General features: G+C 42.6%; 4 protein-coding genes across 6 annotated transcripts; all 4 read left to right on the forward strand.

The window, feature by feature from the left end:
* Positions 1-8,254: 8,254 nt before the first annotated feature.
* On the forward strand, positions 8,255-12,224 carry LOC115776629 (GTPase IMAP family member 9-like). The gene is made up of 2 exons (XM_030724354.1): positions 8,255-8,390; positions 10,965-12,224. Exons 1-2 carry the CDS (start codon positions 8,354-8,356, stop codon positions 11,879-11,881), a joined length of 954 nt encoding a protein of 317 aa, XP_030580214.1. The 5' UTR covers positions 8,255-8,353; the 3' UTR covers positions 11,882-12,224.
* Positions 12,225-22,343: 10,119 nt separating this feature from the next.
* LOC115776630 (uncharacterized) lies at positions 22,344-30,226 on the forward strand. 2 transcript variants are annotated; one of them, XM_030724356.1, is made up of 8 exons: positions 22,344-22,405; positions 23,521-23,570; positions 26,248-26,434; positions 26,558-26,672; positions 27,242-27,528; positions 27,816-28,033; positions 28,799-28,957; positions 29,455-30,225. In XM_030724356.1, exons 3-7 carry the CDS (start codon positions 26,248-26,250, stop codon positions 28,892-28,894), a joined length of 903 nt encoding a protein of 300 aa, XP_030580216.1. In that variant the 5' UTR covers positions 22,344-22,405; positions 23,521-23,570; the 3' UTR covers positions 28,895-28,957; positions 29,455-30,225. The 2 variants fall into 2 exon arrangements, with proteins under 2 accessions (XP_030580216.1, XP_030580215.1); XM_030724355.1 differs by lacking the exons at positions 22,344-22,405; positions 23,521-23,570 and adding an exon at positions 24,994-25,032 and having other exon boundaries at positions 29,455-30,226.
* Positions 30,227-42,622: 12,396 nt separating this feature from the next.
* LOC115776623 (nectin-4-like) lies at positions 42,623-47,383 on the forward strand. Its single transcript, XM_030724349.1, has 3 exons — positions 42,623-42,695; positions 45,924-46,280; positions 46,966-47,383. Exons 1-3 carry the CDS (start codon positions 42,638-42,640, stop codon positions 47,202-47,204), a joined length of 654 nt encoding a protein of 217 aa, XP_030580209.1. The 5' UTR covers positions 42,623-42,637; the 3' UTR covers positions 47,205-47,383.
* A 6,873-nt stretch (positions 47,384-54,256) lies between these two features.
* LOC115776631 (sodium channel subunit beta-3-like) lies at positions 54,257-60,415 on the forward strand. 2 transcript variants are annotated; one of them, XM_030724358.1, is made up of 4 exons: positions 54,257-54,274; positions 55,731-55,782; positions 59,210-59,563; positions 59,996-60,415. In XM_030724358.1, the coding sequence occupies exons 2-4, from the start codon at positions 55,731-55,733 to the stop codon at positions 60,238-60,240; spliced, it is 651 nt and encodes a 216-aa protein (XP_030580218.1). In that variant the 5' UTR covers positions 54,257-54,274; the 3' UTR covers positions 60,241-60,415. The 2 variants fall into 2 exon arrangements, with proteins under 2 accessions (XP_030580218.1, XP_030580219.1); XM_030724359.1 differs by lacking the exon at positions 54,257-54,274 and adding an exon at positions 54,759-54,862.
* The last annotated feature ends 10,371 nt before the right edge of the window (positions 60,416-70,786 follow it).

A 70,786-nucleotide genomic window follows, 5' to 3' on the forward strand; every position in this document is an offset into this window, starting at 1 on the left:
TTATTTGAATGTGTAATTTAGCCTCATAATGATGCACATCCATTGAGTAGGATGAGGAAATATTTTTAGGTTTATCTGCTGTACTTTTCTATTCATGAATTTCCAGGGACCAGATCCCAGTGAGCAAAAAGCAGGATGAAGAAATCATTCGTGTGGGACCAAACTTCCAGTTTTTTTCAATAGACTCAAGTTTGATATGATGTGATGCTTGGACTCATATTCCTGCTTCTATCACAATAAGTGCAGTCCCCTTCATACACAATCTGACGAGACACACAAAATACAGGAAGAAAAAAAAATGTTGCTGACGTCAGAGCTGCTGCTTTAAGAGAATAAACTGTGGAGGACCCCAGAGCTGCATACTGAAAGAAGCGATAGATTCAGACTTTAGATACAACTGTTATTACCAGTTTGTGCATTTTTAAGTTAAAGACAATTACTCTCAATCATGCACTTGCTATATTTTAATGAAGCAACAAATGTGAACATGTAGCATGACAGTTCCTCCCAGAAACAATAACATTTAAGTAATTCAAATGAAGTTCATCCAGGGGCTGACACAGTAACTGAGGTCAGGGAACCACCACACTAACACTTCCACGCTACCTGCGGCTGTGTCCTGACACCTACGGTGGTTTGCAGGCTGACAGGAGACAGCCGTCTCTGCTTTACTTTGCACCTTGCAGCAGCTCCTAAATCTGGTCAAATTCAATCGTGTCAATACGCGAGACGCAGAAAATGGATAGAAAGTAACTATGAAGTACCGTGGCCATCATAACCACGGCGCAGGTGGGGAAAGGATTAATGAATAAAAAGAAAGTCTTACTTTTAAGAGCGGCTTCTCCTCCCGCTGCGACGAAGAGCAGAAAGCACCGAAGAAAAATAAGAGTTGGTATAAAATTCATTGTGAGCATGAAATAAACTCTGAGGACATAAAATGTCTTTTGCTGCCGGGACCGAAGCGCGCCTGTGCAACTGTGAATCGGCTTTTAAGTGTGAGTGAAGGACGGACACTGCATCCACATGTCCCTACTTCCCATGGGAGGGAAATGACTCTGTGAGTGACTCTGTGAGTTTGTGCATTGTTTGTGCATTGTTGTCTCCCTTCCTCTAACACACGTCAGTGGCGGCGCCGGTGTTGTGCCAAAAAGTGATCGTCTTCCAAAAAGTGATTGCCAGAAAATGATTGCCCATATTTAAACTGTTGTAAATGAGTTGCTGACCTATAATCTGTGAAAAATTTGTCAAACATTTCTCTCGTGAATGATATCAAGTCATTTTGAGTAAGAAACAACATTTCTGTCACAAGGTAGAAGCTGCAATCAGTTTTTGGCAGCGACTTTTATATATTCTTTATTTATGGGGGTAAAAACTGTGATTGGCCAGATTTTAAAGAGATATCTGACCAAGAGGGCAGCAGAAATCAGAACAAATATAACATTACACTCTATAAAGATATTTTAAGTGACTAAAGAGGACTGGATTTATTATAATGTACATGCAATAATGCAGAGTCATAAACATACTTGAATAACAGGTCATTTCTTCATTTTATATTTAGGCCCTTCATAAATCCTTTTGTGGCCCTGCAACAGGCTGGCGACCTGTTCAGGGTGTACCCTGCCTCTCGCCCTATGACAGCTGGGATAGGCTCCAGCCCCCCCGCGACCCTTAACAGGATGTGCGGAAGCGAATGGATGGATGGATGGATGCATAAATCCTTTTGACCACACTCTATTCATCAATATAAGCAAAGACATTACACATAAAAGCACACAGAAACATCAAAAATCACTTTCTGGCACAACACCGGGGGGTGCTATAGCTCCCCCTGGAAAAGTCATAGCACCCTCAAGAAAATAGCTTGTGTGTGTGTGTGCTGACCGTCTCCAACAGTATGGGATTAAATTTGTCTCAATATTATTCAAACAAAAAAACACTCACCTCAACCAAAAAAAGGGAGCGTCAAAACCAAAAGTTAGAGAATCGTAACCAAAGATTTCTGACAGGCGCAAATAAAAATTTAGGTTTTGCAAACAAATTTTTTTTTCATGAGAAAAAAAATGAGTCATTTAAATAAAAAAAATAGTTTTACAAAAAAAATATTTCATTACAATTCTGAAAGTTTTGACCACAATTTTGTTTTTGATTGAGATTAGTTTTTTTTTTGTTTGAATAATATTGAGACAAATTTAATCCCATAGGGCTGTTTCGTTTTGTGCCGAAGCCCCGAGGCTGTTGAGCAAAAGGGGCGTGTCCAAATGAAGCTTGTTTCGAGGTCCGTCTCGTTTTCCACAATATCACGTGACAAAACACAACCGAGGCCCTGTTTACTGAAATCACGTGACTGCGATTCAAGTTGTTTAAGCCGCGGCAAACACAGGAAGTGCTCTGAGTCTTCTGAGGTGAGTCTGAGGATCGTTAATGTGCAGGAGATCGAGGAGCTGCTTTGCTGAGTGTGGAGCCACCAACAAGGAGGAGGACATCATCAGTTTGGGAGCATTTTGACAAGATTTCGCCCAATAAGGTAAAAAATATTACTGTACATCTGCTGAAATCAATCACATGGAGTATAGATCGATCAGTGGAGGCTCCAGAAATATTTTTCTGCAGGTGCGAGGGGAGGGGGGTGAATGCATTTTAATGAGGGTGCAATGAAGGATCATTTGTTCTCTCAGTTCTCAACACACAGACAAGTTATTTTCTTGGGGTGCTATGAATTACCCAGGGGGAGCTATAGCACCCCCTAGCGCTGCCACTGAGATAGACAGATAAAATATATAAACAGGTATGTGTGTGTGTACAACACGTGTACATTAAAAATGTCCCCAAGATGCATGTATGTTCACACATATACTATAAATGCCCTATATTTGATGTGCAAACCTACAAAACATTCTCCTAACATTGTTATATTTTTAAGGTGAGGTGCCGGCTGTGCCTCAGAGAGCTGTCATACAGCAACAACACAACATGTATGTTGAGGCACTACCGTGCACTCCATGAGAATGAACAACAGCCACAAACCAGGCCATGTAATGTAATATACCCCTCACTTCTCTTAACACAAGACTTCTTTATGTGGCTGAAACACAACGGTCTGTCCTATGCTAACATAATTTTGCATCTGTGTAGGTACTTGTAGGTACCTGCCTCCCACCTCCTCGATATCCTCTCACCATCTTCTCTGGGGTCTCCCTCTCACCCTTCCCTTCTCTTGGGGTCCACTCAGTTGTTTTCTTGGCCCGTCTGATGTTGCTCGTTCTGCTAAGATGTCCTGCACACCGTCCTCTCATTTTCCTGATGCTTTCTGTGATACCCTTCACTTCAGTCTTGGATCTTCTGACATCATTTCTAATCTTGTCTCTCCTGCTGATGTTTCCGTGCTCTTCTGGGTCACTGCCAGCTTCCTCTCCTGTTGTTGTGTGAGGGTCCGTTGTTGTGTGAGGGTCTGCTCTGTATGTCATTGCTGGTAAAATGACTCTGTCCATGACCTTCAGGCACATTGGTATTTCTTCTTTCAAAAAGTTGCTATAATCAGGTTCAGGCTTTCTTCTAGTTTGTGCTGATATTTTGCTGCTGTGTGTGTTTGTGTTCACAGTTTCTACCAGAGCCAAATGTCTTCTACTCCTCACTGAAGTCGTCCACCAGTCCAACCACTGGAATCCAGCTGCTGCTCTCTGACTGCTCCACACAGCACCTCACAGCTGATTCACTGTAGAGCAGACTGATAATTAACCGTCACACAGATTAATACAACATGAATTCATATTCAAGTCAAACTTTTATTTTAATGGGTACAAATGAGCTTTTATGATGTGAAGGAAATCCTTTGCCCCACTAATAAACTGCCTTTTTGTAGCATGTGTGTGATTTTGTGGTCAGCGTGCAGAAAACTGAGAGGAAGTGTCTCACAGACATGTTGATGCTAAAGTGCATCAGCAGCTGTGTGTGAGTTTGTGCTGATCGAGTCTCCTCTTTAATCAGAAGCTGATTCAGCAGGAAAACTGAGCCTCAGACGAGCAGCAGCTCCGTGCAGTGAAGCTCACCTGCGGCTCTGTCTCAAGGTTAAACTGTGCTCTGCTGCTGCCATCTAGTGGCAGGAAAGTGCTCCAACAGGCGGTCTCACCTCCAAGTACTAACTGGACCCAACCTGCTCAGTTTCTGATCCAGGATCAGCCTCGGTTCTTCATTACATTTAATAAATATATAAAACCATGTCCTACACATGTTTTCAGGCACTGAATGCTCCAAAACTGTGGTCACATTTCTGATTTAATTACAGTGATATACCATCACTGGCCACTTTATTAGGTACACCTTCCTGGTACTCATTTGGACCCCTTTCACCTTCATATCTGCTTTAGTTCTTCGTGCCTCAGATGCAACAAGATGCTGAAACATTCCTCAGACTTTGGTCCATGTTCACATCATAGACTCTCCTGGTCCTCCACATCCCAGAGGTGCTCTACAGGGTGGAGTTCTGGTTCCTGTGGAGGCCATGTGAGTGCAGAGGACTCATCGTCATGATGAAGAAAGCAGTCTGAGATGATGGGAGCTTTGTGACATGGTGCGTTATCCTGCTGGAAGCAGCCATCAGGAGATGGTCCACTGTGGTCATACAGGGATGGAGATGGTCAGTAACAGCACTCAGGAAGGCTGTGGGCTTTAAATGATGCTCAGTGTGACTGCTGCTGTGGTCTTCTGCTGCTGTGGACCATCAGCTTCACAGTGCTGAGCACTCAGAGATGCTCTTCTGCACATTGATTGTAATGAGGAGTTATTTGACTTTGTGCTGCCCGTCTGAAGCAGTCTGTCCATCCTCCTCTGACCTCTGACCTCAACAAGACAGTTTCACCCAGAGAGCTGCTCACTGGATATTTTCTCTGTGAATCTCAGAGATGCTTTGTGGGGAAATCCCAGCAGATCAGAAGTTTCTGAAACACTCATCTGTGAATGAATTAATATCAAGACACTTTATAAAATTTTGTTTGCATCTTTAACTTCTCTAATTTCTTCCTCACATTGATGCTGTGTTTTCATTATTTTAATTACCGCTTCGGTGGCTACTGCCTCATGTGCAGCTTCAAAATATTACCTTACTTATCTCAGCTTACACAAATATACAATTTACAAAACCTAGAATAAACATACCACTTTGGCCTGCAAGTGGACTTGGAAACACTTATTTTCTATCTTAGCTGTTAATTGGCTCCATATCAGGTTTGCTCGAATCAACTGTCTACTGAGCCCTTTTGAACCGGAAGTGATGTCACCGTTACCTTAAACTAAATTTATCAAGACTGCTGTTTTACTACCACCTAAGTATCAAATATTATTGTTCCTTTGCTCTCACAAATGCCATGAAAATGATGAAAATAGAAAATCTGACCAAAGCAAATATGGGGTCACATTTGTGAATTAAGTTTGATTATATGTATATAATATTGTATGTTTCACACTGTTTGTGTACAAGTAACATGAGATTTAATAAGTCTCCCAAGCGCTGTGCAGCAAGTGACTGTGTATAACTATGGACAGTAGAGGGTAGCAGAGTTCCTGCCATGGGAATGCGCTGCCTTAGCTGTCTTAAGCTTGTCATTCTGGCAAGACTGACCAGGCAGCACGTTTCCTCTGCTCATTATTTATGCTGTTTAACACGAGTGTATTCTGTCTTCATGCCCTCTGTAATGGGACCTGTTACAAAAAAAAAAAGCACTCAAAAAAACTTGATATATATAAACTTTCTCCATGGCATTAACAGCACCACAGCTGCATCTAGTGGTGAAACATGAACGAAAAATATCCATGCCTGCTGTTTCAAAAACCACCACACCACCGTGCTGCCCAGAAAGTTTATTTCCCCTTTAATTATGCCACATTTGTGAGGAAAATGCTGTTGAGTTGAGTTTAGTAGAGTAGAGCTGAGCTGAGCAGAGTAGAGTAGAGTAGAGCTGAGCTGAGCTGAGCTGAGCTGAGTTGAGTAAAGTAGCGCTGAGCTGAGTTGAGTTGAATTGAGTTGAGTAAAGTAGAGTTGAGCTGAGCTGAGCTAAGCTGAACTGAGTTGAATTGAGTTGAGTAAAGTACAGCTGAGTTGAATTGAGTTGAGTAAAGTAGAGCTGAGCTAAACTGTGCTAAGTTGAGTTGAGTAAAGTAGAGCTGAGCTGAGCTGAGTTGAGTTGGGTAAAGTAGAGCTGAGCTGAGCTGTGCTAAGTTGAGTTGAGTATAGTAGAGCTGAGCTGAGTTGAGCTGAGTAAAGTAGAGCTGAGCTGAGCTGAGTTGAGTTGAGTTGAGTAAAGTAGAGCTGAGCTGAGTTGAGTTGAGTTGAGTAAAGTAGAGCTGAGCTGAGCTGTGCTAAGTTGAGTTGAGTAAAGTAGAGCTGAGCTGAGTTGAGTTGAGTAAAGTAGAGCTGAGCTGAGCTGAGTTGAGTTGAGTTGAGTAAAGTAGAGCTGAGCTGAGTTGAGTTGAGTAAAGTTGAGCTGAGCTGAGCTGAGTTGAGTTGAGTAAAGTAGAGCTGAGCTGAGCTGAGCTAAGTTGAGTTGAGTAAAGTAGAGCTGAGCTGAGTTGAGTTGAGTAAAGTAGAGCTGAGCTGAGCTGAGTTGAGTAAAGTAGAGCTGAGCTGAGCTGAGTTGAGTTGAGTAAAGTAGAGCTGAGCTGAGTTGAGTAAAGTAGAGCTGAGCTGAGCTGAGTTGAGTAAAGTAGAGCTAAGCTGAGCTGAGTTGAGTTGAGTAAAGTAGAGCTGAACTGAGCTGAGTTGAGTTGAGTTGAGTAAAGAAGAGCTGAGCTGTGCTGAGTTGAGTTGAGCAAAGTAGAGCTGAGCTGAGTTGAGTTGAGTAAAGTAGAGTTGAGCTGAGTTGAGTTGAGTAAAGTAGAGCTGAGCTGAGCTGTGCTGAGTTGAGTAAAGTAGAGCTGAGCTGAGTTGAGTAAAGTAGAGTTGAGCTGAGCTGAGCTGAGTTGAGTAAAATAGAGCTGAGTTGACTTGAGTAGAGCTGAGCTGAGTTGAGTAAAGTAGAGGAGAGCTGAGCTAAGCTGAGCTGAGTTGAGTTGAACTGAGCTGAGTAAAGTAGAGTAGAGCTGAGTTGAGTTGAGCTGAGTAGAGCTGAGCTGAGCTGAGCTGAGTTGAGTTGAGTAAAGTAGAGTTGAGCTGAGCTGAGCTAAGCTGAGCTGAGTTGAGTTGAGTAGAGTTGAGCTGAGTAAAGTAGAGTAGAGCTGAGTAGAGCTGAGCTGAGCTGAGTAAAGTATAGTAGAGCTGAGCTGAGTAGAGTTGAGTTGAGTTGAGTTGAGTAAAGTACAGTAGAGCTGAGCTGAGTAGAGTTGAGTTGAGTTGAGTTGAGTAAAGTAGAGTTGAGCTGAGCTGAGCTAAGCTGAGCTGAGTTGAGTAAAGTAGAGCTGAGTTGAGTTGAATTGAGTAGAGCTGAGCTGAGCTGAGTAGAGCTGAGCTGAGCTAAGCTGAGCTGAGTAGAGTTGAGTTGAGTTGAGTTGAGTTGAGTTGAGTAAAGTAGAGTTGGCTGAGCTGAGCTGAGATAAGCTGAGCTGAGTTGAGTTGAGTAAAGTAGAACTTAGTTGAGTTGAGTAGAGCTGAGCTGAGCTGAGCTGAGCTGAGTTGAGTTGAGTAAAGTAGAGTAGAGCTGAGTAGAGCTGAGTTGAGTTGAGCTTAGTAGAGCTGAGCTGAGCTGAGTTGAGTTGAGTTGAGTTGAGCTGAGCTGAGTAAAGTAGAGCAGAGCTGTGTTGAGTTGAGTAGAGCTGAGCTGAGTTGAGTTGAGTTGATTAGAGTAGAGCTGAGCTAAGCTGAGCTGAGTAGAGCTGAGTTGAGTTGAGTAGAGTTGAGCTGAGCTAAGCTGAGTTGAGTTGAGTTGAGCTGAGCTGAGCTGAATTGAGATGAGTTGATTAAAGTAAAGTAGAGTAGAGCAGAGCTAAGCTGAGTTGATTTGAGCCGAGTAAAGTAGAGTAGAGCTGAGTAGAGCTGAGTTGAGTTGAGTTGAGTAAAGTATAGTAGAGCTGAGCTAAGCTGAGCTGAGCTGAGCTGAGTTGAGTTGAGTTGAGTATGTGGCTCATGGCCATGAAAGACTTGCCAAATCTTCTCTGTAGTTTTGCAGAGGAATATTTAAACAATTTGCTTTTTGTAAAAAAAATGCAGACAGTTTGAACTGAGCTGCTTCTGATGTAACAGAAACAAGAAACAAGTCCTTTTGCAGCTGAATAAAAACATGCCCCTGTCCAATTATAGGAGTGGGGTATTTTTAAGGGGAGGCATCTAGAAGCAGACCACACGAAGCTAAGAGGCAAAACAAAACTACTCAGCAGCAGAACATCGAGAGTTACGCATCACACACTGACTGCCTGAGCAAACACCATGGAAGACAACAAGAATGAACTGCTCGCTCTGGTTGGTAAGTACATTTGGAAATATCATACTGTAAGCTCCAAATACATTTCAGGTTCACTTTAAAGTCTGCTTTAAGAGAACTGCAGCTGTAGAGACACCTTTCTTGATTGGATAGTTTGACTTCAAAAGTAAAAGCTGAGCATAAATTTTCTTTGTGATATTTAACATTTAGAAAAGAAAAGAAAAGAAAATAATTTTATTGATCCCTTGCAGGAAATTGCTTTGTTACAACAGCAACAATTAACACTAATATAAGGACACAATATAAATACTATATAAATACTATCCAGTTTATACACAATATTTATACTATTTGACTAAGAATATTAAATACACAACATAAATATAAATACTATGTACAACTGTGCATTCAGGTTAGTGGTTTGTTGCTGGCACGTAGGACTTCCTGCTACATTGTTTTCTGCACTGAGGTGTGTCAGTCTGTGGCTGAATGTGCTTTCTCAAAATACCTCCAAGTCGTGCAGTGGGTGTGAGCTATTGTTCAGTTTCCTTAACAGCTTCACCCCAACTGTTGTTGAACAGAGTCCAGTTCAGCCCCGATTGTGGCGCTCGCCCTCTTAATGAGCTTATCCTCTCTGTTCCTGTCTCTAGAGCGAGCCACTCCCCCCAGCACACCACGCCAAAGCACAGTGCACTCACCACCACAGTCTGGTAGCCTGCAAACTGTGATGCACTGTGCATTATGACACCTTTCTATCAGAACCAGCATTAACTTTTTCGTCGCTTTGAGCTACAGTAGCTCATCTGTTGGGCTGGACCACATAGGCCAGCCTTTGCTCCCCACATACATCAGTGAACCTTGTTCATCCATGATCCTATTGCTGGTTCCTTCCTTAGTCAACTTTTGATAGATATTGACCACTGCAGACCAGGAACACTGTCTGTCAGTCCATCTTTGTCCAGCCATTGGAAGGATTTCTTCAGTCTGCCGGTGGTAAATGCCGTGCACAGGACTGTCCTTTCATGGTGGTTCCTGTTCTTCCTCCTTTTCTTTCTCTGGTTTCTGTTCCCTGAGGTACTCACTAAGCATGTGATCTTTTGTGGCCATCTTCCTGATGTATTCATGGATATTCGTTGTTTCATCTAGGACAGTGGTTCTGACACTCACTAGTCCTTGGCCACCTCGGTACTTGTAGCTGTCCTCAATGTCTGCAATGTTGCCTTCTGGTAGTGTAATCCCCTCAGTTCTGACTACTTTTCCTCTCTTAGTTACATCCAACTACATTTCCACAGTCCAAATGACCTTCCAATATCATTGCTATAGATCCTGGTGGTGTGGATCAGTGAATCAATATCTCATTCACTCTTAGCATACAGCTTGATGTCATCCACGTGCAGGAGGTGGCTGATGTTTGCTCCATTTCGTAGTCGGTATCTGTAGCCAGACTTGTTGATGAGCTGGCTGAGGGGATTCAGGCCTATGCAGAACAGCAGTGGGGACAGAGCATCTCCTTGGTAAATCCCACACTTGATGTTGATTTTTGCGATGGGCTTGAAGTTGGCCTCTAGTGTTGTTCTCCACATCCCCATTGAGTTCTTGATGAAGGCTCTCAGGGTCCTGTTGATCTCATACAGTTCTAGGCATTCCAGGATCCATGTGTGCGGCATCGAATCATAGGCTTTCTTGTAGTCAATCCAGGCGGTGCACAGGTCAGTCAGGTCTTACAGTCTCGAGTGACTGCTTTATCTACTAGTAGCTGGAGTTTTGCTCCCCTGGCATCTCTGCCTATCCATTACTGGGCCTCGCTCATCTATTGTGCCACATGCCTACCCATCTTAGCTGCTACAGTGCCTGACAGGAGTTTCCATGTTGTACTGAGGCTGGTAGTTGGATGGGACTGGCCCCTTCTGGGGGGGGTCCTTGAGGATCAGGACTGTACGGCCTTCAGTCAGCCACTCTTGGTGTGTCTTAGCCTCTGGGCAAAAATATGAGTGGGAACATTTACAGTCATGGCTACTGATGTGTATTTCCAGAGCTATGATGAAGTAAGTAAATGAGCCAAAAGACTAAACTGTGTGATCATTTACAACATGGATGAAGCTGCAGAGAACCAAACACCTACATATGCTTTTGAGGTAGGAGATGTAAGAAAATGAATATTAGAGTACAATATATTACAATATGTAATATATAGAGAAAATTTTGTACACAATTGTGAATGAAAGTTTATATATTAAAATAAATAAGACACATAGTACCATAAAAACACAGAGAGAATTATGAAAAATGGCATTTTTGTTTTCATGGTTTGATGTACAGTGATATTATATTTAGAGGGCTGTACAATGTTTAAAATGATCATTTAGCTTTTATCTTTGACTCTGATTTTAAAAAATGGGACACTGTGTGGAACAGAATGCAAAGATTTGCAGATCTTATATTTTATTAGCAATAGAACACAGAAAGAATATCTGATGTTGAAACTGAGTAAAAACCACCTTAAGCTCATTTTGAATTTTTTATTTCAATTTTACAAGCACACCAACTTCTGAACTTCTGAAGGGTTAAATTGGGGTTTAACAGTATAAATAACATTTTTGTTAAATTCTCCAACAGCATTAAATGAACAAGAACCAGAGGAACAGGACCTGGAGAAAGATGAAGTAAATCTTCGGATTGTCCTCGTTGGGAAAACTGGAGTTGGAAAGAGTGCAACAGGAAATACCATCTTAAGAAGAAAAGCTTTTGAATCAAAGATGGCTTTTAAGTCTCTGACATCAGAGTGTCAGAAAGCAACAGGAGAATTTGAAGGTCAAACGCTGGCTGTAGTTGATACTCCAGGTCTGTATGACACCAGGATGTCTAAAGATGCAGTGAGGAGAGAGATAGTAAAATGCATCTCCTTTGCTGCTCCTGGTCCTCATGTGTTCCTGGTTGTAATCCAGCCAAACAGATTCACTGAAGAAGAACAAAAAACAGTGAAAATTCTTCAGGAGATGTTTGGAAAGGAGGCAGCCTGTTACACTATGACCTTGTTCACCCATGGAGATGATCTGGAAGAAGGAGTTTCCATGGATGAATTAATTGGTCAGAGTACAGATGTCCGTGACTTCATCCGTCTGTGTCATGGAGGATATCATGTTTTTAACAACAGATCTGATGATCCCTCTCAGGTCAGAGAGCTGCTGGAGAAGATCAATGAAATGGTTCAGAGGAATGGAGGAAGCTGCTTCACTAACGAAATGTTCAAAGAGGCTAAAAGAGCCATACTAGAAGAGCTGAGACGACTTCTTCATGAGAATGTGAAGATGAAGTTTGAAGAAGCACGAAGTCAGGCAGAGAGAAACAACAGGTTCTTACGCGCTCTGTTAGAGAGTGCTACAACTACTGCTGGAGCTGCTGTTGGATTTGCTGTAGGAGCTACCTTAGGAAGTCTGGGAGGTCCAATTGGAGCTGGAGTGGGAGGAGCAGTGGGAGCTGCAGCCGGGGCTATAGCCGCTGCAGTGAAAATGAAGGCGTGCCAAATACAGTGACATCCAGTGCTTGTGATCACTGATGCGCAATATAATCAAATTAAAGTGCATGAAAATAATCTCAGTAAGCATTTATTAATTCTGATACTGATAAATCATACTTAGCATTTCATGGGCTTTTCACTGAATGTATTATCTTTACTAATAGCTGTTTGTTTATGTTAGACTATTAGCTTCTTGCATTCACTGTTTGTGATTAATTTGATGTAATATTTTCAAATATTCTCTGACTGCTTGTGGCAGGAAACACATTTAATGAAGTTTCTTTTCCTGTTCTGTCAAAAGAGGAGCGACAGGTTATTGTGGTGATTAGATATTCAATGTAAAAGGCAAAACAATGAGATTAGCACAAGAAATGCTTTTTATTTTGTGCACAAATAAAATATTTTTAAAAAGTTTACAATTTGTTTTTGTTGCTAACTGAGGACCAACTGAGGACAGTGGACCGGGTGGAGCTACCAGCTCAGGTATTACTTTAAATAGTATTCTTTTTCTTAATATATGTATATAAATACTGGATACATGCGTCACCTGAGCTGGTAGCTCCACCCGGTCCACTGTCCTCAGCCATCTTTAAATCTGGAGCATGCTGTGTTTGGTATCGATTACTCCGCCCTGTGACGTCATTTCAACACTTTTCTACTCGTACTCACGAACTTGAATTCGTGTCCATTCGTGTGGATATCATTCTTTGATTATTCTTTTCTCACCTTTGTTTTGTTTTTGTTTTTCTTTCTCACTCCTTTTTGTACCCTTTCCTTTCTGCCTGTCACGCCTGGTATAAATAAATAAAATAAAATCAAAATACAAACTAAATACATGCTAACAAGAGTAGCCTATTGTAAAACTTAAAGAGCTATTCTTGGAAAATCAAATATGTTTGGTACACCAGCGTAATCGGATCATATTCTGAGTGCAAAAACTGCCAGACATGACAGGCTAAAAAAAAAAAAAAAAAAAAAAATGAATTCGTGTCCACACAGAGGGGAGGTGTTCGTAGTCACAGAAATTAGAGTTGTATTCACAAGACTTTGAACTCACAGCTTTTAGATTCGTACTCACATAAAAACAGTCCTAATCTGCACAGTTTCTCAATTACAAATACGAATGTTAGAATTGTGCACACACCTTTTTGACAGTTATCTTACTCCATAGCAAGTTAAAATGTTTGGTTGTTGGGTGGATTAACCCACATGATTGATTAGATTGCCCCCAGCATCAGAGCCTCTTTGACGTGCTTGTTTCTCTGCCGGTAGATAATCGTATCGCTGCTATCAAACTACAAAAATGGCTGAACGGGGTGGAGTGGAGCGCTCTGCGACCTGGAGGGGGCGGGGCGTGAAATGTCTCAATCACATTAAAGAGACCGCACCAAGACGAGCTGCTCTAAGATGCCTCAGAGAAGGTGTAAACGAGGGGTCTGTGGAGCTACAATAATAAGGAATTCAGACCAAAGCATTGCAGTTCTACTTTATACAGACCACGAATGAATGATTTACATATGAAAAGGAAGGATTTAAAGGCATGATATGTGCCCTTTAACTGATCTGTCCACTCTGACCCATAGTCAGCTTAAAAAGATTTAACAATCAACAATAAAAATGGTGTTTAGATCAAATAGCGCCATAAATGAAAGTTTGACATCTACATTGTTCCTGATAAAAATCTCTGTGGTGATAAATGAGAACAACATTTCCACTTTCACTGTTTGAGTTAAAAAGGAGCATGAAATATTATTTTAACAGTTTTCAGAAATCCAATCCGCAAATCTGTGTGCATTCACTAATTCTTCACATTCAAAAAGCTGCTTTTCACTCTGGCCTAACAAGAGCGCAGCTGTAATGTGGTGCACTGTATTCGATGCCATTTGAGTGTCCAAGACAAACTTGAGTGTATTTTGGTATAAAAATGGGTTGTTATTTATTTCTAAAAGCTTCTCTTACACTATTAACCACCCGACCCATCTTTGGAAAGCATTATTTATTTTACTTTATATGGTTACAATAATGACAGCTTTTTTTATTTATATTTTTTTCACACAAGTATCCTGAATTGTCACGCCCCCAGTGATCTTTGCTCAAGTTCATTTACCAATATATTATGAAAATCCATATAAAACGGATGGCATTTTTCATTACTGTTGCATAGCCTTATTTATAATATTTGGCACCAGATGTTATTTTTTCTATTTGTACTTTTATTTTTTAATGCTTTAAGTCTTTGAAATTACTGTAAGTATCTCCAGACTCCTTGTGCCCCTGTTACTCTTACAGAAAACAGTTTGAACTGGTCCCTTCATTGGTCCTCTACTCATATGACTTACAGTAAGTTGCATGTTCCCAGCTGTCACAGGGCTAACACAGAGACAAAAGCATACTCACAGTCACACCTATGGTCAATTAACCTAACTGCCATGCCTGCCTTTGGACTGTAGGATTAAGCCAGACTAACTACAGGAACACTTTTTTATCAGAGTTTATTAATGGCCTGCGAGTAAACAGTGCTCCTACCACATATACTACAAATCCCACAATGCACTGCAACAGATGCTGCACAGGCCAAGACCTGTACACTAACCTGTTTCCCGCATTGGCAATGACACATTGATCAGTGATCAGTGGTTAAAAACATCAGTCAGCATTTTTTATAGTGACATTTAAGCTAGTCTGACCCTCAAAAATGGTCAAAAAATTTGCCTGCAATGTTCAGGGAAAAGAGCGGATTGGTGGGACAGATGCGGGAGAAGATGCAGAGGGAGACCTGCACAGGTGAGCTGACAGGGTATCACTGCATCACACAGCAGGAAATGGTGCACAGCAAAGTCCAGAAGACTGAATGAATCATACTGTAAGTACTGTAACACAGACAGTGAACTTTGTAAGAGACAAAGGTTTAAATCAGCGGCAGTTTCAGAAGAAACAGCTTCTGGTGAGATGATGCCTGAGGAAACCTGTCAGCTGATGGAAAGTAAAGGAGAAGTCTCGGCAGGGCTCCGGAGTGAAAGTGTCTGTGTGGGTCAGCCTTTCTCTGTGACATAATGAAGCATCTTAATGCATTAAACCTGCAGCTTCACGGACAGACCGCGTAATTACACACGTGTATGATGCAGTGAAAGCTTTTCAAATCAAGTTGCACCTGCGAGAGGCAAAAAGCAATTTATGCTACATTCAATGTTGCCAAAATTAAAAAAGTCAGAGCAGGTCTGCACCGCTGTGTTTGCAGCTGAGAAACTGGACACACTGCACAGTTTACGCAGCGTTTCTCTCACTTTGACATGCAGAAATCCACATCACACTTTTTACCTCAAAAAAACTGCAAATATTCAAATTTGTGGGCTTCATAGATAATTGGCAAAGTTTCTGGGGAAAACCTGATCTTGTTAGGAGCATCCATCCCACTTTGGATGGAGCAGCTCTCATTTCTAGAAATATGGCCAAATTTATTAACCCTCCTAAAACCTGACTACCCAGGGTTGAGACCAGGAAGCAGAGGTGCAGTCTTACACGCCTCTCTGCAGCTTCTCTCCTCCTGCCATCCCCCCAAAACCCCATCCCCATAGAGTCGGTGCCTGCTCCCAGACCACCAAAAAACAAAGCTAAAATCAGCTTCGGACGTCATATGTCACGTGATTTTATATAGTCCCTAAATTCTTAAACTGTTTAATCCTTAAAAATATGACAATGGTTACAATTCCTGATTTTTAAAAAAATATTACCGTTTTCCAGCTTCTACATTCTGAACATTTTTCACTTTGTTTAACATGCTACAAAAGAACATTAGTCTCTGTAGCATGACTGTCCAACATACTTTTCCTTCACAGCAGACCTCCTAACACTTTGTACTTAACAACGCTAGTACTACATGAACTAGACAAATAAAAAACTGGAATAACAATTTATTTAATGAAGTGGCTGACAGTTTACTATTAGCAACACAAATAACTACAAACATTCAATATGTAATTTCTAAAAACTCTTATTTCATTGTGTTAAGGTTAGCTAAAACGTATGCAGTATTGCAAGAATCCTGCAAAAATGACAAACTTTATGTTCAAATATTGACTTTTAGTTTTGTTCTCATATATTGCTCTTGACTACATTTTCATCCAATGTTAAAATAAAAAGCACTTGGGACCAGTGGCGCGCCAGGGGGTGCACTAGGGGGTGCTATAGCTCCACCTGGAAAAGTCATAGAACCCCAAGAAAACAGCTTGTGTGTGTTGAGAACTGAAAGAACAAATGATCCTTCATAGAACCCTCAGCCCCCCCCGCCACTGCTTGGGACTGAAGGTCAACAAATTGTTGTCAGGATATGAACTAACAATAAGCATGGTGGAGCATAGTGCTGAAACTAGCTGATGACATGCCACCCAGACAGTTTTAGATAAATGTCAGATGTCCACTAAACCATGTTAGCTGCAAAACTATAATTCTATTTAAAATGACATTCCTTTTAACTTAATTTGCTATTCTGCTATTGCGCTTGTTGTTGTTGTTGTAACTAAATGCATAAAAACAAAAACAGTGTGTAGCAACATCCTCCTGTTAATCAGCTGATATGAAGTTTTTCAGATCCATGAATGTTTTTCTCTGCGACAGGCTGGTGACCTGTACAGGTGTATCCTGCCTCTCACCCTATGACAGCTGGGATAGGCTCCAGCCCCCCTGCGACCCTGAACACGATAATTGGAAGAGAATGAGTTGGGTCAGGAGAGAAATGCTGCATCCTTCATATTCCATAAAGGATCATTTGGACCATTCAGTGCTGTTTATTTCTAACATGACACTTTAATCACAGCTTAGTCTGAGTGTTGAGCTCAGAGACATTAACATGAGTTTAGCCTGTGAGCAGATCAGGACCAAACATCACAGCTTTCCACCTTTCCTCCATCACCAACTGAATGCAGCTAAATTCCTGTGGCTGTGCAGCTCATTTAGTGCTGCTGTGACTCTGCTGCTCAGCTTCCTTCAGTCCTGGTACTGAGTTATGGCTCAGCAGGCTGCATGTACTGAGTATCCCACTGACAGCACACAGAGAAACACTAGAATCAGGGAAAAGCTTCTGGTTCAATTCCAGCTGCACAAAGAAATCCTCTTTGGGGAATACAGCAGAAACTCTGCCAAATCAAACAGGTGCTCCTACCTGCTGTTTTTTTCTTTTTTTTTCATATTGTGGTGGTTTTAACCACAGAAATGGTGCTAACATATAGAATGAAAATGCATGAATTTTCCATATTTAGGACGGGAATCAGTGTGAGTGTGTTACAGGTTCATGAGCTGTAAATGATAACAGCTCCTTCAGCACTTTATTATAAACCAGGGCTACTCAAATCCAGGCCTCGAGGTCCGGTGTCCTGCAGGTTTCAGATGTGTCCCTGATCCAACATACCGGAATCAAATGGATGAATTACCTCCTCAGTATGAAGTCAAGTTCTCCAGAGTCCTGCTAATGACTTCTGTATTTGACTCAGGTGTATTGAAGCGGAGACACATCTAAAACTTGCAGGACACCGGACCTCGAGGCCTGGAGTTGAAGAGCCCTGTTATAAGCACTTAAAGCACTTTATCTTTACTAGAACAGGAAGAATAAAAACCTTACTGCTGTGAGGCTAACAGCAGCACTGAGTGTGCCTTTTCTTATTTTAATAAAAACTTCCTGCATTGTCGTAACAAGTCCAGTTTTTCAGTAACGTCGCTACGTTTATGTTTCTGGGAGCTGATGAGCCGAAGTGTATTTTTAAGCAGGGGTTACAGTGGACTGAATGATCCGGAACGGAACTCAGGGACCTTCAGTTAACACCGAGCGTACCGTCACCGACCCGTGTGAAAAACTGAAGGCATTTTCCCACACCCCCCCCTCCCTGTCTACAACATGTGTGTGATGTTTGTGTGCGTTTTAAAGTAGGAGGGTGCCCCCTATCGGTCCACCAATCCACATGCATCAGTAAATGATCCTGAAACAGTAGTTTTACGCTGCCGTTGTTGACTTCATACTAAATCTGTTTGAATTCATCTTTTGTAATGATTTACTCTCAGACTATTAAACCACCGAGGCTGCAGCTGAAAGAATCAAAGCTGAAGCAATAATTTAATAATCATGTTCTCGATTATAATCCACCAGATTCTCCTGTCCTAATGACAGAGCTGTGATACTGATGAGTCTGTTCAATCTGTATTTTTACTTTCCAGGCTTCAAACGGGCTAAACTTTAATGAGCTCTATGGACGAGCCTCCATCTGACAGAATTCCCAAAGTTATCCATAACACAGTAAAAAAACTTGTCACTAAATGGTTTCCGGGGCAGACCCAGGACAGGCTGAAAAGTTCATAGGCTGACTAAGAAGGAGTTATTATGCAGTAATTAAATTTGGCGTGCCTTAAATTCAACCTTTACTGATGCTACCTGCATGTTTTCTTTCCAGATAAACCCACACTGGATTGAGGACTTGGAAAAGTAGCCCTGGAGACATTTTGTGAAAATGGATGAAATTTGGCACCGTGGCATTATCAAACATCTGCAGGAAAAGGGGTTAACCCCCAGGACATTCATCCTGGCAGCATCTGCAGAGAAAGCGGCAGAATCCCATAAACGGGTTTCTGTGAGTATGACAGCACAGATAGAAGTTTCTTGTTGTAGATGATGAAAACATGTGCGCAGCACTTCTCAAGTGGAAAACCACCAACATGAAAGTCCACAACAGCTACACAAACCGCTCTGATCCTACGAGGTAACCTGACGTGCGCCTCTGGAGAAATGTGACTACAGGTCGGGTCCACGCAGCACACAATGTTGTGATTACCTTGTTTGGTGCTTGTGCGTTTCTGGCTGCTTTTCGCTGCAGTGTTTGAATTTATCAGTGACAGAATAACAATCAGGAATAATAATCAAAGCATCCATATAAGGACTCACAAATGTCAGCAAATTCCTGGAGGGAGAGAATGAAGAAAGTGAAAAATCGGATGATTATGTTTGCAGCCAAAAAACTGAGCACAAAGAGCGAGGACCGAGAAAAAACAAAACAAAATCCAGCTACGACATGAGGTCGCCCACTTTGTAGGTTGTGTACAGAGGCCACAAAGACCCTGCAAGTCTAATTGGAGCATCTAACCAAGCTAGCTCCAAAACAGAAGCAGCTTCAACATCAGGATGCAGCTGGATTTGACCTTTGACTCCTTCAAAGAGTTCGGTTTGTTTTTGTCCAGCATTCGCTGTGTTCTGATGTTACACACGTCATGTTTTTCTTTGTGTTTCTCCTTGTTGATGTATGGCTTTAATATTACACACATTAAGCACGTATTGCTGCTATTGAATTATTGCTATTGAACGGTTTGTTGAATGCAATTTTTAAACGGTATCTTTTGTCGAGTTTTATTTTGTTTGCTTGTGTAAATCTCTCACACTCACTCACACACACACTGTGTGTGTGTCTTTAAATCCTCCCCTCGCCTGTGCAGACACCGCCCGTCCGTTGTTGTTGCCTGGACTGAGCTGCTTCCAGTCCATCACAGGACATTTTAGAGGGCTCAAAGCGTCCCGGACCGTGCTCCTACACCGCACTGCTGCTACACCCCACTGCTCCTACACCCCACTACTGCTACACCCCACTACTGCTACACCCCACTGCTGCTTCACCCCACTACTGCTACACCCCACTGCTGCTGCACCCCACTACTGCTGCACCCCACTACTGCTACACCCCACTGCTCCTACACCCCACTACTGCTACACCCCACTGCTGCTGCACCCCTCTGCTGCTACACCCCACTGCTGCTGCACCCCACTGCTGCTGCACCCCTCTGCTGCTACACCCCACTGCTGCTGCACCCCACTGCTGCTACACCCCACTGCTGCTGCACCCCACTGCTGCCCTTTCAGTACATGAAATGTGGATACATGGATCGTTTTAAAGCCAACCTTTTCCCGGGACCTTATTTCAGAACAATATGACCGATATGACAATATGTCAGCAGTGGGAGACAAATATATATTATTCTCTGATACAATTCTCCCCTGAATCTCATAGACGCTAAGTTTGTAACACAAACCTGTGTTCCAAACAAGCAGTCAATAAAGTTTTCAAGATATGAAAGTTTGACTGTATTAACTTTTTTCTCTTTCTTTCTTTCTTACAGATGCACCCATCTATTTTTTGTAAAGGAGGCAGTGTGGAGAGCGTAACCCTCACATCCTCTGAGCATGATGTCCATTATGCTCCAGGTTCACAACAGGAAGTGGCAGTGCAATCGCAGACACGTGGAGAAGCTCACGTCTAAAGGAGTGCACCTCCAGGGCTTAATCATTTCAAGTATTTATTGTAAAGCATAAGCTTGTCTGTTTCCACGTATAAGTTAGTAACACTGTTACTGTGATGATAAATGTCTACAATAACAGATCCTGACATGCAGATATAACATCTGCAGGTTTCTGAATTTAAAGCATTTTTTATATTCACTGATTTAACTCCACAAAGCACAAGAGTGCAGCATCTCTGTATGGAGTATGGAGCCATACTGTGCTGCACAGAGGCCACCCGCAGGCCTCAATGCTGACAGCCTGAATGGAGACACTGTTGGGTTGGAGTCCCATCTTGTGGCACATTTAAGGATTGTTTACAATGTACATTTTTGTACAGCACAGTTCAGTTGGTGTAACTCCATAACAGGGTTGCTGTGAGGGTGTTTGAGGACGTGTAACTTTTAGCTCAGCTGTGCTGAAGAAGAAGTCGCCTTGGCGTTGGCGTCTGTTCCTCAAAAACTAACGTTGGCCGTAAGATTCAAAGAGCTTTATTGTTTATTATTGTCAAACATGGCAGGAATAAAATGTAGTTTCTGAGCTCCCTCCAGTGCAAGCTGCCTGTTTATTAAAAATATTGCACTGCACATCATTGAGAACGATGTGACCCAGGCTGTTTAAATCCACACCATAGATGCATAATGTGTGAATTTACACTCATCAAACTCCACACATTTGTTCACTGGCTTTGCTATAACTTATAACACTTATAACACTTTGCTATAACTTGCACTGTTGTCACTCGCTCAGCGGTGCTTTTGGGGTTTTTTTGTTCCAGTTTCTTTCCTCTGTCGTTAAGATTAAAGTGTCTCAGTGTTCCTGTAAGTTCAGCTTTAAAAATGACCATAACAAACAGAATCATCATTATTGCTGCTGAACTGGCTGTTATACATGACAGAAACAAAGTCTGGTCCAAAAATCAGCTTCAGTCATGTGACCTTGAAGTGATGGTGAGTTCAGAGCAGCTGGGAGCTTTGAGTCCTGTTCCTGAGACAGAGGAGTTCAAAAACCAGCTTCCTGTTTGTCCCCCTCCCTTAAATCAGTGAAATCTGACTAAATGATCATGTGATTTCTGTGAGGTGTGTTTGTGCAGCACACTGAGAGGACATGAGCTTGTGTCACATCAGTATTTATTACACACAGATGTGCTTTTTTTCTACACTTAAATGTGAAATCACAGGTTTCCATCTTTAGGAGTGTGTGTGAGATCCTCTGGTTACTCAGAGCCCTGAGCTGATTGGTGCTGTGGTTTTACACTGTAAAAGATAACGTTTAAGTGGTGTTAAACGTTATCTTTTACTGGTGTTAAATGTTATCTTGTTGCATTCGGAGTGGTGAGTGAAAGTTTAGTAACTGGTCAAAAACCAGCTTTAAAAGACAATAATATTGTTGTGTGTTTGGTTTGTGTAGGATCTTAGACCGAACCATCAAACAATGTTTTATCCCAACATCTGTCAGTGAATAAACGGAGGTTCCCTCCAAAACACGTCGGTGGTCCGGCCTCTTGTTAATCAACACAAGTGGCCACCAGTTACACTTCTTCTTTTGACACTAGAACTTCCAAGGATTCCCTTCATCATGTGGCCTACTGAGGTCACCTGAAGTGAAGTGTGAGTGGGGGTCGAGGCGCCTGAGAAGGGATCTCCAGACTGCATTGTAGGCGGCCGACAGCTGGTGTCGTTAACCACCATCTCTGCTCAGTTCTGGTCATTCACAGTGGACATAGATGGCCCTTTACTCCTTTTTTAAACCATCTGTCTTCCTGGTTCAAATTCTGACCTCAGTAGGTCACATGATGGGTAGTAGGTCTACTGTTCTCATGTAAACAGGGCCTAATAGACTACCTCTAAAGGGGACACCCCCCTACTAGGGTTTAAATACCTGGGAGTGTCCACCTTTTGGTTTTAGAACTAAACAAGCCTTTAAAGTCTTTAAAAACAACCTTTTTTGCCCTTGAGACTACCATGACCTGGGTGACTGAGAATCTACCCCAGATAGCAAAACACTTCGGGGCGGATCCGCCTTCAAGTCAGCCGATCCGCCCCACCCTTCTTGCTCTCCGGACTGGGCCCGCCCCACCTACTGACAGCGGATTATCAAAACGCGGCTCCGCCACGGCTCCACGGCGGAGCCCTTCAGCAAACTCGCGCCTTTCCCCACCCCCGTCTTTTTTTCTTTTTCAAAAGTCAACGACTGCTGTCATAAGGAGCGCAGGAGCAGAGCTTCTCTAAGGTAAGAACTGTAAGCTGTTCTGTTAAATATTCTTCATTCATGGCTTTACCTGTACAGTAAAGTTATCCTGGTAGGAGATAATTAAGGTTTTATTTATTTTTTATTCAGAAATGTGAGATTGTGGCAGCGGAGTTAGCATATATAGCACATTAGCTACTGGCCTATTAGCTAACACAGCGGGAAGCTGTGAGGTTAAAAGAAAAAAAAAAGCTCCTCCGGGATTTATTTCGGTGGGGAAGGCGATGTGATTTGGTTAACTGTCCAGGTAGCTGATGTTACAGCAGACTGAGCACATGAAGGATTTCATTGAGCCTCTCCAGGACTGACTGCAGGTAAAGTTAAGCTAACACAGCCTATTGTTCTCCAAATTTAATCTGAGAGCATCCATCAGGTTAAAGTGGGTCTCACGATTTCAGGTGTTGCTGTAAAGTATTTAATAAGCTTTAGAAATGGATTTAGTTATGTCTCTGCTAAGACTTTTTGATTCAAATTTAATTCTTTTTTTCTTATCCTTGAAAATGCTTCCATTTTAAAATTGTCCTTTCAAGGATTGAAAAGTGCTTGATTTTGGGGCACAGTGCTTGAAACTGCTTAAAACTGTAACTGCCTTAAAAAATATCTGAATAGTTAACTTATGAGATGGAAACGAACCTGCACGTCTGCATATGAGCATCTCCCCAGAAGACAGTCTGTGAGAGAGTGAGCGGACCTTTAGGAGGTCACATTTTTTTAACCGGCCAGAGTGGGGCTTTAATTATTGTTGGCTGGTTGGCTAGAAAACCGCAAATTCCAGTAATGGATAAGACCAGTATGGAATTATAATTAAGTCAGAAGAAAACAATCCTTGCAAATTCCCCAAGCGTAGGTATTAACTTCTCGCGAGTAAATTCAACAACTCCTGTGCGTTGAAAGTGTATGAACCCTATTTATTGTCTTTGCTTGACCTTAAACTTTTCCACAATGCATATTTGGACTCTGACTTACTGAAAGTCCCTATTGATACAATTAAAATACTTTAAATTACCAAAGTTTAATATCCAACATGCCACAAAAAGAAAGATTTTCTGTAGTTTCATCATTATAATCATTAATTTTATTTATGTCTTCTGTTACAGATCAATTCAGCCTGCCTTCCCCCCTCCACCTTGTCTGCTACCTCACTGAAGTAAGCCAAAATTCAATCTTAGAGTTCATTTAGACACTTTTTCTAAAACTGCAAATAATTTCTGCCAGAAATATTATGTGTGTGTTCCAAGGGGAGGGAAACCTGAGCTTGTAATATGCTATCAGAAATCTTGCACACGCACATCTGTACTTAAAAAGCAACTGTAATGGACGTTAAGCTTTGACTGTTATAATATATTCTTCATTTAAAAAAAATAGCTGTTATTGCCAGTATAAGTGGCTATAACAGCTTCTTCTCTGTTATAATGTGTAAGTTCTGTCATTTCAATGTTTTGTCCTGTGGTCTAGGTTGAGGCTTGTTTGCCTGCTTTAAAATCCTGTCTGGTCTCAGAATAATAACAAAAATGTGTTTCTAAAATTTTTATTTTTAGATAAAATGAATAGAAAGACTCTACCTGTCTCCAACTCCACCTTAAGAAGGAGGGCCCGTGTAGACGTAGAAAACCGACTTAAACAAATGCGGGATGACGCCACAAATTTAACTGACTTTCAGATGACAACAGAGAGGAACCTTGACCATGGACACATCAGTGAAGAGCATTTTCATGAATGTCACACTGGAACTGATAATCCACACTGTCTAGACACTGAAACCGGTGCTGGTTTTAGTGAGCAAGATGGCATGGAGATAGATCTAGGCCTGTCTGAGGATTTTGAGGATGCTGCTTGTGATGTTCAGACTCAGACATCTGAGTCTGATCATTTTGATGATGAACTCCAAGACTCGGTTTCACTCTCAGACAGTTTATCCCACTGGGCCATACAATTTCGTATTTCCTTGGTCGCTTTGACAGCATTATTGGCCATACTTCGCATTTACCATTCTGATATTCCAAAGGATGCTAGGACACTCCTCAGAACTGAGACAGAATACTCAATTCTTGAAAGGGCTGGAGGACAGTACCACTATTTTGGCATTCTGGCTTCTCTTAGAAATACATTGTTAAAGTTCAAACACACGTTAGCAGACAGTTTCACTTTGAAGTTACAAATCAACATAGATGGACTTCCTTTGTTCAAGAGTTCTTGTCTGCAGTTGTGGCCCATCCTTGGTCTACTATTAAGTGTTCCCATGAAGGAACCTGTAGTTATAGGTTTGTTCTGTGGACCAAAGAAACCAAGTTCAGCAAAAGACTTCCTTGAAGACTTTGTTACAGAGTTACAACAGCTTGAAAATGGTTTTGATTTAGAAGGTAAACAGTTAAATCTCAAGCTGCATACAGTCATCTGTGACACACCAGCCAGGTCCTTTATTAAAAACACAAAGAACCACAATGCCTACCATGGATGTGACAAATTTGTGCAGCCTGGAAACTATATTAACAGACGCGTGACATACCCATGTGCAGACTATGCCCTACGGACAGATGAATCATTCACAAACATGGCCGAAGAGAGTCATCATCATGAAGGACCACATCCATTTATTGGCAGTAGTGTGGGTATGGTTTCACAGTTCCCTCTAGATTACATGCATTTAGTTTGTTTAGGAGTTGTTAGAAGAATGCTACACATCTGGCTCGGGGGTCCTCTGAATTTTCGATTGCCTGCGAGCATAGTGGAAAGAATGTCAGCAAAACTGTTAGAAATGCGTTCCTTTATTCCTGTAGAGTTTGCACGGAAGCCCAGATCTCTGAGGGAATTGGATCGTTGGAAGGCCACAGAATTTAGACAGTTTCTCCTGTACACAGGACCTGTAATGCTAGGCACATTTCTGGATCAAAATATGTACTATAATTTCATGCTACTCTTCTCTGGTGTTGCTATTTTAGTTAGTCCTAGACTGTCCTGCCACACACAGTATGCCCGTACTTTGCTGAAATGTTTTGTTAGTCACTTTGGTGAAATATATGGAAAAGATCAAATTGTTTATAATGTACATGGTTTGGTCCATCTAGCAGGTGATGTGCAACTACATGGTTGTCTGGACTCATTTTCTGCATTTCCTTATGAAAATTATCTGCATAAGCTTAAAAAGCTCATCAGGAAACCAGAGTTCCCCCTTGCCCAAATAATCCGTCGATTGTCTGAAATTAGAATTATGGAAGCTCCTTTAAGTTGTACCTCTTTTAAAAAGCCACATTATGTTGGACCAATTATAGGTGGACTGTCAGTGAAAGCACAGTATGGTGAAATGACCTGTGATAAGTGGACTGTTAAAGTTTCAACTGGGGATAATGTTTTTGTTATTGGAAATGATATTTGTTGTATACATAACATTGTAGAGTGCAGTGATGGAGTCTATGTGGTATACAAGGAATTCTCAGATAAATCTTTGTTCTTTGATTATCCATTTAACTCTGACTATCTGAATATTTATAAAATTTCACAAACATCAGATTCATTCAAGTGTGTTCAAGTGTCAGAGCTTGTTGTAAAATGTACTGTTTTGCCTCATAGAGATGGTTTTGTGGCCATACCAATGTTCCATGCCTTTTAGGGACACATCAGATTTTTCTCTGTACCTGTCTATTGTCCTTGCTGGCAGTATAACTTAATAGCTATTAAGGCTGTTTTTTTCTAACAGGCATTTAAAATGTCGAGGATGATACCATTTTGTTATATTATTTTCTAAGCAAAGCAATTGTGGTAGTGTTGCTGGTTGCAGCTCTTTTTTTTGTTATTTGTTGTTGTTTGATTTCTTTTTCCACTTCAAGATGTTCCATTTGGTCGAGTTCCAGAGCAACAAAGCAGTAGCAGTAGTACCAGAAAACTGGTGCTGTGATGGTGCTACCTACTGGCCCAACTATAGAAATGATGAAAGAGTGGATAAGGCAGTAAAAAATGTAGAGGAACCAGGACCAGACTGGAAGACATACGATATCAGAATTATCAAATCATGTGGTATGCAATTTCTAATACACCTCTGCCTATTTTAATTAAATACTGAAATATATTTGCTATTATATTTTATGTGTTTAAAGACAACTGTGTTATCTGTTGTAAACTCAAGTTTGTAATTTGTAGATCAGTACTTTGAGGCACGACAGCTTCTGAAGAAATCGCTTACATGCAGCACATCAGACCTTCAGTCAGAAGAGGAAGAGGAGGAAGTACGACCAAAAAGGAAGCCAAAGGCAATGTTAGTATATACATTTTTTTTTTCTTTCTAGATTTGCTTTTTTTGGTCATCATTATTCAAAACACAGGCAGCACAGTAGTGTGGTGGTTAGCACTAACATAACAGAATAACATCTAGAAGGCCTGGGTTTGATTCCCCCTTGGCCCGGGCCTCTCTCTCTCTCTCTCTCTCTCTCCCTCTCTCTGTGTGGAGTTTGCATGTTCTCCCCGTGTCTGTATGGGTTTCCTCCCACAGTCCAAAGGCATGCACTTACTGGGGTTAGGTTCATTAGTCACTCTAAATTGCCCATAGGTGTGAATGGCTGTCTGTCTCTCTGTGTTGGCCCTATGACAGGCTGGTGACCTGTACAGGGTGTACCCTGTGACAGGTCACCCTATGACAGCTGGGATAGGCTCCAGCCCCCCCCCATGACCCTGAACAGGATAAGCAGAAGAGAATGGATGGTATTCAAATCACAGAATTCGAAAGCAATTAGAGTAGTGTACAGCTTGAGTAAAGTAAAAAAATACATGTTTTAATAATGACAAATGAAGTATTAAGTATTTTTATTTTTCTATTCTGCTTGACAGTCATTCCTTTGGGGACTCTGACAGTGACACAGAAGAAGTTTACCTGAAAAGGAAAGCCAGAGCTGCAGTAAGACGCCCACTACAACCACCTGCTCCAGATATCCAACCACCACCTTTCACTGGGGCTAGCATCCACACAATTGCTTCTTCTGCAAAAACTCCATCACCACCACTGCTTGCCCAGATGGAAAATAGACCAAGAGATGAGCCAACTCCTTCTTCAAGCCATGTCTACAGGCCTACTTGGAAAGGGGGACGGTATGGCTCAGACACAATTACCTGCTCTGGTAAGCAATCTCTTAAACAGCTAGTATTCACCTTTCAATGACTGAAAATTACCTCACAAATTCAGTTATTCTCAGTGTAACATCCAAGTGAAAATAAACTCATCGAATGCAACAATGCATTTCTTCCTGAATGTACACTGATTTTTCCAAAAGTGTATACAGTAAAGCTTGAATAATCGGTATATTGTATTCTTTGTAAATATGAATACTACACTATAGCCATTTGCCATGTAATCCAGTTATTGGAAAAGATTACAGCAAATTTGTCTCATTTCTTCTTCCAACAGCTGCAGAAGTTCAAATATTGAGCTTACTGGAGTACATTAAACACCAACAAGACCAATTAACCACCAAAGTAAACTATCTGACCAACAAGCTGAACTCAACTGTCCAAGAAAGAGAAATACCTGACCCTGTACAGTTTCCACTACAATCAATGGAGGAAGTGGAGAATTTTGAGAAATGGCTCAAAGATCCTGCTAACTCTCACCTGAAGCAGAGTGTGGTGAGTTTTCATCTGATTACCATTCTACTTGACATTCAACACAAAGAAATCCCACTTTTGTCAATGTCATGGTTTTGTATAATACGAATGATGCTGTTTATAATGAAAAGCTGAATGTTAAATATTACAAACAGCCAGATCCAGGTTTTTACAGTCCGGATAAGATGTGGTTATTTGCCAATACCCGTGTTCAATTGATAATCTGTATCTCTCACTGAAAGGCTGGAAATGCTTCTTTGTGAATAAGGAAATGTTCCACTTAACTCAAATGGCATTCCTAACTTTTTAAAATGAAATGTGAGAAATACGTGTAAATAAATTTACAAAGTATGTTTGCATTTATGTGTGTTGGCTGTGCAGCTGAAGTGAATTTATGTTTAATCACACTGACAACAATCAGTTATGTTTAATAAAAGTATTAAACTGTTTTATGTGCACTGGTAAAATTAATTAAAGCACCTGTCATAAAAGTGAGGAAGACCATCCAGCAGCACAAAGTGCTTTTATGCAGACTCTGTACTTTCATATTACCATTTTGACCAGGGATAAGTAGTAAGAATTGCAAAATGAATAGCCCTTTCAGGAAAAATGTAAAATGATTATTTTTTAATTTTTCTATATACCCACATTTGAGCTGGCACACGGGACCTTTTTGATAACTCAAATACAAATGAAGCTGTCTTTTGTTGTTGTGTTTAATTGCCTGCAACTTATTTTTTGTGAAATGTGTTTAAACTTTTCCCATTATTTCCTCTCCATTTTTAGATTTCTTCACTGGCAGCCATCGGGGGGCTGATGCAAGAAGTATCACATGGAACATTCTTTCCCGCATGTTCCACAGTGACATTGGACAGAAGATAAATTGGACAGGGGCCAATGGAAAGGGAGGTTTCTCCCAGATGGCATCAAAAACAGTACTCTTGGGTAAGTAATTGTAATAGATTTTGCAAATGATTTGATTGTCATGGTTTAATGAAGCACAAATCTTTTAACTCTGAGAGTCGTATTGTATCATTTCATTGATAATGCCAGTTATGGGCTTTGGAGGACAGTTTTCAGGTGTACCTTTATTCCACTCACTGATCACAGCACTCTTTCAAATGAAAAACTCCCCTTTGAGATCTGTGATGTTCCTCTGTGGTACATAGTTGGATACCCGGACATGACTGCATTGATTGGCAATAACTGATGCTGTTAAATATTAAAGATGAGTTGTAAATTTTTGGAGTTTTTTCCCCACTATGTCCAAAGCTTACAATCAACATGCTACACTTGCTGGCCACTTTATTAGGTACATGATGCCAGCACTAGGTTGAGCCCCCTTTTGCCTTCTGAACTGCCTTAATTCTTCATGGTATAGATTCAACAAGCTGCTGGAAAGATTTCAAAGCTTTCATATAACATATACCTTGTGTGTATAGATGCAGTAAGAAAGACCCACGTGTCCCGTGCTGCCACAGAAGAGGAGATTCGGAAACATGCCATACGATGGTTCAATCTGGCAGCAGACAGAGGAAGAAGGCGGCGTCCTCCTGTTACCATCCCGAATCAATGCTGAGGACTTCAGTTTGTTATTGTTACTGTTATTGTTCCAAAAATGGTTATCTTTCAGTTATTTGTCTGTTAATGTTTTAATGAAGTACAGTAATGAATCAATGCATCACCTGCTTAATTAATTTGTGATAGTATTTCCTTTCTTTGCCATTTTACTTTTTCCTTTACTGCATTTTGTTAAAGAATAAAGAAGTGTTAAAGGATTTATAGTAAATAAACAGTATTCTTGATACATTTATGATCCCATTATTTTTGTAATACTCATATGCTCATCTTGTTATTCAAATGGAAAATTAGGCTTTAGATAAGGATGCCGTAATTGTTAAAGATTTTTCATTTTCCCTAAAATCAGTCTTCATGTCCAAATAGATATTTTAGCTTTAACTGTAGCTAGCATGGCTACAGCAATTTTTAATAAGGGATCCTGAAAATATTCTGGCCAAAATAAGCTGTTATATGAACGGATTCAAAACGGATCCGTGTCGGATCAGTTTTTCCACAGACGGCTCCGTAAAGGATCCGTTTTGGATAACCTGAAACGTGGACGGGTCCGATTTGTATCCGGTCCTGATCTGTTCCTCAACCGTGATCCTGATCCGTTACTGATCCGTCCCGCTGTGCAAGTGGACTCCGATACGGACCGGTTTTGCGGGTCCGTTACGGAGTCAGTGGCACATCCGGGGCGGATCGGGGGCGGAGTCATTTTGCTATCTGGGACACATACGTTCCCATTCTTAAACTTTTTAAATTGATTATAAATTATATGTATTTATTATAGATTTAAGCAAATAATGTATGTGGTCTCGGTCTGAAATGGTTAATTTGTTCTGCGGTGTTTGGAGAAATGAGTGTGTGTCCGTGTTAAACTCCGCCCTCAGTGCAGAAAACTACCATCACAGCAGGCTGAACATTGAGTGCTGAGTCTTTGTCCGGCAGATACCGAGTCACTGACTACAGCACCTTTTTAAATCCTTTGCTCAAAGATGGGTGTTTCAGACAGAATATTGAAGTTCTCGGTTATATTTGGAATATACTTTTAATGGAACAAGGCCTGCGTCCCTGCACGGATTATGGAGCGAGAGTAAAGGTGAGGTATTTCGATTTAAACCGTTTTCTGTGTCACTGTTTGCCTTTTATTTTTAGCTGGTTAGATCACTGCTTTGCCTGCTTAAGGCTGGTAAAAACTGACCGTCAAGGGCCTCGATCGTAGTCAGCTTCAGACACACAGCTCGAGCTCCTATTATATTACACAGAAAAACTGTCAATCATAAGCCACTGGCCAATGAGAAAGGGCTTTTCAGTAAGACCCACTCTCCTGCAGGCGACGATGGAAAAATATCGCGGGGGAGGGGCAAGGGACAGGGGTGGACGTCCGAAACTTTTTTTTTTTTAACATTGTTTTATTGAAGTAGAAGGACAATTTTACAGTCATGAACATCAATATATAACTGATATACTGGACGTCCGAAACCAACGGATGACTTAGCTACGTCCTGACGTCACCATAGACACGTCAGGACGTCCTTATCCGAGGCACGCGCTCAGAGGCGCATGCGCAGATATCAAGGAAGCGAGAAGGCTAACATGGCGAGTTTGCAGAAAGCTACATTTCAATACACCGGCGCTGTGCTGCTGTCTGTCCTTGTTTTGGTGTGTGCCAAAGGTCAGCCCGTGCAGGTATTCATCCTTTATTTGGTCAAACGTGAGTTTAGTTTCCTCCTCAGCTCCGAGTCGGTTTCCCTCAAAGCGGATCATATGAAGTTTTGTGTATTGTCGGATTGTCGCTTTTTCGGGGATTCCTGATAAAATCACGTTGTCTCGTATACGTACTGTTAGTATGTCGAGGACAGTTTCTTTCAAGGGTTTATTCTCCGGATTTTCATCTGCGCCGTTATTGCTGACAGAGAAAACCCGAGTTCTGCATCGTCCTGTTTTGTTAAGGCCGTTTCACACCGGATGTGTGAATCTTTCGGATGAGAACTTGTTCTGTAACCAGCCCACACTGTTAGAAAGGACCTCTTTAGTGTTTTCTGTTATGTTGTGTAGTAATGCACCTCCTACTGGACCGACAGGGGAAGTGATGCTCCTCTCTTGCAGGCGTGTGGAGCATTGGAGTGGGGCTGCTCAGCAAACCAGTCCAGTCCAGTTCGTGTGGTGTCATGTGTTTTTGACCTAAAAACTACACACCCACGCACCCCTACCCTAAGCCTGCAGTAAAGAACTATAACGGACTAAGCGAGTCTCCAGTTTGTGTCCTGACCGGCACTCAGGGGGGAGCATCAAATAAACACCAGAATGAATCAGCATTTCAGTTCCTCACTTACGTACACACAGGATGTTACGTTTTTCTGAATAAATCGCCCTCATAAAACACACTGTGAAAGAAATGAAGTCGACATCAAGCGATGATGTAATGAGGTCCTGATGTTTCTAAACAAAAGAAGGAAGAAACAGATTCATCCAACTCGTAAGAAAGCAGCAGCAGCAGGGAGAGTTTGATGGTTTGATCCCGGAGTTGAAGCTGCATCACCGACGCTTTTGCGCATGTTTCAGGATGTTAGTGGACAGTTTGAGCTTTTGTTGGCAGAGTTGAGATCACATGTGAGGATGCAGAGAATAATTTCAGAGAGCGACTGACCTGGAGCAGCGTGTAGCTGTGTGTCTGAGCTGAAACATTTTAATTTTATTGTTCCCACATCACTGTATATTCAGTATATCTCACATGTTTCTAAATGCAGCGTTTTGATTGGTCAGATCTGTTTGTTCGCTTGTGAAAGCCAGAAAAATCGAACTTGATACAAAAAAATAAATGCTGCAAATTCGTCCTGTGAAATGACGTGTTCTGTGTGAACGGCTGCATTAAGAACAGGCGAGTCCAAAGATATTTTTAACGCACGGACTTTACGCCTCCGGTGTGTAAAGGCCTTTACTCTCCAAACATTGGATCAACACACAGGTCCTCTTGTCCTTTCACCTTTGACCTTTACCACCGAGATTCAAACTGGTCTAAGATTTTTAGTAGATGCATCTGTGGTCTGAATTTGAACACCCTACATCACATTGTTCACAAATATCGCATTTACAATATTTTCAGCAAAACATCTATTTTATACATTTGGTGTGAGTCAGACTGGTAGTTTTGATGTAATATTGTTAACAGACAAACATAAAAATAATACCTGTCAGTGTGTGTGTGTGTGTGTGTGTGTGTCACCTCGACATGCACAGAAATGCATAAATATGCGTACAACCGTGGAAATGTTTATGGTGTATTTTGAATTGTTGTATTTTACATTGTTGTCTGAGGATGTTGTTGATATGGCTTTACATGATGGCCTAAAAGTGTTTCTAGTAATGTAAAAATACAGACAGCTGGGTGGGGGAGTGCTCCTGTGGGAGTTATTTTCACGTGGGAAAGTTATTTGTTTTGACAGCCCCCACAGAACTGTGTCATGAAGCCTCTGCAAAGGGATCAAACTAGTGTGGATTGGGAGCATCCTTCTAGGCCCACTGACTCTGATAACAGCAGGGGGAGGTGTGAGTTTTGGGAATAAAAGGCAGTGGTAACGTTGGGTGGTAACACAGGGATCCTCAAATCCAGGCCTCGAGGGCCAGTGTCCTGCAGGTTTTAGATGTGTCCCTGATCCAACACACCTGAGTCAAATATAGAAGTCATTAGCAGGACTCTGGAGAACTTGACTGCATACTGAGGAGGTAATTCAGCTATTTGACTCAGGTGTGTTGGATCAGGGACACATCTAAAACCTGCAGGACACCGGCCCTCGAGGCCTGGAGTTGCCCACCCCTGGTGTACAATGACTGCAGAGACCAGCACAGACAATGGAATAACTCAATTCCAGTTAAACTGAAAAAACAGCTTCTAAAATATAAAGAAAAGGAAAACAGATCAGTTTTTCACTTGGCGTGTTAAAGAGTTTTCCACATGAAAAACAGATCCGTCTCCAATGATGGGAGAATAATCTGGACAGTTATTTTAATGCCATTGAATGGAGAGAGACAGCAGTTTATTTTCAAAGGTCACAGTGATGGAAAATCTGGTCAAATCTGTGAAATCAGTTTGTCACAGAGAAAACTGCTGTCTCAGATTCAAACAGAGGACTCTCTTTTTTCCCCTCCTTTCTGTTTCTTTGTCTCCTGTCAGTCTGGAGTTCAGTCTCAGTGCTTTTTTAGCTCCAGAGTATTAAAGAGGAACAGCTGGAAACCATGAAAGGAGGAGGACTCTTTAAACAACCAGTCCTCTTCATCCATGAGAATATCCATGATATTTTAAAATGGTCAAACTGTCACATTGATTCATGTTATTAATTTAAAGTGGTGCAAAATATCAAACCTGTCACAGCACTGTTGTTACACCTGAGATAACATTCAGCTTTAGCTGAGCTGTAATGAAACTGTTTCTGATCCAGTTACTCCAAACGTCATATTTAATTAACAGCTCGAAATGAGGCTTTGAGGAGATGATGTGTCGCTCCTGTTTCCTTGACTCCTCTCTCTTCATGCCTCTTCCTGAGCTCCTCGGTTTGCATCTCTGGTATCAGTGCTGTAGAAGTGAGTAATTGCACTCTGACCTTTAACCTCTGTGCTCTGTGCTGTTTTCTCTTTCAGAGCAGAAAATCATCACAGCTCAATCTGAACAGAACGTCACTCTGACATGTACAGGAGTTGGACAATGAAACTGAAACACCTGTCATTTTAGTGTGGGAGGTTTCATGGCTAAATTGGACCAGCCTGGTGGCCAATCTTCATTAATTGCACATTGCACCAGTAAGAGCAGAGGGTGAAGGTCCAATTAGCAGGGTAAGAGCACAGTTTTGCTCAAAATATTGCAATGCACACAACATTATGGGTGACATACCAGAGTTCAAAAGAGGACAGATTGTTGGTGCACGTCTTGCTGGCGCATCTGTGACCAAGGCAGCAAGTCTCTGTGATGTATCAAGAGCCACGGTATCCAGGGTAATGTCAGCATACCACCAAGAAGGACGAACCACATCCAACAGGATTAACTGTGGAAGCAAGAGGAAGCTGTCTGAAAGGGATGTTCGGATGCTAACCCGGATTGTATCCAAAAAACATAAAACCACGGCTGCCCAAATCACGGCAGAATTAAATGTGCACCTCAACTCTCCTGTTTCCACCAAAACTGTCCGTCGGGAGCTCCACAGGGTCAATATACAATATACAGGGTCAATATATACTGCTATAGCCAAACCTTTGGTCACTAGTGCCAATGCCAAACGTCGGTTTCAATGGTGCAAGGAGCACAAATCTTGGGCTGTGGACAATGTGAAACATGTATTGTTCTCTGGTGAGTCCACCTTTACTGTTTTCCCCACATCTGGGGGTGGATCAGTGATGGTTTGGGCTGCCATATCATGGCATTCCCTTGGCCCAATACTTGTGCTAGATAGGCGCGTCACTGCCAAGGACTACCGAACCATTCTGGAGGACCATGTGCATCCAATGGTTCAAACATTGTATCCTGAAGGCGGTGCTGTGTATCAGGATGACAATGCACCAATACACACAGCAAGACTGGTGAAAGATTGGTTTGATGAACATGAAAGTGAAGTTGAACATCTCCCATGGCCTGCACAGTCACCAGATCTAAATATTATTGAGCCACTTTGGGGTGTCTTGGAGGAGCGAGTCAGGAAACGTTTTCCTCCACCAGCATCACGTCGTGACCTGGAAACTATCCTGCAAGAAGAATGGCTTAAAATCCCTCTGACCACTGTGCAGGACTTGTATATGTCATTCCCAAGACGAATTGACGCTGTACTGGCCGCAAAAGGAGGCCCTACACCACACTAATAAATTATTGTGGTCTAAAACCAGGTGTGTTTTTTTTTTTTTTTTTTTTTAAAGCCTGTCATGTCTGGCTGTTGTCACAATCAGAACGATGATCCGAATGCAATGATGTACCAAACATATTTGCTTTTACAAGAACAGCTCTATAAGTTTTCTACAGGCTATTCTTGTTAATGTTTGTATTTTTAGTTTTTATTTACTTATTCATGCCAGACCTGACAGGCAATAAGGAAAGGGATAGAGAAGGGGGGCAGACAAGGGGGGAGGAAGGAAAGAAAATACTCAGATATACATACACAGATTCACATGTCTATACAAATGCATATACATATACACACATACACACAATCTTGCTGTTTGCAGTAATGTGTGTATGCGCCTCTATCATGGAATGTCCTCAATGAGGGTAAGAACTGCAACCATGCCCCCTGCGATCCAGAGTTAAATAGGAACGGACCCAGGCCATCCACAGCCCACTAGGAGCTCAGAAGACCTGAAGCCACCCATCCTGATGGCAACTGAGTGCACACCCCAGAGGAGGAAGGAGGGAGACCCTAGACGGACCCCCCACGACCAAAGGGCAAGAGTCCAGAGAGCCAGAGGCAATGAGCAGCCCACCCCCCCGCAGGCCGGCACCCCCAGCACGAGCTGAGCATGCGGGCCCCGAGGCCCCAAGCGCCGAGAACCGCCCAACACCCGGCAGAGCCGCCCCCATGCCACAGCCGCCAAGGTAGCGGGTCAGAAACCACTCCAAGACATCCGGCCACATACCCCGGGACCCGCGGGCACCCACACCCCAGGGGTGGCAGTGACAATCAGTGGGGAGCAGCGTGGAGCGGTAGGGAGGGGTAACTCCAGGGAAAAAAAAAACAGGTGTTTCAGTTTCATTGTCCAACCCCTGTAGAGCTCCAAATCACAACATCATCGCTGTCGAGTGGAGCAGAGCTGACCTGAAGTCACAGCATGTCTTTGTATGCTGGGATGGTCAGGTTCTTCCAGAAGAGCAGCATCCATCCTTTAAGAACCGGGTGGATCTGCAGGACAGACTGATGAAGGATGGAGACTTGTTTGTGATTCTGACCAATGTGACGACTGCTGACACTGGAACATAAGAGTGTCGTGTCCAGAGAGAGGATGACAGTGTGGAGCTCATCAGCATCATCTACCTGAGAGTTGTTGATCCTCCTCCAGGTGAGTGAGCAGAGTTCAGTGTGTCTGTGATCAGAGGTGAAGCTGCTTCCTGGTTGTTGATGTTTGTTTCTAAAGATGTTGTTGATGAGACTTTGTAGAAAGCAGCTGGTCTGAGTGATGTGATCAGAGTGCAGTAGATAATGTCTGACAGCAGTTTGAAGAGGAAATGGATTCTGTTCTGTTCTTCACTCATCACCTACCTGACAGCTGACACCTCACACCTGTTTCTATCTGCAGGTCCAACAGGAGGAACCTCAGAGGATGGAGGGAAGGAGGATGGAGGGAAGGAGGATGGATCTATTGGATTGATCATCGGTCTGCCAGTTTCTGCTCTGCTTCTTCTTCTTGTTGCTTCTGTTGGTTTTTTGACCTACAGAAAACATCAACTGCAGCAGAGTCAGGGTTCTTCTGCTGAACTCCAGCCTGTTATAAAACGTGTAGAGCAGGGGTGTCAAACTCAATCACAGAATGGGCCAAAATTGAAAACACAGTCTAAGCCATGAGCCAATCAGGATTAACATTAAGATTATGAATTACAAATGTGCTGTACCTGTTCATTCAGCCACTTCCTGCTGAGGTAATACCTCTCTGTAACTGTAAAGTCCAGCATCTTGCTGCTTCTCTTTAAAAAGATTATATAGCATTTGTATCATAATATATAAAGTTTATAATATGTATTTTTTAATTTTATTTCTGTTTTCTAAGCACTAAATGTACTGTAAGACATCTGGATCTTCAGCTGCTCCCTTGTTGTTACAGTGGAGCATCCTCCTCCATCCTCTGCTCTCCTTCACTGCATCCATAAATCTTCTCTGTGGTCTTCCTCTTTTCCTCCTGCCTGGCAGCCTGGTCAGCATCCCTCCTCTGCACTGTCCACTTCGAATGTTTACCTTATGCAGCTGTTTTCATCTCAGCTCTCCTCCTCCAATCAATATGTTTGTAATTTGTTAGGCACGTTTTATACAGTAAAAACTGACTGCTGTTGTTACCTGGTGCTTTATAAATAAAACTTGGGAATGAAAGAAAATGAAACTCTGCTTTTTTTTTTTTCTGTTTTGTTTTTTCTATTTGGAAGACATTAGTCAGTTTATTCCTGTGTTTTTGTTGTTCTCACAGTCTTTTAGTTTTCATGGAGAGGGGTCGCTTGGGAGCAACATCATGTCTATGCCAACATCTCCTGGTTCACACACAAAGAAGGGTGAGGACGTGAGGCAGGCCTGCCCCCCTCCTCATCCTCTGTAGCCTAAATGGGCCAGTCTGCTCTTTTATGAGATCACGTGTTCTCGTCCCCCACTTGAACACTGACATATTTTGTCTCTGCCCCTTTAATACTCTAAAGTCTGATATTCCTCTCTCACTGAATCACCGGAGCAACACAACTGGAATGCCTCAGGAGGGTGAGGCAAATAAGGTTTCCCTTGAAACCAAACATCATCCTCTAAAACCCTCAGCCCCACCCTACCACAGAAACACACTGCATGTGTACACAGATGCTCCCGTGACCCTAAGGTTACCTTTCACTACGATATAACATGAGCTGAAGCGTCAGCTTGTGGTATTTATACATTAAAAAAAAATGCAAGGTGAAAATTGATATCCTGATATTTCACTATGTGAAAGCTTTGACTTTCCAGTGAACCTAATTAAACATGGACAGAATAAAAAGTACCTAAAATGGAGCAATCAGAGCGGTCATGAATAAACTGCCATGGACAACAGCATGAAGCAACCATGGAAAGAGCCCAGCTGTTGTTTGTGGCAGTGTGCACATCTGTTTCAGGTTTGCAAGGGGAGAAAATAATATTAAAATCTAAATTAATGAGAATATCATTTAATACATTTGTCACTTGGTGCCAACAAAGCTCAGTGCACTCAGAGTTTATCAGTGAACGGTCAGTGAATAAGTAACAATAACATTTAAATAAATTTCCTGATAATCCCGAGTGGTTTGACGTGTTCTCTGGAAATCCCAGATCATCATTAGATCATCTCCTGCAGAGACAACAAGTATGGGGGGGGGGGTTGTCTGAGGACTTGATGGTGCTGCTCTTTGAACAAAGAAACACTTAAACACTGAGAATTCAGAAACATTAGCGGCTCAGTCTAACAGCTGCTGCTCCTTTTGTGATCCAGATTTAACTCTGACAGCTCTTAAAACTAGTTTGTTAAAATGAGGCTGAGGTGATCCATGAATCAGAGAATTTGCTCCCATGATTTGTGTTCCAGCCATAAAACCAGAGGAAACAACATTAACAGGTATCAGAACTGGGATTTAGATCCTTCAGTTCTTTGTTGCACACATTAAAAGTGACACAAGTTTAAATCCTGGACTTGTTTAAGTGAGTGAAAACATTTCTCCTCTCCTCCTCACAGACCTGCAGTTTGGTGATGTTTCCCTCTTGGATGAGAGCAGAAACATCCTCACAAACCTGAACAAGTCCAGTTGCCTTTTTTTAAGTGCTCAAGTAAACCTTCTTCACTTCATCATCTTCTCACATGCAGCCGATCCTAAAGATGCAGATTATTGTCAGACACTGGCCTCCAGCTCACTGACACCACAAATGCAGTACCATCTCTCCCCCTCAGCTGTGTATTAGCCATGAAAATACACTTTACTACTGTATTTAAGCCAAGTTGAAGCTCCATTTTCATGTCAGTTATGAATGCATTTATCCAAAATGTTCTTTTTCATTGGGCCATCCACCACAGGGCTTTTGAGACAGGCCTTTAATACTTCAGCAACTCTAGTGTTTAATTACTTGAATGGTTTTGTTCTAAACACAATGAAATTCAACCACATGGAAGTCCACTTTCCCACAGTTTCCTTTTTGGGAAAAGTGTCTCTTTTAGCAGAGACCATATGGTTGTGAATATGGTTCAATTTATCATATGAAACTATTATTATTTGTGTTCTCCTGGCCTTCAGTTTCATTATTTGGCACAGTCCCTGACCATTTGCTCAGTGTTTCTGTTTTGTGCTATGAAAAAAATAAATAAAAATAAATAAACTTAAACTACTTTTTTATTAAATTTGGACGGTCGGCGGTTTATTTTTCCTGAAAGGACATATACCAGCTTTCAGCACCATAGGTCATATCCTCTTACTGTTGCCAACAGAAAGAGTCTAAAGTCAGAGCAGAAAGATGCAGGGGAAGCATCACAACTTAAAAGACTGTTTTTCTGCTCCACACTAAAACTGAGTCTGATCTTCTTCTCGGTCATGATGTGTTTGCTTTAATAAAAATCCTTTTGTTTGGAAGTCAAAATGACACATTGACCATAAACCATACTTCTATACTTTTTTCATTAACACAGTTTCTTCGGCATAACGAAACATTTTTGCTCATCAGAGCCACACATCACTCATTTCACAATAGAGCAGGCCGATAGTCTGATGCACACAGAGAGTTTTATAGCTCCTGTAATTATGTAGTGACCCACAAACATCGGTCAGGCCTGAGGAACCTGCTGCTGCCACGGCTCTTATGCTGGACCATAAGAAGTTTGTCACTAAAACCCTGTCCCTGTTCTCAGTGTGAGCCATTTAAAGAGCTGAAAAGAAGAGTGAGTGGTCTGAGTCTGTAGAAACTGAGCTGTCCTCACTACTTTATGTGGCTCAGATAGATGGAGAATATCTCTGTCAGTGTAAAGTGACAAACTATTAACAGATTTGATCTTTGAAACATCAGCCTGAGTGTTTGAGTCTACACTCGTATTAAGAGAAGATGCGCCGTGTTTTGAAAACACAGCATATAGTTAGAGCCGTTATGTAGCCCAGCAAAGACGGGCAAATTTCAACACGTGTATTTTTATTTGTTTCCTATGTATAAGATTTGTGTGGGACAGAGGACATGTGGGGTTTGTTAAAGTTCACAGTAATACACCCACAAGGACGTTCACAGATAACCGCTGTGTCGGTCATAAAATACGTTGTGTTATATCCACAGTAACCCTTTCAATGAGATTAGCTAACAGACATGCGGATGCTGCTATAAAAGACATAATGCATTCACTAGCAATATTCATGGCTAACAGATGTGTGCGTGAGGTGATGTTGCTGGTCTGACGGTTGCGATTACACAATAGGAGATGATACAACAGGTGGGGGGTGACGGACTAGTGTTAGTGAGGTTAGGGTTTGGGAGTAGTTGTCAGTCTGGGGGGGAAGTAGGGTTGTGGCGGTGGTGGTGGGGAAGTTTTGGTCTGAAGGGCGTGGTTAGGGGGAAATAGAGGAAGTGGGGGGAACTTCCAGTGGGGGGGTAGAGTAGGACCCCAATATGCAGACTCACAGGAAGTAACTAATGAACATAATCAGAGATAGCTAAAACAGAACAAAACAAACACAAAACACTGGGCCACTGGCCCAGGACCATGACAGTAACAGCAATATTTACCAGAACGTCTTCAGGCTTATAACAACTCTGTTCATGCATCTACAGGTTACACCCCCACTACCTAATGTTATGCTTGTTTGCCCGTCAAACTGTCTGTGGGTCCAAAGGGAGCTATAGAGAGCACGACCACGCAGGAGTGGGTTCAGAGACATCAGGAGTGTCTAAGGATGGCTGACCAAATGGTGGAGGAGAACATCCAGAAAGCAGCCGTTCAAATGAAGCACAGGTACGATGAGGCAGCTAGAGCTGCTCCATTGCTCCCAGGAAAGAGAGTATTAGTGCACACAACAAGACTGAATGGACAGGGTAAGTTATCACCACACTGGAAGCTGAAATCCAAATCATAGTGGGGCAGCCAAACCCTACAACTCCACTGTATAAAATTGGGCCAGAGGTTAAACATGGTCTTATTAAAGTGGTTCATCATAATCGGCTGCGTGGATGTCCGTTCCTACCTCCAGATAAAGATTCAACAAAAACTGATCTTCAGGAACCAGCACCTCCTCTTTGACTCCCACAGGAACACAGGAAATGTGGTAACCAGCACCCACAGCACAATAAATTACCTCCTGGAGGCAGAAAACTGCCTCAGCTAATGAGATATGATCCCTTTCACTTTGTTAAACAACTGTATGCAGCGCTGACTCGAGTACACCTGCTGTCTCACACTCACTTTCTTACAGTGCATCAATCTTTTACGACTGATGCACGTTTGGATAGTTCTGCTTTCTTTAAATCTATAAAGAGGTGTTATTATTCATGGATGACCAAGGCTGCAGTGCTCCTCTCATCAGCTTGTAAAACAGTCGCAGACCTCAGTCCTGCGGCATGTTTATGTGTGTGTTTGAGTGTGTAAGCAGACCCAATCAGTTCCAGATGTTGTTTAGCTGTTTCCTCAGAGGAAAAGTTTGTGGCTGACCTTTAAGGCCATACAAGCGGCCCATAAGCTGTGATGAGTCAGACAGGGTCAGAGTTCGCTCTCTCCCAGTGAGGATCCGAGCTGACTAAGAGCAGCGCTGGATATTTGCCAGAAAACAGGGCAGCCAGGCATGGGGTGTGAAAGAAAGAAGAACTTTATACACTTTGTCTCTCCGAGGTTAGAAGTGAGCATTGAAAGCAAAAACATGCATTTCTTCCCTCTTACAGCTGCAGGTACCAGCTGTTAATCTAGACACTTCAGTATGTGCTACAAAAGGGACGATAACAACAACCAAGAGGATTAAATGGAATTTCCACAATCTGGTCCCCTTAAAGCAAAAAGCAAAAAACAGTTCATATAAAAGTAAATCAGATTTTGTTGCTTTAACAGTGAGGCAGTCGTGGGCTGTGTACTTTACAATAACTCTGGATTTGCTGGGATTGGTCTGATAAATCCACAGGGGCTTAAAAAGTGGGGATGTGTTCAAAGTTAAAGTAATCTTGACATGTGCACGTAAACACACACGTGCACACTGGAGCATGTGCACACACACGGCCAAGCAGATTCACACTACAGTGTATTGATTGGCTCAAAGTTAAATGATGTCCAGGCTAAACATTCCTATGCAGGAACGCCTTTAGGAAACGCCCCATATTCACATATAAAAACAAACTCTGACACAGATCAGCCGTTTATGCAGTTTTTCCTGCAGAAATGTCTCCCATCGCAGTTTTCCTGTGCCTTCTGATCTTTGTGGCTTCTGGATTAGCAGGTGAGTCGTGGGTTTTGGAGACGAGCTGCCGCTCTGCAGAAAGAAGTGGTCAAACTTTTTTTTTAGCAGGAATGTAAACATGAAAATCATCGTGCATGTGCGGTGCACCGTATTTGTAATTATACAAACTATAAATGGAATAAAATTAAAAAGTTTAAGGCGTATTCACTCAGAGATGTTGTGTCTTAAACAGGAGTGAAACTGTTTGGATTGTTTGGTTATTTGGTGACCTGAAGCAGATGTCAGACAGATGCAGTTTGTACAGTTTGATGTGAGATTTCTTTCAGGCAGCTGTTTCTGTTTCTGTTCTCGCTCAGTTTGATCTGAGGAGATGCACAAAGAAGGAAGAAACCCTGAACGCAGTCACAGAGCTGATAACTGTGGTTTGATGGATGAACCGCTCCTGCCTCGAGTCGGGTGGAACTGATAGTCGTTGTAGCCTGTTTTCAAATGTCTCTGAACAGTTTCTGTAGCACGAACACTTCTTTGGTCCTCGTTCCTGCTCTGTTGTGTTTTGTTGGTCACGTTGCTCTGGCTGCAGAGGGAGACGAACACTCTGTGGGGATATATTACAGCCGACCAACGGTCCAGGCTATGCTGACGCTTAGGAAGGGATGTGGTACGAGGGCTCTGCGTACACCAGGGCTTCCAGACTCAATCACAGAGTCACAGCCAAAATTAAAAACACAGTCTAAGTCGCAGGCCTAACATGAGTAACATTTATTGAACATCTAAAACTGAAAAGATTTTAATCAGCAATACAAATAACCAGAATACAGCAATTTTTTCCTCAACACATTAAACAAAATATCTTTTTCTTCAAGAATAACATCAGGGAAAATGAGAAGATTTCAAGCTGATGAAAATTTGCAAATTGTTTTTTGATGTGATATCAGAAAAAAGTCCAGAAACAAGAAATAACAAACTACTTAGTTTCTCTCTTATTCTATTTCTTCTTACTTTCCATGAACTGACAGATTTCCTCAGGCAGCTCATCTCAGCTGTGTGATCAGGAACGTCACCAAATTCAGAAGCTGTTTCCTCCAGAAAGACTGAAACTGCTGTGATTTAAACCTTTGCCTCCTATAAAGTTCACTGTCTGTGTTACGGTGCTCATGGCGGGTTCTGTCGTCAGGACTTTGCTGCAGCGTTTCCTGCTGTGTGAGCAGTGATGCACTGTCAGCTCACCAGTGCAGGTCTGTGCTTTTGACACCTCTGAGCAACACCACCAATTCATACAAGCAAAAGAAACAAAAGAGAGGAGAGATCCATCAGACAGACCCAGACCCTTATCTGACACAGAGGTCAGAGGTCACCGGGCAGAGTCCTTTTAGAGAAGTAAACAATATCCAGGAAGTTCATACAGTGGTGAAAGTGATGTTTCAGTCATTAATCATGTCAGATCCTCAATCAGAGAGAAAACATTTGAAATGTATTGGATGCTTTATTTTATTGGAACAGAAAAATATCACTTAGGCCTGAACTGTGACTATAATAATCCTGGAGGACTGGCACTGTTAATTATAAAATGCCTGTTGTGATAAACGTGGATGGGACCAGAGGTGTAAAAAAATGGCCTGAATCAGAATTCTGCATCCGGCCTTTTCAGGACCTACAAAGGTAGCCGGGAGCCCCTCTGAACCCAACACTGTAACTGTAATCTTTGTGGACTGCTGTGTGTATCCAGTATTTACAGTACTGCCATCTTGTGGCTGCAGTCAGATATCGTCACTGAAAGCTGCGCTTGTTGTTTTAATGTTTTAAAACTTTATTGAATACATGTACAAGCAAGCACATAATGAGAAACACAGTGAAACACATCTTTCAGCTTCTCGTGCAGTTTTTGGAGACCTGCAGTGTAAACGTGTCTATATTTAAAGGAGCTCAGCTTAAATAAAACAGACTTGACAGTCGACACCGAGGGTTATTATATTCAGACATTTTTCATGTGATTTTTTTTTAAGCCTGTCATGTCTGTCAGATCTTGGAAGCAGAACTGTGATCTGAATGCGCTGTTGTGCCAAACATATGTGCTCTTTGAAGATGAGCTCCACAGGTTCTCTATAGGCTCCTCTTGTTAATGTTTGTCCCTTTACTTTATTTATTTGTGTTATTTTCACATACAGAGATCTGCGCCAGAGCTGACAGGCTGAGGAAAAACAAAAAGAGAAAAGAAAGAAAAGAAAAAGGAAGAGCGAGAGAGAGAAAAAGCACATGAACCAAAATGGTTCATCGCTTGCTGAACCTGTAAGAGAAGAAAAAATAACAAAATACAAACAATACTTGGAAAAATAAATTTATGTGGGAAAAACATAACAAATGAAGCACGACTACACAAACCAATAACTTTTTTGTGTTGTGATTGCGTGGGTGAAATGTACTTACCAATGAGGGCAGAATGCAGCAGCTCCGCCCATCAGAAGCTAGAGGCGGGTAGAGAAAGCCCCAGGAAACACGGGTCACCAGCAGCCCGTCAAGAGCGACCAAGACCCCCGGCCACTCATTCCAAAGACAACCGCATGGGGCCCGGGGCCGTGGCGACAGCATCACGGAGCAACGCAGCACTCGAGACCGGCGCCACCGCCCCCACTGCAGAGAGTAGCCTGCTCAACACTGGACGCCCGTTCACTCGACAACAGACACAAACAAGAGACAGGACAAAGTGGCCTGAGTTGTAAACACGGTGCTCCTTGCACCCCAACCACCCCACGATTGAGGAATATTGTTTTCAGCTCCAATAAAATAATTTGTGTGACACAGTTCAGAAGACAGAATGTATCATTTGAATGTCTGAATATGATCTATAGGTGATCAGTCTGCTGAAGGAACAGCTGACCAATAACACTTTAACTAATGCTGAAGATCCAACACGACTCAAACATGACCATCACCACTGTGTGAGCTTCCTGGTTATTCTTTGCCTCTCTGAAAGAACTGTGACAGTGACCTCTGACCTCTGAGCCTGTCTGAGGGATTTCTTCCTTCCTCCTCTCTTTGTTCCTTTTGCTGCTTTTCGCTCTGTGACAAAACTCTCTTTGGTGGTGTTGTTCCAGCAGAGAACTGTAGAGAATGTAAATATAAAAATCCATATTCTTGAGTATCAAATTGTAACAAAATTGCTATTCAAAAACTAATCACTCAATCTGTCATTCAGGTGATGTTCTGGTAGTTTCAGGGGGGGTTCAGGGTGCTTTTAGTCAGTTACTAAAGAGTGAATTTTCTCTTTAGGTCACACAGAGGTCAACGTGAGGCCTGGACAAGATGTCACTCTTCAGTGTTGGGGTCCCAGAGATGCAGAGATCACTCTGTTAGAGTGGAGCAGACCTGACCTCAGCTCAGAGGGTTACGTGTTGTTCTACAGAAACAAGCGTCCATATGAGAAATACCAGCATGAGTCCTTTAAAGGCCGAGTGGAGCTGAGAGATCCATCCATGAGGGACGGAGATGTTTCTGTGTATCTGAGGAACGTCAACATCAGAGATACAGGAACATACGAGTGTCTGATTACAACCAGCAGCATCATAGGTGGCCAGAGAGTCGTCAGTGAGGTCAAGCACTCCATCAGCCTCACAGTCACAGATTCAGGTGAGTTTGGAGAAGAGGCGGGGTTTCCTCCAGAGCTGAATCTGATTTCTCTCACAGGCGGAGCAGAGTGAGACATCAGGGAGTTTATTTCCCAGCGTGAAGACAAATGAATGAAAGCAGTGACTGTTAAGCTTGTTCACATGCAGAGATGAGTTTAGCTTTGAGTATTTGTTTTTTTTACATTTGGTTGCCCTAAACTCTTGAACACACATACAGCTGAAAAGCCATCTGATTGGAGGATGTGATCACTGAGGTAGCTCCTGTGTTGACATGCTGCACATATACCGAATGAAGGAATTTCCCAAATCTGGGATAGATAAATTATAACAGAGTTCATACAGACTGATACATTATAACCAAGACAAACAAGACATTATAGCACAAGACCTTCCTGTGATCACAACTTAAATAGGAATTTTGCAGCTGGTTGAATCCTAAAATCCCACGTAGGTGCAGCAGGAAAAGTGATTCATCTCAAAATAACTCCCAAATAATTTGTCCTGTGAGCTCCAGCAGATTTTACTTGTTAGTGTCAGGCTGTGGTCAGCTGACCTGTTCTAGCTCTGAGCTTTGATAGTCAGCTGCAGTCTACACTAAGGAGGATGTTAGCAGAGTGATCACAACGTAAAAAGTGGTGTGAAAACAGAAAAACCTGCTGACTGTCCTCACACTTTCTGCTCTGCAGGATCCACACATGACGATGCAAAGTATGGAGGATATGATTATGGAGGACACGTGTATGGAGGAGACAAGTATGGAGGAAATGAGTATGGAGGACCCGTGTATGGAGGACATGAGTATGGAGGAAATGAGTATCACGGATACGAGGCTGGAGTAGACATGAATGGAGGAGACAAGGGTGGATGGTCTCCTTTATCAATAGTTTCTCTGTGCTTGGGGCTGCTGCTGTTGCTGTTGGTATAACGGTGGGTTGTGCCGCTCACACCGACCCCCCCAATCCCCCATGGTGAGCTATTGTGTAAATCCATGTGTGCGCATTTGTGAGCCTCCAAAAGTGGTGAGTGTGTGTCCTAACATCTTCTACTAATACGACCTAATAGCCAATAGCGGCAGTTTTGCGATGGAGGGGTGAATGTATTCTGAGAGAGCCTACTAACAGATCTAATTTAATGAAAATAAAATTACTAAGAAGAAGTCTTAATTACTCTATTACTAACGTGATTTTTAATTAAAGTAGGTTTTTGACATGTAGTGCATACAACTTCAAAGCCGTGATGTGTTTCAAATGTACTTCTTTGTCTTGAAGTTTCCCCCTGTTGCCAAGACAGTACAGGTGCTGGTCATAAAATTAGAATATCATAAAAAAGTTGCTTTATTTCAATAATTCCATTCAGAAAGTGAAACTTGTATATTATATGCATTCATTACACACAGACTGATATATTTCAAATGTTTGTTTCTTTTAATTTTGATGATTATAACTGACAACTAATGAAAACTCCAAATTCAGTCTCTCATAAATTAGAATATTACTTAAGACCAACACAAAAAAAAGATTTTTAGAAATGTTGGCCAACAGAAAAGTATGAACATGAAAAGTATGAACATGAAAAGTATGAACATGTACTGCACTCAGTACTTAGTTGGGGCTCCTTTTGCCTGGATTACTGCAGCAGTGGCATGGAGTCGATCAGTCTGTGGCACTGCTCAGGTGTTATGAGAGCCCAGGTTGCTCTGATAGTGGCCTTCAGCTCTTCTGAATTGTTGGGTCTGGCGTATCACATCTTCCTCTTCACAATACTCCATAGATTTTCTATGGGGTTAAAGGTCAGGTGAGTTTGCTGGCCAATTAAGAACAGGGATACCATGGTCCTTAAAGCAGGTACTGGTAGCTTTGGCACTGTGTGCAGGTGCCAAGTCCTGTTGGAAAATGAAATCTGCATCTCCATAAAGTTGGTCAGCAGCAGGAAGCAGGAAGTGCTCTAAAACTTCCTGGTAGACGGCCGCGTTGACCTTGGACCTCAGAAAACACAGTGGACCAATACCAGCAGATGACATGGTACCCCAAACCATCACTGACTGTGGAAACTTCACACTGGACCTCAGCCAGCGTGGATTCTGTGCCTCTCCTCTCTTCCTCCAGACTCTGGGACCTTGATTTCCAAAGGAAATGCAACATTGACTTTGATCAGAGGACATAACTTTGGAGCACTCAGCAGCAGTCCAGTCCTTTTTGTCTTCAGCCCAGGCGAGACGCTTCTGACGCCGTCTCTGGTTCAAGAGTGTCTCGACACGAGGACTGTGACAGCTGAAACCATGTCTGCATACGTCTGTGTGTGGTGGTTCTTGAAGCTCTGACTCCAGCTGCAGTCCACTCTCTGTGAATCTCCCCACATTTTTGAATGGGTTTGTTCCACAATCCTCTCCATGGTTTTTTGACCATGTGACCTAGTGGAGAAGAACACAGACAAGGTGTGAAGGAGACAGACATGAGGTCGATGATGGTATCTGCTATAGAGGTGACCAGTGATGGCATCAGGTAGGAATAATTAAATTAAGAGGCCACAAAAACCCAGTATTGTTTCAATTTGTGATTACCACTTTTCACTGTGTCCTTTTTGGGAAAATTAGTGCAGACAGACCTGGCAAGTCAATCAGCACAGGGAAGAATGTAGAACAGGGAGTTGCAGATGAGGGAGAGGAGCAGAGAGGTAGGGCTATGAAGGCAGGGCTGGACTGGGACAAAAAATCGGCCCTGGCATTTTTGGCTTAGACCGGCCCGCAACTATGCCTCACAACAAACAGTCACCTCAAGGCACTTTATACTGTAAGTTAAAGACCCCACAATAATTACAGAATAAACCCAACAGTCATCCTAATCTTAAAAATAGAGAGGGTGTCTGTCTCCTGAATCCAAGCTGGGAGCTTGGAGCTTTCACCTGCAGACAAATCAAACTCACTGCTTTACTTTGCTTCTCTTTCTCTGAGTTTTCATAACTTCACAGTAACTTAAAATATCCAGTGAAACCTCCTGGATCCCAAACAGCTTCATTCATACAGATTTGGTTTGTTTCAATCCTGAAGCAGAGACGAAATAAACAGAGCAAACACAGAGGAGAGGGGAACAGAGGCACAGAGTGTGTTTCAGTCAGAGAGGAACTCACTCCTCCACCTGCTGAGGCTCCTCTGCTCTCAGCTTTTAGTCTCTGAGTCGTTGCAGTCACATGACTGATGTTGGTCCAACAGCAGAAGCTGGTTTCTCCTTTCTTGATTCTTTGAATGTCGGGAACAGACGAAACTGTTTCAGCCTCACAGCATGATCAGAGGTGGTCACATGATATTAATAAGAGCAGGAAATGAAACAGTCTGCATGTTCAAGCAGTCCAGGAACTTCCCTCCTCTGAATTTTCCTCGACTGTGAAGAAAAACATCACGAAGTGAAGGAAAGATGTGAATCAGTCTGCTCTGACTCTGGGCTGCTGATACTGTGAAGGTGATGCAGGTAAACCATCTGGAAACTACCTGAAGGTGGACCACCAGAAGCTCCTCTTGGATGCTTCACCACATGAGTTCTTACTGTGCTGTTTCCTGCACTTCATATTCCATCCATCCATCCATCCATCCATCCATCCATCCATCCATCCATCCATCCATCCATCCATCCATCCATCCATCCATCCATCCATCCATCCATCCATCCATCCATTCTCTTAAAGTGATGTAGTTGAAAACCTCTATTACACAACTGTGTGAGTAGAAAGGTGAAGGAAGTGTTTCTGCTTTTAGAACCAGATCTCAGAGGGAGATCTGACTCATGATACTGGAGATATTAGAGCTCAAGAATGTGAGACAATCAGACACAAAGGACTCTGAACACTTTGAGTGCGGCTGCGTACACACAGGAATGTTATCTGCTGTTTATTATGTGGTGCTCGCTTTTAGTCTGGAAGTATAAAGGAATGTGAAGGTCCAGGGTTAAATGCTGCTTTTGGTTTCAGATATGATCAACTATGATAAAAGACAGACTTCTCACTGGATGATTTACACTCTGCCCACACGCTTCAGCTCCTAAGTTACCACCAAGTATTAAGAAATATGTTTTTATTTTCTGTACTGACTGACAGCCACAGACTCACACAGCTCATATTTAGAGCCAATCTCCTCTCATTTTGATGCTCAGTCACACCGTTGGTCAGAGGCTGTGTGTGTTGGTACCCTGCACAGAGTGTATGCACCTCTTCCCAGAGCTGGAGCCCTTACCTGCTGCCACAGGTGATCATGGGACTGAAAATGAAACACACTCTGCTGCTCAGAGCTTCATTGCTCTTTGTGCAGTTACACAGCTGGATTCATCATGATATAAGCAGATTTTTACATGTGCTGTCGTGGCTGAATTTGAGAGCAGCACAGTGGCGTGGTGGTTAGCACTGCTGCCTCACAGCAAGAAGGTTTGATTCCACCTTGGCTGGGGTCTTTCTGCGTGGAGTTTGCATGTTCACCCAGTGTCTGCATGGGTTTTGGTCTGCGTTAATGTTCTCAGCGTACAAATTTATCTTAGATCTTAGATGAGCCTTCACTCATAGATGACAGCTTTCTGACAGTCATTGCAGAGAAAACAACAGCTGTTTCCGCCACATTAACGCGCTCGTCAGGGTCAAAATTTGGTTCAACTTCACATTTTCATATGATCTTAAATATGATCTTTTCAATGATCATATTTATGCAAATGAAGCTGCTTGCAGAGCTACACTGTGGTGACCCATGGTGACAGAAAGGAGCACTTGAAAGAATCAGTCAAAGCACTTGTAACCCTCACATAGGGTCAGGGTTAAAGGTGACCCATTCTGACAGCAGTAAAAACTCCCCACGTGTTTTTATTTTAGCCTGAAATTTGATGACTTTTCAGAAAGTGACTCTGTTATACACCTCACAGCATGAAGGTTCCCGGTTTGAATCCTGGCTGGGGCCTTTCTGTGTGGACTCCGCATGTTTGGCCCACACTCAGTGGGTTTCCTCTGGTCCAAATGTGGAGATTAAAGTTGTCGTTTCGAGTCAAACAGCTGCCACGGCTGCTGCACCCTCTACAAAATGTCTTGTGTAGTAAAATTGTGTGTGATTGTGTGTCTTATTTTTCCTTATTTTTCCTTGTGATACAACATACCCTCTTTGTGCTGTATGACAGTGTAACCATCGATACATCAGCTGAATTTTTATGTAAAGGTTTGTCCTTTAATGAGAAGCTCATGTAGCAGAAAACTGAGCCTCAGATGAGCATCAGGTCAGTGTGTTGTGTTTCCCAGCCAGTGAGAAATCATGAGTTGTGCCATGGAAGATTATCCAGATGAAAAAGAGAGATTCAGAGCTGCTGAGGAAGAATATCAGCTTTGTGTTTAACCACACAGGCCCAGATTTCACAATAAGTAAACTGAAACTAGATTTTCATTATATTTTGATAAATATACTTTTTTGTGACATTTGTGTTCGGTGGTGTGTGTCTTGTGATTTTTCTAATGTGAAAATATGTGCCGTGGCTTAAAAAGCTTGGGAAACACTGGTCGAGGAAACCGCAGCAACCCTTCAGCTTCAGCCTGCGGTCACAGGATTAAACCACGGTCCGGTGCTGCCATCTAGCGGCAGCAAAGCGCTCCAACAGGCTCCAGCTCTGAGTCTGCACCAGTGAAAGTGAATGTGCAGCAGCTGTTTTGTTTCTTATATGGAGGATACTTCACATTAACAGATATAAACTTCATAAAATGGTTTCTGTAAGTACTTTTTAAAAAGTCTTTTTTTTTAGTCTTTATTGTTACAGGACAGTTTGAGAGTGGAAGGTGGGAGAGAGCCGGGGAAGATGTGACAAATGACTCAAGGCAGAATCAAACCCAGGCCCCAGTCAGAGCCTTTTGACATGTGGTCACATTTTTTGTGACCACATGTCTGGAAACTTTCCTCAGAGATTTTGGCCCAAACTGACACAACAGCATCACAAAAATGATGCAGATTTCCTCCACATCTCAGAGGTGCTTTGTTGGATTGAGATGTGGTGACCGTGGAGGCCGTTTGAGTGCAGTGAACTCTGATGTTCAAGAAACCAGTTTGAGATGAGCTGAGCTTTGACGGTGAGAACTCATGGCAGACGTGAGGTGGCGCCAAAATAAAAATATGTAAGAGTCCAGTCACCAGCCTTACTTTCCTCATTCACTAATCATATAATCAGTGTACGTGTAGCATAGTGGAAATAACAGACGGAGCATGCGGTTAGGACGATTTTATCTTAAGTTTCGCATGCTTTCGTTTTTTTGTGTGACGTAGGCCACACCTATGTGGGAGTGGAGGTTCCACTCTAGTCCAGCTGCCAGGTATTTGGAGTTGAGTGCTGGAAGGAAGTGAAAAAGGGGAAAGAAAGGAGGAATGCTGCTGCATGGGAGACAGGAAGTAAGGGGGCTCAAAATGGCTCTGGATTAGAGACCTCAGTGAGGAAAACACCTTTTTAAAGGAAGCTCATCTTTTACCTGGTCTGATTAATTTTAAGTTTTTTTTTTTTTTTAAAGGGGTCTAGTTTCATTAGAAGGAAGATTCATTTTAATCGAAGTGTATTTGGAGTATTTTAATGAAGGACTGGACTGGGAACTGCTAATGAGAGCCTGCATGCAAAGGGAGCCTCAGGAGGGAAAGTCCACTGTGCCATCCGGAGGTGTCCAGCCTGATGAAAGCACTCCGGATCTGGAGAGGAAAAGACTGAGCTGCATTCCCAGGATTTCATGTGGAACCCCACTCCCCACTAACACAAGGCTTTAAGGTGTGTGGAAACTCTTTAAAAAAGATGCAAGCTCAGTATTTGATTTTTTTGAGTGACCACCTTTTTCTGTCTATAACCAAGCAGATAATCCTGGTTGTGTTCTTGGGCCTGAACTCCAGGCCAGGATTCTACTCCCAGCACAGCACCACACTTTGAAAAGAATAAATGACTGTGAACCCTATTTCTAGTGTCTTTTCCTAAAACTCCTAAAACCCATTCCTTATATTGGGGCAGGTTTGGCCCACTTTGTAACATACAATCCACAATAATGTCTCTGGTTGATTATGATATTGTTTATGTGCATGCTTCTTCCACCTTGGAGCCTCCTGATCCTGTGTATCACAGCATGCTGTTTTATCACTGTCAAGTGAAGTGGATTGAGGTTGAGATCTTGGTCATTCGATGGCCTGTGCCTGATACTATGTGGGCATTTATGATTCCAATTTATTAGGTTGTTAAAAGTTGATTTATGAAATGCAACAAATAATCTGTATGATTTCTACTTAAGGTTGATAAGTACGTGTGTAACACAGAAATGATTCAGAGTGTGATACAAAGTTGTGAGATCTTGGAAAATCACTGAGCAGGGGAAATGAGGGAAACTGAAACCTGTTTCCTAGGAATAAGAAGGAACAGAGGAGAAAAACAAGTTAAAAATAATCTTAACTGGAAAGTACCAAACAAGCCATGTATTACGAGAAATGAGGTATTGACTAAAGCCTAAAACCATAATTGGTAATAAGAGCAGTGGGGTGATGATTTGTCATGATGCTGTTGTTAAAACTAGGATGTGTCTTAGACAACATATATAAGGAGTTGCACGAAAACATCGTACGAGATTCTGCGGAGCCCTTCTCAGCACATAGACAGGTCTGCTCTTTGGACTAAGCCAACCCAGATGTGGACATTTAATTGACTTCAAACTGTCTTTGTGAGAATTCTCCCTGCATTGTCAGATGAAGATTGGAAGAGCCTGAGCTGTTGGATTTCTAAAATGAAGCCTGAAGAACAGTAAGGATTATAAAAGAAGGACAGTCAATTAGAAGTGGATAACTTCACTCTTTTGGACTTCTCCTTTTCCCCCAACTTCACTGCAGCAGCAACGGACTGGACTTTGGGTGTGGTTGCTTCTGGCCAGGCACCAACTTGAAGTCTTTTCTTCCAAAAAAGGATTTATGGACAGAATTGGATATTTCAAGCCCCTTCTTCATCATCCCAGCTCATAAGTATTTACTCTGTATAAGAAATGATTGATTTATAGTGATTTTAAGATCTGATATTTATGAGTGATTACTGCATGTTGAGAATTAATTTAGGATTGATTCAGAGCTAAATGCAAACCGCTTGAGCTGAAAACCTGCAAATAAAATTTGACTCTAAAAAGTCAGTGAAATTCGTTGAGAATTTATTTCCTTTTAAACGGTACACATAAATGTTCGTGCAACAGTAAAAGTTAGGCAAGTTAAGCTATATCATCAGGTTCTATTTGGACACACTAGTCGTATGTAATCCACTTCAACTCAACTATGTCCCTTGGGCTTATTTTTCCTAGCCGATAAAAGGATCTGGTCGATACCAAGTGCACTGATCAAGGGGGCTGGCTGCTACAACTATCTGGGCTGTGTTTTGGGGTCGGCTGTGTGAGCCTTCCTGACCGATTGCATCAGAATACAGAGGTAGCGGGACAGATGATAGGATTATTAGCAGTTAGAGCCAGACGAGCAGCCCCACCACAGCTTAAGTAGTATCACTGAGCTCGGAAGTGGGTAATACCCTGCTGAACCAAGTGATCAGGACCCTATGAAACGGAGAAGCTGTCACAGAGGTAAATACCTGTGGGATCAAACATCACAGACGTGGGGAGTTTATGTGCATGTATTTATGAACCAGACTCCTCGAGCAGAGAATCAACACGAGGCTCTGACACAGACTGAACAGTAAACAGAAAATGTAAATATTAAAGCTTTAAACAGAAACAGGTTCAGCAAATGCTACTTAAGGTGACCTCCTGCGGGAGAACAAACTGAAAACTCTACATTCATGTGTCTCTGTGGAATCTGATATCTGTGTCAGAGGCTTCTGTTTCTGTCATTTAATCCAAGGAGGGTTTGGTTTCAGCATTTTTGTAGTTACAGAAGAAGCAGCAGAAGATTCAGAGAAACTGGATCAGCAGTTCTGGTCCTCATCTGAGCTGCAGCATTTAGGAATCAGTGAAGAAGAGCAAAGAAACAGTTTTCTACAGTTACAGTGTTTCTGCTGCAACATCACACTGCTTACAGACACATGCAGAACAACAAATACTGCTGTGCTTATTTATTATTTTCTCTAAATATTGCTCGTGCTGGGATTGTGTGTTATTATTGAAATCTACTGACATCTAGTGGCTAAACAGAAACATGACAAGCTCATTTCCTGTAAATTAATGATCCAGAGACTAAACATTCTCAATGTTTTATTTGTAAAAAGAAGAAACGAACCATTGTGGATCATTTAGTAGCGTCTCTCTGTTAGGACAATCATGACATAATGGTATTTCTGCTTTTTCTCTTTCTCTTTCGGGTTTAGCTGCTTTGCTTAATCTTGACAGTAAATCCACCCTCCCACACATACCTGTGACTCAGTCAGCTGGTTTCATTTATCTGCATTAAGCTCTTTCTCTTTCGGCCTCTTTGTCTCCTGTCCTCCTGTCGCAGATGGCTTCTTTCCAAGTCCTCCTGCTTTTGGCTCTAATTTCTGAGTTTACAGGTGAGTGAAACAGAACATGTTTATTTTATTTCCTCCAAAACTGAAACCTGATCAGTAAAAAAAGTGAATGATGTTTAAATGTGATTCATTTAACTGGTTGAATGTTCAAAATTGCAGGAAAATAATTAAAAATAGGAGTTTCTCTTTCTTTTCTCTCTCACCTGAACTTGTTTGAGATGAAGAGTTCATTACAGTGTTTAATAAACATTGGGTTGAGTTTATTGACACTACAAATTATGAAATGGCATTGTCTCTTATCACAGAGGTTAAAAGATTATTTGAACAAGATAACGGGATATTTGATCAGAAGAAAATGAGCACAGCAAAAAAAGAAAAGACTGTGGAAAACTTTGATTTTCAGGCTCACGTTCAGCCTTCATAGACTGATTACTGAAAAAGTTCTACATAAAAGTTTTGTTTTGGGATCCTGTGTAGTAAAAGTACCACAATTTTAGCATCCAAACAGTAAAGCAGCCGAAGTAAATGTAATTATCAGAATCATATCGTACCAGAACTCACGGGGAGCAGTTCCACATCATCACCAGAGGTCAAGGGAGCCATCAAGCTGAAGGAGTCTTATCGGGCTTGGTTAGTTTGTGGGACTCCAGAGGCAGCTGACATGAAAAAAGACTTTCAGACGGCCTTGAAGTGACTTTGGGTCCAACATTGGGGGGGGGGGGTTAAGCTCTCTGCTTATTTATTTATTTATTTAATCATTTTCTTTTCTAAAAGGATTCAGGAGATTTTGGGTTAACCGTATTAGAAATACATTGTAATGCTTTTACTGTGTATTTATTTAACTTTCTTTGTATTTACTCTGCACCTTCAACATCCTGAGTGCTCTGGATGTTGCAGGTATGTCTTAGTTGACATGCCTCTGCAATGTTGCATGGATATCTGGGGTGGTACGTCTGGATTGGCAGACTGAGGTTGTAAGGGATATACTGCTAGGTAGTGTATACAGGTCTGGGCTAAGTCTTTGGTCAGAAAGACTGCAGCAACCCAGGGGTGTAAGGGAACAGTCTGTAATAAAATCTCTCAGGGGAATCACAATGGAGGCACAGAGTCAGTAACAGATAGGTGACTGGGTAGATAAAAGATGTGGTTTCTGAAAAAACATGGACAACAATTCTCTCATTAACAGTATAAACAAGCAGAGTAATAACAATCACCTCAATTTCTGCTGAGTCTAACACACGCACTACTATATAACGTCCACAAGAGGTCTCCATAGACCACAAATAGACATACACAGACTCGAACTTATCAGGATCTTAATAACAAACAAAGCGAGACAAATAAAATACAATTCTGATATAAACAGTCTCGCTGTACAGTTTAACTTAACTGGGTGCCGTCATTATCGAACAGTCAGGCTGCAGTAGCAACATACAGGCTTACCGGATGTAGCTTAAACTGCTACTGACCTACAATGGATATTTGGATAATGAAATATACGTTCATGATATGCACACAGTTGCCCCGCTGTTGTATTGCATAACTTGACAAAGAATGACACTTACGGCTTCATGAACGCACACCCAGTCCTGAGAATCTGTCCTTTAACCATGATTAGTGGTGGGCAGATCGATCCAAATATCGATAAGATCGATATCAATGTTGGTATTGGTATTGATCAATACCAGTGTAATGAGATCGATACTTTAGCTTCAGTTTCTCTCCTGTATGCAGTTCTGCGGTTTCATCAAAGATGCGAGCTCACTGTCTGTTTAAGTGCTGCTCCTGTCACAGCACAGAGCAGGCACACTTTGCTCCTCCCCTTTTTGATGTTATACCGTCAAGTGACATGTAACACATTTGACTTGGGAAAAAATGGAATTTGTCAGCACTCCCGGCTGACAAATTTAAAGGGCCAAATTGTCTTATATTTGACATCAAATCATTGGCTGGAAGTAGGGGGCAGGGTCGGAAGCGTAAATGTTTTATAACATTGTGGAGTGATAATTTTGTACAGCTTGTTTATTTAAGAAAAAAATCCAGAAAATTAGTGAATGAAGGGATATTTTTATCACATTTTTATATTATCCTTTCTGAACACTCTAACTGAAAAAAGTTTTAATTTGTTCTTGAGTGATCGTTTTGTACACTTTATTTAAGAAAAAAAATCCAGACATCACAATGTATGGGGAAAATTGTTTTGTTACTGTTCTAATGTTTCAGAACAATAACTTTAATTTTGATAAAGTATTTTCTATTTACTGTCCTGGTTTTTAACTAATTATTGATCAAATGGGAAAACAAAAAAATCACAAAACACTTAAACTTCATATTCATAATTATTAAAAAGTATCAGTATCGATATCAGTATTGGTGACACTGACCCTGTATTTACTTGGTATCGGATCGATACCAAATCTTGCAGTATTGCACACCACTAAACGTGATGCTCCTTTGCTGCTTTATTAGGTACACCAGTCTGCCGTGCAGGACGTAAAAAAGTAGCACCAGGGTCCCGCAGTTGTGATGTTCAACTCTCGCGCTAACCTCCGAAGCAGGGAGATTTGGCACAGAGGTGGTAATTCCCATCTTTAAGAAGACCGGAGTGTGTGCTCCAACTATCGAGGGATCCCACTTCTGAGCCTCCCTTGGAAGGTCTGTGCCAGGGTGCTGGAAAGGAGAGTTCATCCGTTAGTCAAACCTCAGCATTAGAGGGATCAATGTGGTTCTCATCCTGGTCAAGGAACGCTGGATCAGCTCTTCATCCTCTAAAGGAAATTTGAGTGTGTGTGAGAGTTTGCCCATCTAGTCTACATATGTTTAGTGGACTTGGCGAAGGTATTCGAACATATCCATTGGGGTATCCTGTGGGGGGTGCTGTGGGAGTATGGGGTGTCTGGCCTGTTGTTGGGGGTTGTTCGGTCCCTGTACAACTGCTGTGAGAGCTTGGTCCACATTGCCGGCAATAAGTCGGACTTATTTCCTGTGGTTGTGGGACTTCGCCAGAGCTGCCCTTATCACCAACTGTAGTCATAATTTTTATGAACAGAATTTCTAGGCAGATCCAAGTGGAAGAAGAAGAAGGCTTCTGTCTTGGTGGCCTCAGAATCTGCTCTTTGGAGATGGTGCCGTCCTGTTGGCTTCATCAGGTGGTGGCCTCCAGCTCGCACTGGACTGGTTCACAGCCAAGTGAGAAGCGAGGGGCACGAGACTTAGCACCTCTAAGTCTGAGGCCACGTTCCTCTGCTGGAAAAGGGTGGAGTTCCCACTCTGGCTCAGGGACGACTTGCTGCCCCAATTGGGAATGCCTCAGGGTTCCCATGCATAAGCTAGAGGATGTGGCTGGGGAAAAGGAGGTCTGGATTTCTCTTCTTAGGCTGCTGCAACCACGAGATGGGCCCAGATAAGTGAGTAGAGTATTCAAATTTTAGTGGAGTGAGAAAAAAACTATTTATTCTTTTTCCTTCAGCTCTGCAGCAGGATGTGCAGGTGAAGCTTGGAGAGGACGTCACTCTTCAGTGTCAGATCTCCAAAAATGAAACCATCTCAGTGCTGAAATGGAGCAGACCTGACCTGAACACAGACGGCTACGTCTACTTCTACAGGAACAGACGCTCCTATAAAAACTACCAGCATCCATCTTTCCATGGCCGAGTGAAGTTGAGGAACCCGGAGATGAAGGAGGGAGATGTTTCTCTGATCCTGGAGAACGTCACGTTTAATGACGCTGGGATTTATGAGTGTCACATAGCAGTGAGGAACTCTGGGAGTAGTAAGAGAGCTCACACTGAGATCAGCCACTTCATCAACCTCACAGTCACAGGTGAGTCTGTGGAGCTCACACTCAGGTGGTAAAATGTGAAGAAAGAGAGAGAAGACATTTTTAATTGTAGAATAAAAACTGAAAATCTGAAGTTTCCTCCTCCCAGCATCTCTTTGCTGCATGAAAGCTACACCTCCTCCCAGCTTCATGAGCCAACAGGCACTGAGCTAACATCCACCCACAGCCTCCTCTGCAGAGCAGCTGCTGACACAGAGGCTCATCATACTTGTGTAGATGGTCAGCAGCAGTCTGACTCAGTAACTGTAGATACATTTGAAATGTTTTTACTGCTCTCAGATCTTTTCTTCTGATGAAGATCTGAAGCTGTTCTCTTCATAGTGTCACCTGCAGAACACACACACTCTTCTTCTGCTGCTTTGGCTCTCAATGTTTCTGAATGTGTCTGAATGTTTCTGAATGTTTCCTCTGCAGATGAAACACATGAACATGTGTTGGAGAAACAAGTCATGGAAAAAGAAGCTGCAGATGAAAACATGCATGATGCTGAAAAGGCTGGAGCTGCAACTCTTCAGATCGTTGTTCCTGTTGTTGCTGTTGTTGCCATCATTGCTGCTGTGCTGCACTGGAGAAGTAGTCGAAATAAGAATCAACATCCAGATAATCCTCCTAACGAGGAACAAAGTCTGAAATGTGACGATGCTGTTCTAGAAATGTGACGGCTTTCTCTATGAAAAATAAATCAACAACATATTACTGTTACTGGCACTTATTCTCGCTCTGTTATTTATTGTAGACTGTGCTGTATTCTTGCTGTTGTAACACAATATCCTATAAATGGGATCAGTGAAGTATCTATCTAGCATCATGATGCATTTGGACTCTTTCCTTTTCAGCGAGTTCTCCATATTTTACCATTTTGAACAGGTCTGCACCCTGAGGCGATTTGTTATTGTGATTTGGAGCTTATAAATAAAATAAAATTAAATTGAATGAGGAACTTCAAAATTAATTCTTTTTTTTTTATCCAAATGTGAGCCGACACACTTCACTCAGTCACCAAATGTAACATTCACCCACTAAAACTCATTTTTTCTGTTCAGGAATCGAGAAAATAACTAATTTTTCATCTTAATCAACAAATTATGTGTTTTATTATTTTTCTGCTTTTTGTAAAATGGTAAATTAAATAATTAAGCAATAATTATATTTGATCATTAAATACTTTGATTACAGAGCTTGTACATACTGTGGATTAATTATTAAACATTAAAATGAATGAGTTATACTTTAGAGCAGCTGTGGCATAAATCTTACTCTGGGTGGTCTAATCGCTCTTTGAAGCACTGCATACACACCAAACTAACACACTTTATTGTATTTTATTTTAATATTTGTGATAAACAGAGGCAGCAGAGACATGTTGGTCCCAGCTCATCTCATTGGCTGTTACCAACATCCATCATCAAAGTATCAGGAAACTTCACACACAGACTGAGATGAAATACCAGCTGCTAACAGGGTGATTTGTGCAACCTGGTCTGTTGCTGTATTGCTGGCAGCATGCCTCCTTTTCCCTGAATCATCAGGCAGCTTTCCTGATGTTGTGTTTTCATGGTTTTCAGTGGAAGAGGAAGAACAGAATTTCTGGTGCACAGAAAGTCTCAGATTTGAATTTATCATATAAGAAAGTCCCTGAGCTCGACACTCACTAATAAATGGCAGCTGCAGGCTGATATTTAGTGCAACCACAGATGGTTGGTGGTGGCCTCAGAAGATTGTCTATGCCTGTGGAAGTGAAACATCCAACAATACTGGTCAAAGATCTCCATATATCAGAGCTTCTGCTCAGACATATACATGAGGCAGTGGGACATGGTGGCTGTAACTGGATAACTGGAGGAAGTACAGCTATGAGGAAGGTGCTGCCAAAATGTGTCATCTGTCACTGAATGAATGTTCTGCCACTTCACCAGCAGATGGCAGGTTTTCCCCATGAAAGAGTTTCTTCCAGGTGAACCACTCAGGTGGGAATAGATGACTTTGGGCCATTTGAAGTAAGGACAGAAGGAGGAAGAGCTATGGTGTCATCTTCACCTGTCTGGAAATCAGGGCTATTCATATTGAAGTTATATCATCACTGGACACTGATTCCTTCATAAACACACTCAGGAGCTTCATTCTGACAGTGGATCCAACTTTATAGAAGCAGAGGGTGAGCTGAGGACCACCATAGACCAGTGGAATCAGATTAATGACATCAGGGAATAAAATGGAGCTTTAATCCACCTGCCGGCTCACAGCAGAGGACCGACTGATAAGATCTGTATACAAAAAATCAAAACTATACTGTATGGTATAGAGACAGTATGTGGTGTGTTTGTGGATAAACGGTTACAGGAAGGGCTTGGGTGGTGGTGCTTTATTAATTTGTATTCAGGAATAAAACAACTGACAGTGTTGGTCTCAGGTGATTCTTTTTGGTATAACTTCCACAGCTTTGGAAAACACTCTCACAGAAGACTGAAGAAGCAGGTGTGCTGAAATTCTAATTCGTACAGGTGCTTCTGGTTCTGCTGCTCTAACAGTGGATCGGACTCTGATCACCCAGAACGCTTCCTCTGTTTCCCACGTCTTTTTCAGCAACTCGAATCACATAATGAAGCAGTCACGTGATTTCAGAAAAACGGGGCCTCGTTTAGCTTTCGTCACGTGATTTTCTCAAGAACGATACGGGCCTCGACACAGGCTTCGTTTGGACACGCCCCCTTTTGCTCGGTACAGGCCTCGGGGCTTCGGTACAAGATGTAACATCACTGGTTCCCGATTCATTGATTCATTTTAAATAGCGCGCTTTGGGAAGTGGAACGAGGTGCGTTATGACAAAGTGTGGATTTTGTTTGGGCTTCTGGGTTCAGTTTCATTGTGTATTTTGTAATATTTTGCTTTGCTGCAGTCGTTAAGAGTTTTGTTTACATAATGTATTGTGTTTAATTCTTTGTATTGAGTTTGTAATGAATTCCTTTTTCTTTTTGTATTTTATCTAAAGTTTTCACGGTACACAAGTCTTGGAACAGAAATAAAGAATTAAAGCACTCGTTGAGACTCTCCATTCATTGACCCAAGGGTCAGCTACAGTGAAAACTCAGCCATCGGAAGAGTAAAATCCAGCTGAAATGGAGAAATCGGAGTCATCAAGCATGATCATCTGATGGCAGCAGCCAACACAGCGACACCTTTGCACACAGGCAAGACCAGCAAATGGATGGTAGTTGTTTACCACCCATAGTTTCAGTGGACTAAATGGTGATATTTGGACTGGGGAGGGAAAAAAAAAGGACTCTACGATTATTAAAGATTTGATGTTTAAGATTTGATAAAACAATTTTAACCAGTGTGCTGTGCTCAATGCCTTTTAAATGAAAGGGTTGAAGGGTTAAAGTGAAATATGAGTTAAATTTTTCCAGTATTTGTGTCTGTGGTTGTAGTTTTGAAAGTTTTATAGTATTAATAGTTTGTATTGTTTGGTGAATTTCAAGCCTGTAGCTTAAAATCCTTAAATTTAGAGGAAGACAAATCAAAATATTAGTTAAATCCCAAAAGCTAGATGGTCTTACAGACCAACCGCTTAGGCCTAGTTCTCGTAATAGACATTTAACAGAAAAGGGTCAAGAACTGCATGAAGAGAGAGCCAAACAACATGAAAGAACTTTCATAAAGGTCTATGAATCATGGAAACAAATGGCAACAGATTCCAGGATGAAACTGAAGTCCTTTTGTACCATGGATAATTTTGATATTCAACAAAATCTAAAAGTCAATCATCATGCAGTTTGCCAGTCTAATGAGCCAATTAGACGTAATTTTACTGCCACTCCAAACATTGTCAAAAAAATGGACTCCTGTGCTTCCCTCACAATTGAGATTTGCGACCTTGTAACTAAAAGAAAAGAAACCATTGAAGAACCATTTAATGATGAGTTGGAGAAAGAGCGGGGAGGATGACGATGAATAAAGGGGAATATGGGTCCATGTTTGGATGTACTGATACAGAAACTGTAATTTCTGAAATGTCATCTAATCATTCCCCTTCCTCCCACTCGATTGTTTCAAATAAATTGGCCGATGCTGAAACCGAGCTCATGGTAAAATTAGAACAAGCAAAAGCAATGAAGAAAGTTCAGGCTCAACAAATACAAATGTGTAAACTAGAGAATGAGCGGAAGCTGAAAGAAGCTGAAATGCAGCTTAAAGGCTGCCCCATCTCAGGTTCAACAGATCTCAATCTGAGTGAAAAATCAAGAAGCGGTTGACTTAGGTCAAGCTATTGCGAGCTCCCTGAGTGTATGCCATCTGTCTCCTCCTGAATTGTTGACTTTTTTCTGGTGATCCCTTAAACTTTATTGATTTCCTTTATGACCCTCATTGATCAGAAACCCCTCCCAGCTTGTGAAAAGATGCTAAACCTGAAACACTATCTTGTAGGAGAAGCTCGCAAGGATGTGGAGGGATTCTTTTACAAGAACTCTGAGGATGCCTATCGTGGGCACTACTAGAGGAGAGAGATGGCAACCCATTTTGCGCTTAGAGAATTTGTAGATTTTCTAAAAGGTTGTGCTGAGGCTACGCCCCACATTAAGGGATTGGATATCCTAAATGATTGTGAAGAAAATCACAGATTACTTCTTAATTATAAATGGAGCAGAAATGTTGTTGACAAGCTGGACACATCTGGTGATTATCCTGGGTTTTCGCACATGTAATCGCATTGTTTCCACCTTTTTGTTGAACTCCAAAGTTGTGGACACTAAATCAAAGCGAGCTAATGTCTTTAATACAAGTTTTCAATCTGACATCTCTTCTATAGAAATGGATGGAACAATCTATCTTAAATCAAAATCAGCTTGTTTAGTTTGTGAGGATGAAACACATGGTGTTGCGAGATGTCCCATCTTTGCAGAAAAGACCACTGACGATAAAAGGGCCTTTATTTGGGAAAATCGTCTTTGCTTTGGCTGTTTATGGAAAGGGCATGTTATAAAGAACTGTAAAAGGGGACATACATGTACTGTCTGTGGACGGCGCCATCCGACCTGTTTGCATGATGAGAGTGATGACTTCCCTGTAGCAGCATCGGAGCAAAATTCCATCCCAGCTGTGGATGCTGCCAGTCAGGAGGTACATAGTGTACTGTCCCATGCTGTAACTCAAAGCCTGCCTTCTACATCTAATATTGTGCCAGTGTTTTTGTCATCAGTGGAAGAGCCATACAAGGAGGTACTCACCTATGCTCTACTCGACACACACAGTGATACGACCTTTATTTTGGAAGATTTCGTTAACCGATTAAATGTGAACACACAACCAGTGCAATTAAAGTTAAGCACAATGACAGCTGTCGACACCATGATTAAAAGTAGGATTGCACGTGGTCTGCAAATCAGAGGAGTCCACTCTGAAATTCCCATTCAACTGCCTAGGGCTTAATGGAGGGACTTTATCCCAGTGGACAGATCTCACATTCCCACCGATCTATCTAGCCAACAAATTACTACCATTACAAGAGTGTGAGGTGGGGCTGCTTGTTGGCTATGATTGCACGTCAGCATTAGTACCGCTGGAGGTCATTAGAGGTGGTGAGAATGAACCCTTTGCAGAAAGAACTGCGCTTGGGTGGAGTATAACAGGCCATCTTACCCCCGTTTTGATAGACGGGGAAGTCAGAGCTTCGTACATCGAGTTGTAGCAAAAGAGGTGCTACATCAGATTTTATTGAGAAGAGTTATAAAGACACTGCATTGAGTTTGATGTCAGTCTTAAGAACCATCCCTTTACTCGCTGTGATATTCTGTTGCTTTCTGTGTATGACCTGCTTGAATTCACCTTTCCATTTTTCCTGTGTGGAAAGTGCACCTTGCAGGAATTGTTGTGCGAGTTTGGGATGGGATTGGTCCCCACCTGAGGGTTTATGTTCACGGTGGGAGGAGTGGAAGAGTGATCTGCAAAAACTGCTAGAGGTCATGGTTGAGACTTTTCAAGGAACTGATGAATTAGTTTGTGGGATCAAGGTACAAGCTGGATTAGAGAAAACGAACGCCCCGCCTGAACTTATTCTTGTAAGACCCATCCAGAAGTTGGTGTTGCCAAATAAATGATGGTCCAGTTTCATTTTAAATCAATTAGGCGTACACAATTTGGTGTTTAAATAAATCATACATGATCTACAGGTACCTGATAAATTTTGTCATAGATTCATCATGGTATGATTGGTGGGAGTGTAGCTGACACCGAATTGTGTTGGAGTGGCCGCCAGGGGGCAGAGTTCTGCTGGGGTGAGGTGAGGGCTATGAAGAAGTAGTAGTTAGGTCTTATAGCCCCCACCTGCCTCAGCTCTGCCTCATTTGTTTGCTTGGTGTGTGGTGTGGCGTCAGGTTTTCTCCGGCTTCTGCCTTCTTCATTAAACTTCTTGGGTAAGTTTGCCTGCCGGGATTTATTTTATTCTTCATACTGGCATGAAGGATTCTTATTCTCACTGTTTGCCTTTTAAGGAGATGCACAGTTCCCGCAGCCGACATGGTTCGCTTTAAATAGTTCAATGTCATTGTGTATTTTGTAATATTTTGCTTTGCTGGAGTCGTTAAGAGTTTTGTTTACTTGAGTGTTTTTTTTTTCTTTATAATGTATTGAGTTTAATTCTTTGTATTGAGTTTGTAATTAATTTCTTTTTCTCTTTGTATTTTATCTAAAGTTTTGATGGTGCACAACAAGTTTTGGAACAGAAATAAAGAATTAAAGCACTCTCCATTCACTGACCCCAGGGGCAGCTACATTTGTGTTTTCATGGTTTTCAGTGGAAGAGAAAGAACAGTATTGGGAGGCTGAAGCCATCATCAACAGCTGCCCAATCACCCAAACTTCCATGGATGCAAATGACCTGGAAGCACTGACCCCAAACCATCTGCTGCTCTAAGATCTCTCTCTATCCTTACCACCAGGAGTGTTCCAGCCCACAGACGTCTATGTGCACAGGACTGTTTGTAAGCCACATTCTCTACAAAGACCTCTAGTGGAAATTGCAGGGTGCACCCTGTACAGGGGCTACCACAGAAAGACAGACTGGTTATTCATAACGTTACTGATAGAATTGTTTGTTTCTATCTTCCAGAAAATCACGCCCACTCATGTACCTGCTATCACCCACCTGTACTCAGTCATAACTGCACGGAAATCAGATCAAGACTGGGCAGAGATTCAGTGTATGCAGTGTTCACTGTGCCTGTGGGACCTTATTACAGACAGTTAACCAAACTCCTGGATTGCTTTGTTTCCCCCTGACCTTCAGCTTTGTTTGCACCTGCATTACAATTTATCTTTCACAAGTGGTCCTTTGAGCTGAGACATGTGAACAGTAAAACAGTCTCAGTGCAACTTTAGGAGCGATCACAATGACCAAGAGTTTCTCTTCTGAATTTCACTCCAGCATCACGAGTGAAAATCCCATTGATGGCAGTTTGTCCTTGTGTTTATACAGAGACACGAGGGAGGAGGTCAGGTTTAACCAGGACCATCAAAGTGAAGCTTTTCAGTCCCAACAGGTGTGTGTGTGTGTGTGTGTGTGTGTGTGTGTGTGTGTGTGTGTGTGTGTGTGTGTGTGTGGGTGGATGGGGATCTCCATCCAGCAGACTGGTTTTAATGTAAAATAATTAAACTAAAAAAAGGTATTAAACATAAAGTATGCCTTAAAAATCTTTTCTATCTGGTGACAGTTTTTTCTTAAATGTTTCCTGGTTAAACCTGTGAGCAGAAAAATCTCGATGATCAGAGATAATTATTTGGAGCGTGTGCTCTGTTTCGTTTTCAGCAGCTCAGGAAATTTTGGTGTTACAACATCCACCACGAACTTTGAGCTTTGGACAGCTGCAATTAAACTGCTGAAACAGCAGAAAGTTGAACTTCTGCTAAACTGAAGGTGACTGTAGGAGGCTTTTTACTCACTGTCACCACCACTCTGAAATAAAGAAGCCTATTAACAGCAGCTTGTTATATCTTCCTGGCGGGAAGGTGTTTTTCCTTCTCTGATCTAAGAAAACGGAGTCATTCTTTGTATTGAGTTTGTAATTAATTTCTTTTTTTCTTTGTATTTTATCTAAAGTTTTCATGGTGCACAACAAGTTTTGGAACAGAAATAAAGAATTAAAGCACTCGTTGAGACTCTCCATTCACTGATCCCAGGGGCAGCTACAATGTGTTTTCATGGTTTTCAGTGGAAGAGAAATAACAGTATTGGGAGGCTGAAGCCATCATCAACAGATGCCCAATCACCCAAACTTCCATCCATCCATCCATCCATCCATCCATCCATCCATCCATCCATCCATTCATTTTCTTCCGCTTATCCGGGGCCGGGTCGCGGGGGCAGGAGCCTAAGCAGAGAAGCCCAGGCTTCTCTCTCCCCAGCCACCTTCTCTAGCTCATCCGGGGGGACCCCAAGACGTTCCCAGGCCAGCCGAGAAATATAATCTCTCCAGCGTGTCCTGGGTCTGCCACGGGGCCTCCTCCCGGTGGGACATGCCCGGAACACCTCACCCAAGAGGCGGCCAGGAGGCATCCTAATCAGATGCCCGAGCCACCTCAACTGGCTCCTTTCGATGTGGAGGAGCAGCGGCTCTACTCTGAGCCCCTCCCGGATAGCTGCACTCCTCACCCTATCTCTAAGGGAGAGACCAGCCACCCTTCGAAGGAAACTCATTTCTGCCGCTTGTATTCGCGATCTTATTCTTTCGGTCACTACCCAAAGCTCGTGACCATAGGTGAGGGTAGGAACGTAGATCGACCGGTAAATCGAGAGCTTCGCTTTTACACTAAGCTCCCTCTTCACCACGACAGACCGGTGCAGCGTTCGCATCACTGCAGAAGCAGCCCTGATCCGTCTGTCGATCTCCCGCTCCCTTCTCCCGTCACTCGTGAACAAGACCCCAAGATACTTGAACTCCTCCACCTGGGGCAAGAACTCGTTCCTGAGCCAGAGAGGGCACTCCACCCTTTTCCGACTGAGGACCATGGCGTCAGACTTAGAGGTGCTGATTCTCATGCCGGCCGCTTCACACTCGGCTGCGAACCATTCCACTGTGAGCTGGAGGCCACCCCCTGATGAAGCCAACAGGACTGCATCATCTGCAAAAAGCAGAGATGAGACTCTGAGGCCACCAAGGAAGAAGCCTTCCGCCACCTGGCTACGCCTAGAAATTCTGTCCATAAAAGTTATGAACAGAATCGGTGACAAAGGGCAGCCCTGACGGAGTCCAACACCCACAGGAAACGAATCCGACTTATTACTGGCTATACGGACCAAGCTCTCACTGTGGTTGTACAGAGACTGAATGGCCCGCAACAACAGGCCAGACACTCCATACTCCCGCAGGATCTCCCAGAGGATACCCCGAGGGACACGGTCGAATGCCTTCTCCAAGTCCACAAAGCACATGTAGACTGGTTGGGCAAACTCCCATGCACACTCGAATATCCTTGACAGGATAAAGAGCTGGTCCAGCGTTCCACGACCAGGACGAAAACCGCATTGTTCCTCCTGGATCCGAGGTTCGACTAACAGACGGACCCTCCTTTCCAGCACCCTGACATAGACCTTACCGGGGAGGCTGAGGAGTGTCATCCCTCGAAAGTTGGAGCACACCCTCCGGTCTCCCTTCTTAAAGATGGGGACCACCACCCCGGTCTGCCAATCCAATGGCACTGCCCCAGATCTCCACTCGATGTTGCAGAGGCGTGTCAACCAAGACAGCCCTACAACATCCAGAGCCTTCAGGAACTCAGGGCGAATCTCGTCCACCCCAGGGGCCCTGCCACCAAGGAGTTGTTTAACTGCCTCAGTGACCTCACCCCCAGTGATGATCAAGTCATCCCCCTCGTCCCCAGACTCTGCTTCCACTACAGAAGGCGTGTCAGTGGGATTCAGGAGGTCCTTGAAGTATTCCTTCCACCGTCCAACTATAGCCTCAGTTGAAGTCAGCAGCACCCCACCAGCACTATAAACCGTGTGAGTGGAGCACTGCTTTCCTCTCCTGAGTCGCCTGACGGTTTGCCAGAATCGCTTCGATGCCGTCCGAAAGTCTTTTTCCATAGCCTCACCGAACTCCTCCCACACCCGAGTTTTTGCGTCGGCTACTGCCCGAGCTGCATTCCGCTTGGCCTGTCGATACCTCTCAGCTGCCTCTGGAGTCCCACAGGCTAACCAAGCCCGATAGGACTCTTTCTTCAGCTTGATGGCTCCCTTCACCTCCGGTGACCACCATCTGGTTCGGGGGATACCACCATGACAGGCACCAACCACCTTGCAGCCACAGCTCTGAGCAGCAGCCTCAACAATGGAGGTGCGGAACATGGTCCATTCAGACTCAATGACCTCAATCTCCCTCGGAATGCTGTCGAAGTTCTGCCGGAGGTGGGAGTTGAAGATCTCCCGGACTGGGGCTTCTGCCAGGCGTTCCCAGCACACCCTCACAATACGTTTAGGTGCACCAGGTCTGTCCAGCATCTTCCCTCTCCACCTGATCCAACTCACCACCAGGTGGTGATCAGTTGACAGCTCAGCTCCTCTCTTCACCCGAGTGTCCAGAACATACGGCCGCAGATCTGATGATAAGATTACAAAATCGATCATCGACCTGCGACCTAGGGTGTCCTGGTGCCATGTGCACTTATGGACATCCTTATGTTCGAACATGGTGTTTGTTATGGACAAACTGTGGTTTGCACAGAAGTCCAATAACAAGACACCATTCGGGTTCAGATCGGGCAGGCCGTTCCTCCCAATCAGGCCCCTCCAGGTCTCACTGTCATTGCCCACGTGAGCGTTGAAGTCTCCCAGCAAGACTATGGAGTCACCAGATGGAGCACTCTCCAGCACCCCGCCCAGCGACTCCAAAAAGGGTGGGTACTCTGAACTGTCATTCGGCGCATAAGCGCAAACAACAGTCAGGACCTGTTCCCCGGCCTGAAGGCGCAGGGAAACTACCCTCTCGTCCACCGGTGTAAACTCCGACGTACAGGCAGCAAGCCGGGGGGATAGAAGAATTCCCACCCCAGCTCGCCGCCTCTCACCAAGGGCAACTCCAGACTGGAACAGAGTCCAGCCCTTCTCCAGGAGACTGGTTCCAGAGCCCAGGCCATGCGTTGAGGTGAGCCCAACTATATCTAGCTGGTATCTCTCAACCTCACGCACTAGCTCAGGCTCCTTCCCCACCAGAG

Source organism: Archocentrus centrarchus, unplaced genomic scaffold (genome assembly GCF_007364275.1).
Source record: "Archocentrus centrarchus isolate MPI-CPG fArcCen1 unplaced genomic scaffold, fArcCen1 scaffold_35_ctg1, whole genome shotgun sequence".
NCBI classification, from domain to species: Eukaryota; Metazoa; Chordata; class Actinopteri; order Cichliformes; family Cichlidae; genus Archocentrus; species Archocentrus centrarchus.

What these genes read in the sequence shown, in the direction of transcription:
- LOC115776629 (XM_030724354.1), top strand. Translation starts at nt 8,354, where the DNA reads ATGGAAGACAACAAGAATGAACTGCTCGCTCTGGTTG. An exon ending in TGAACTGCTCGCTCTGGTTG is followed by an intron (nt 8,391 to 10,964) that starts GTAAGTACATTT and finishes ATTCTCCAACAG; the next exon opens with CATTAAATGAACAAGAACCA.
- LOC115776630 (XM_030724355.1), top strand. Translation starts at nt 24,997, where the DNA reads ATGAAGGACCACATCCATTTATTGGCAGTAGTGTGG. An exon ending in CAGAATTATCAAATCATGTG is followed by an intron (nt 26,435 to 26,557) that starts GTATGCAATTTC and finishes TGTAATTTGTAG; the next exon opens with ATCAGTACTTTGAGGCACGA. An exon ending in CTCACCTGAAGCAGAGTGTG is followed by an intron (nt 28,034 to 28,798) that starts GTGAGTTTTCAT and finishes CTCCATTTTTAG; the next exon opens with ATTTCTTCACTGGCAGCCAT.
- LOC115776623 (XM_030724349.1), top strand. Translation starts at nt 42,638, where the DNA reads ATGTCTCCCATCGCAGTTTTCCTGTGCCTTCTGATCTTTGTGGCTTCT. An exon ending in TGTGGCTTCTGGATTAGCAG is followed by an intron (nt 42,696 to 45,923) that starts GTGAGTCGTGGG and finishes TTTTCTCTTTAG; the next exon opens with GTCACACAGAGGTCAACGTG. An exon ending in CCTCACAGTCACAGATTCAG is followed by an intron (nt 46,281 to 46,965) that starts GTGAGTTTGGAG and finishes TCTGCTCTGCAG; the next exon opens with GATCCACACATGACGATGCA.
- LOC115776631 (XM_030724358.1), top strand. Translation starts at nt 55,731, where the DNA reads ATGGCTTCTTTCCAAGTCCTCCTGCTTTTGGCTCTAATTTCTGAGTTT. An exon ending in TCTAATTTCTGAGTTTACAG is followed by an intron (nt 55,783 to 59,209) that starts GTGAGTGAAACA and finishes TTTTTCCTTCAG; the next exon opens with CTCTGCAGCAGGATGTGCAG. An exon ending in CATCAACCTCACAGTCACAG is followed by an intron (nt 59,564 to 59,995) that starts GTGAGTCTGTGG and finishes TTTCCTCTGCAG; the next exon opens with ATGAAACACATGAACATGTG.